General features: G+C 35.3%; 2 protein-coding genes across 4 annotated transcripts; one reads left to right on the top strand and one right to left on the bottom strand.

The window, feature by feature from the left end:
* Positions 1–14,781: 14,781 nt before the first annotated feature.
* On the top strand, positions 14,782–35,202 carry LOC113299740 (callose synthase 7-like). 3 transcript variants are annotated; one of them, XM_026548818.1, is made up of 42 exons: positions 14,782–15,382; positions 16,104–16,204; positions 17,514–17,626; positions 17,752–17,839; positions 17,957–18,067; positions 18,162–18,320; positions 18,837–18,926; positions 19,044–19,135; positions 19,245–19,368; positions 20,247–20,381; positions 20,469–20,545; positions 20,628–20,715; positions 21,402–21,527; positions 21,614–21,731; positions 21,823–22,151; positions 22,256–22,308; positions 22,392–22,452; positions 22,800–22,881; positions 22,968–23,017; positions 23,848–23,934; positions 24,091–24,195; positions 24,302–24,396; positions 24,488–24,569; positions 24,659–24,822; positions 24,943–25,066; positions 25,176–25,279; positions 25,360–25,465; positions 25,602–25,753; positions 26,686–26,795; positions 27,296–27,415; positions 27,524–27,592; positions 27,804–27,996; positions 28,283–28,394; positions 30,279–30,401; positions 30,479–30,597; positions 30,720–30,803; positions 31,371–31,483; positions 31,557–31,786; positions 32,703–33,500; positions 33,615–33,665; positions 33,818–34,003; positions 34,321–35,202. In XM_026548818.1, exons 1-42 carry the CDS (start codon positions 15,151–15,153, stop codon positions 34,558–34,560), a joined length of 5,796 nt encoding a protein of 1,931 aa, XP_026404603.1. In that variant the 5' UTR covers positions 14,782–15,150; the 3' UTR covers positions 34,561–35,202. The 3 variants fall into 3 exon arrangements, with proteins under 3 accessions (XP_026404603.1, XP_026404620.1, XP_026404611.1); XM_026548835.1 differs by lacking the exons at positions 14,782–15,382; positions 16,104–16,204; positions 17,514–17,626; ... (4 more) ...; positions 19,044–19,135; positions 19,245–19,368 and adding an exon at positions 19,664–20,010; XM_026548826.1 differs by lacking the exons at positions 14,782–15,382; positions 16,104–16,204; positions 17,514–17,626; ... (4 more) ...; positions 19,044–19,135; positions 19,245–19,368 and adding an exon at positions 19,664–20,010 and having other exon boundaries at positions 20,129–20,381.
* A 94-nt stretch (positions 35,203–35,296) lies between these two features.
* Positions 35,297–37,260, bottom strand: LOC113299758 (60S ribosomal protein L18a-like protein). Its single transcript, XM_026548844.1, has 4 exons — positions 36,880–37,260; positions 36,610–36,691; positions 36,368–36,482; positions 35,297–35,645 (listed from the first exon to the last, which is right to left on the bottom strand). The coding sequence occupies exons 1-4, from the start codon at positions 37,094–37,096 to the stop codon at positions 35,598–35,600; spliced, it is 462 nt and encodes a 153-aa protein (XP_026404629.1). The 5' UTR covers positions 37,097–37,260; the 3' UTR covers positions 35,297–35,597.
* Between the last annotated feature and the right edge of the window lie 34,829 nt (positions 37,261–72,089).

Below are 72,089 nucleotides of genomic sequence, written 5' to 3'. Positions count from 1 at the left end.
TTGGACATGAATTGGACCCTTATGGTCCGAATTAGCCTTTGGCTCCTTTTACAAAGTCGTAGATCTTCTTAAGACTTATCTAATGGACTATAGAGTCAATAAAATCGGATTAGAAAACTCTTAGTTATGCTAAGGATAAAGAATGAGTTATCTTAAATGAGTTTAGAACCATTAAATAAACTTGTTATGAACCTTGTATGAGCCTTTTGGCTAAACTCTTGGAGTGCTTGTGTGATTAACAGTTAGTCTTTATTAACAACGATCGATGCCAAGGATGAACCACTGGATTGTGGATCTCGAGGTAGGCATGGCTTGTCATCAATTCAGGTGGAAACTTTGTAACTTTCTTGTAATCATTGAGCTTTCTTTTATCTGCGAGCATGATGAGACTTTATTATCTATGTGCATGATTGTGTGTACTTTAATGTATTGTATTTGTGTATGTTATATCTTCGTTAATGAAGTTTGCTATGAATGTGTTTTGTGTGTGATATGCGTTATGAGATTTCCCTGCGAGGAGTGTCTGTGATTCCCCACGGCTCCTTGCTAAGTTAAGTAAGGCGGATGCTCTTCCGTCGTCAATATTATTTAGTAGGGCGGATGCTCTTCCGTTTGAATATTATATCTTTTAATATTATTGTCTTAAGAAAGTATAGAGGATGCTCTTCCGTTTTAATATTACTTAGTATGACGGATGCCCTTCCGTTTTAATAATATATTCTTTAATTTTATTGTCTTAAAATAGTATGGCGGATGCTCTTCCGTTTTAATATTACTTAGTATGGCGGATGTCCTTCCGTTTTAATATTATATATACTATTTTATTTTGGGGAAATCGCTCGTGTGCATATTATACTTGTTTGTCTAACTTTCTAATCTTGATGGTGATATTCTGAATCATGGTTTGTATGGACACTCTATGTGGACGATGTTATTATTATTGATTAGGGTTTTTCTCGGTCGTCTTCTCCAATGAGTTTGGCGAGGTTAGGATAACATTTGCTTCTTGTTGCATGATTTGCTGAATGCTTAGATTCATTACTCTTTCTTTAAATTATTGTTATTCTAGAGTTGTGAAGCGTGTTAGTGATTACTTGAGAGTTATATGTTTCCACTGGGCACCCTTTCGGGATGATGTGCTCACTTGTTCCCACTTCATTTTCAGTAATCAGAAGAAATGGAGCGCGCGAAGATTTCCGTTTACGTAGCTTAGTGCTTACCAAATCTAGTGTTGTCGTGTGTCTTTTATTATATGTATTATTTCTTTATTCCGTAAAACAACACATTTATATACTTATATAACATGAGAGACTTTGAAACATACTGTATCAGAGAGTTTGGTTCCGTTTGTAGTACTTTATGTGGATATGGTTCTTAGGATCGATAATCTGGATTTTATGCTTTAATTAGGTTGTAATCCTATTAGCTAAGCAGGTTTAGTAATTGGGGCGTCACAAGTTGGTATCAGAGCTCATTATTATATCTTACATGGGAGACAATAAATACTAGTTAGTATTAGTTAGTGAAGTTGATTACTTTAGAACTTGGGCGGGGTTGTGAGATAAATCTTAATCACTAAAAGCTATCATGAACTAAAAGATTTATTTGACTGATTGATTCATTTCCTTGTTGTGTGTTTATCGTATGAAGTAAAAAAATTTATGTTAAATCAATAACATTATGATTTAGAAGGGCATAAAGATTAGAATATAAGTAGCTTGGAACTATGAACACATAGTTAATCCAACACTTGAGAAATTGTGAGGATGGTAATTCTGATAGATCCCACATCTTGTTTGAAACTTATTGAGTACCTTGATTTATATGTAGAGCCATCAATTTATTGAGATAGAAAATTAGTGTGAAGAACATAGATTTAATTATTTGTTAGTGCTTAGAAACATTATAGCTGAGGTTCATAGTATTGACTGATAGATTACAGATTCATATAGAAAACTTTATTATAGAGTATCATCTAATGTACATAGAACCAGTAATCTATTGAAATAAAAGTTAGTCTATTGAACCTAGAGCTACAAATTTTAGATTTTAGTCGTACAAGACCATCTAGTTGTAGAAAGACATATAGATTTGTGTTTTGTTTCAAATTGTTTCAAACTCATTTGAAATGAGTTAGTTTTTTCACGTGTTTGTAAGTATCAGCAGTACTTGCATTTAGTCGAGAGATAGTATTTCTCTATAAGGTGGGAAGTTTTTGAAGACCAGAACGACGACTCGATTTTCGAGGACGAAAATGTATAAGGTGGGGAAAATGTAACGACACTCAAGCTTTTCAACGCTATTAGACCAGTCAAGAGACGTTTATCCGCTAATAACTCGATTAGTTATATAGATTTCAATTATTAGAAATTGATCTAACAATAATTTAGAAACGAAATCAGTATCGTCAGACAGACCTCGAAAATTTAGCCGAAATGGACTGCTCGAACGTTTCATTCAGATACCGTATGAAGAAGGCTTATCAATTTGTTTGCGGAGGATAAAATCGTAATTTTGGATCTTATCCTAGTGGTTGCCCTTATCCAGAGTGCTAGGTGTCTCAGTGATTTTGGTCGACCTTATCCCCAGTGCTACCGAGAAGAATTCATTTTCTCCTTTTCTTCTCTTTTCTTTTCTTATTCTTTCTTTTCTTTCCTTCTTCCCTGTTCCTTAGCTGTTGAAGATTTTAAAGATTGAAAATCAATACTTTTGAGATCGAGTGAGGTAGGGAATGGTCAAGGTTATCTGATAGAGGTGGTGACGATATGACTATCGTATTCAGAGTTCACGAAAAAGGAAAAACTGAGATTTAATTTAGGGTTTCAAATTGATTGAAGTTGTTCTGTGAATTTGTTATGTTTTGATAGATTATAGGTGGGTGTGATCTTAATTGTTATGGAGATGATTGAATAGAGCTTAATTTTAGTTTCTCATTTAATCGAATTAGAAATTAGGGTTTATAGAATTGAGGTGTTGATATAGAATCTTAGATGAAAGGGATGAATTGATCGGTGGGGATTCGAGGAAGATTTGAGGTTGTTAAATCTTGGGTTGTTTACTGATTTGGGGTTGCTTATTTAGACTTTTGCAGAAGACAAATTAATATTAGGGATTTCAATGGAGTTCTGAAATTAGGGAAGAACAAAGGAATTTAGGGAATGGGTGTTGATAAAATTCAAGTTACAGGTGAAGGACATGAATGATCTGATGGTGTTTTTTGTGCAGAAATGGAACTGGTGATTGATATTGCAGGCGTTAATGAATTTATTATGTTGGTTAGTGGTAGTGATGCTGCAGGGAGTCCGGAGATTGATTAGATTATAGTTGCAATTAGTAAAGCAGTCGCAAGTAGAATGAAATTAGTATCTTGAATAGGTTGTTGTGGTGGCATGAAGTTATAAACTTGAAGAGGGTGGTTATGAGATGGGACTCTCAGGTGAAATCTAATAGTATTGGTGCTGGTAGTGTAACTTCATTGCAGAGGTAAGTTTAAATGCAGACGGGTTTGGAATTATGGTTGATGTGCAGCTACTACTTCAGAGAAGTTGTAGTAGTTACAGCCGGAGTTGAGGAAGTAGTGGTGATCGCTTGGAACTAGAACTGTAGGTTTATGGCCGATGCTCAATTACAGATGATAAGAGTATGAATGAAGTGTTGCAGCTGGAATTGCAAGTGGTAGTGGGTCAGGCTAATTGCAGGTGGTGATTGAGAAGAGAATGTGTTTAGAGTTGGAGCAGACTTGATGTTGGTAGATTTTGAGTTGTAGAATTTCTGAATGAAACAGAAGTAGAGGAGATGAACCTGATTCTAGGGTTGTTAGTAACTGAAATGGAAATGGAGGTGATAATGGTGATGAACTAGCACACTTTAGGGAATGGAGAGGACTGAGTTGGGTATATGAATTTCCAATGGAGAACAATATGGAATGAGCTGATGTCGTTGGATGTTGAAGTGGTGGTTTTCAATTGATTTAGTTTGACAGAATAGGGGAATGTGATTGTAGTTTGATACTAGGTTTTGAAGTGTGGAAGTATTGTTAGTAATGTCTGTAGTTAGAGAAAACAGAACTGGTGAAGTGATCTTGTAGTTGTAATCCATGAAGAATAATGATTATAGAGTTATAGATAATAATTGTTGTGATGCATCATTTTAATGCATTAGTTTGTGGCATGGGCTTATGGCTCAGGACTTGTGTTTTAGGCATGTCAGTCATCTCAGTCAGGTTGTCTGACTGACTCTGTTTTTAGCTGATTGAGGGAATTTGACTGAGTTGAATCAGTATGATTCAGAACCGGCTCAGTGAGCCAAGACCAGACTGGACCTGGACCAGTTGACTTATTTGACTTGACCTTTGACTCCTTTGACTGCTGACTATGAGTAGTCGACCTGACCTTGGACGTTGACCGTTAATTGACCTGATTGACTGTTACTGTCCGTTAGTTGACTCAGATGGACTGAACCTTAGCTTAACGGGCCGGGTTGTTTGGGCTTGGACTTAGAACCAGTTTTCCATTGAACATGAATTGGACCCTTTATGGTCCGAATTATCCTTTGGTTCCTTTTACAAAGTTGTAGATCTTCTTAAGACTTATTTAATAGACTATAGAATCAATCTAATCGGATTAGTAAACTCCTAGTTATGCTAAGTATAGAGAATGAGTTATCTTAAATGAGTTTACAACCATTAAATAAACTTGTTATGAACCTTGTATGAGCCTTTTAACTAAACTCTTAGAGTGATTGTGTAATTAACAGTTAGTCTTTATTAACAACGATCGATGCGAAGGGTGAACCCGTGGATTATGGATCTCGAGGTAGGCATGGCTTGTCATCAATTCAAGTGGAAACTTTGTAACCTTCTTGTTATCATTGAACCTTCCTTTATCTGCGAGCATGATGAGACTTTACTATTTAGTGCATGATTGTGTGTACTTTAATGTATTGCATTTGTGTTATTTTGTAAGTAGTGTATGTTATATCTTCGTTAATGAAGTTTGCTATGAATGTGTTTTGTGTGTGATATGCGTTGTGAGGTTTCCCTGCGAGGAGTGTCTGTGATTCCACACGGCTCCTTGCTAAGTTAAGTAAGGAGGATGCTCTTTCGTCGTCAATATTATTTAGTAGGGCGGACGCTCTTCCGTTTGAATATTATATCTTTTAATCTTATTGTCTTAAGAAAGTATAGCGGATACTCTTCCATTTTAATATTACTTAGTATGGCGGATTCCCTTCCATTTTAATATTATATCCTTTAATTTTATTGTCTTAAGATAGTATGATGGATGCTCTTCCGTTTTAATATTACTTAGTATGGGGGATGTCGTTCCGTTTTAATATTATATATACTATTTGATTTTGGGGAAATCGCTCGTGTGCATATTATACTTATTTATCTAACTTTCTAATCTTGATGGTAATATTCTGAATCATGGTTTGTATGGGTACTCTGTGTAGACGATGTTATTATCATTGATAGGGTTGTTCTCGCGTCATCTTCTCCAATGAGTTTGGCGAGGTTAGGATAACATTTGCTTCTTGTTGCATGCTTTGCTGAATGCTTAGATTCATTATTCGTTCTTTCTATTACTGTTATTCTAGAGTTGTGAAGCATGTTAGTGATTACTTGAGAGTTATATGTTTCCACTGGGCACCCTTTCGGGATGATGTGCTCACTTGTTCCCACTTCAGTTTAAGTAATCAGAAGAAATGGAGTGCGCGAAGATATCCGTTTTCGTAGCTTAGTGCTCTACTGAATCTAGTGTTGTCGTGTGTCTTTTGTTATATGTATTCTTTCTTTAAACTGTAAACAACACATTTATATACTTATATAACATGAGAGACTTTGAAACATACTGTATCAGAGAGTTTGGTTCCGTTTGTTAGTATTTTATGTGGATATGGTTTTTATGATCGATAATCTAGATTTGATGCTTCAATTAGGTTGTAATCCTATTAGCTAAGCAGATTTAGTATTTGGGGTGTCACAAAGCTTGTTGTCAATATTAGGTGATCAAAACTATATCTTGATTTATAAATTGCTAAGTCAAGTCTCAGATTAGGTTAGAACTGTAGTTGAGTATCAAAGATCACCCTTGAAGACTGAAGATCGACGAAGACATTTGGAAAATTTTATAGCAGGTATGTGAAGACTAAACCATTCTATTTTACTCACTAAAACAACATTATATCTATTGAGACTATGTTGTGTGACTCATAGTAGAGTTGCAAAGAAGATGTTTCGAGTCAAGCTTGTCTTGTGAAAAATCTTGAAATATGACTTAGAAAATAAGATGTTCAACAGTTCTTAACGATATTAGTTCTTTGAATTAATTTTTGAATAAATTGAAAATTGCCCATGCAAATGATTATATCACTTGGGAATGTTTCAAACATCATAAGAGAGAAATATGAACTTACTGAAATTTCTACTCAGGGTAGGTTGGCGAACCAGTTCGCAAACCATAGATATATGAGTTACAAAAATACTGGAAGGTAGGCGAACCAGTTCGCAAACCACAAGCTCAGTTGAGAAGTTCACCAACCCGGTTGACGAACCATTGTGATATGCATTTTGTAAGTTGGATAAATAGGCTAGCAGTTGATGAACCCGGTTCACAAACTGTGGTTAACTGAGTTTCATAGTCTAATAGGGTTGACGAACCCGATTCACGAACCGTATCACCCTTGCTTGTGAACAAGCCCTGCCATTCACGAACTGTTGTACCAACTGTCCCAGTTTATATTTTAGTATATGCTTAAATATTTATTTTCATAATATGTTTAGCATTACTATAACTCTCTTAAACACTAATGTGTGTGTGTGTCATGATTAAATTCTTAGGTGTTTAAATGAACATCAATTCTTTGGATAACTTGCCAAACCGAACAGTCATTATACACGGTTCCGTAACCGAACCTATGTCTATACTCTTCTATTGTATTTTGAATACCTAAAGTGTTTGCTTGATTCTCAAGTAATCTTAGCTTGAATTCTAAGCTAACACTGGTCTTTGAAAACTATAAATAGAGACACTCTTTCAACTGGGAAATTCAATCCCTGAGATTTTGTGTCATAGTTGATTTTAAAGTCGTCCTCTATTGACTTAAGTTTCCTCTATGGAACATTATTAGGTCTACCACTAAAAGACTTCTCTTTGGGGATTCATGAAGCCACGTCCGACTATTTTTACCTTGATAGTTCGTGAATCTTGATCTTGCTTTCCTGTTATCGAGGTTTTCGTAATCTCTTTTAGGAAAGATAGATAGTAATCTTAAAGTTCTCTTCGTCCCAGACTTTGTGATTCCTCAAGATAGATATTTAAAGACTGAGCTTAGTTGATATTTCGAAGATTGTTCTTGAGATGTGGTTAAAAATCTAGGTTGTTCCTCGGGAGTCGTAGGTTCTGGGTTTGTAAGGTTTGCTACTTTGTCTATTGCAAACAGATTTTCGCACCTTGATCTTTAATATAAACGGAAATCAAATAGGCTTATCTGTTAGAGGCGGATTGGTATCAAAAGTCATCACTTTGGTTGAAGCAATTCTTAGGTTGTAAAGGATGTCAGCTAAGGGAATCAACTGCGTAGAGCCTTGTGAGATTCAAGAGACGTAAGGAGCGCGACTGTAATCACTTGGAGGGTGGCTTCGGTCTCAACTTTCCAGTTCGAATTCTGATAGTAGGTTAGTGTTTGTATCGGCTTAATACAATGTGGTGTTCAATCTAGACGAGATCCCGGGGTTTTTCTGCTATTGCGGTTTCCTCGTTAACAGATTTTCTGGTGTTTTGTGTTTTTCCTTTTTCACATTATATTGTTTATCTTTATAATTGGATTTACCCAGGTTAGTACGTATTCGATCTAAGTATATATGTCTGCTTAATTACAATCGATTACGAGACTTGTTTCTTGTAGAATTCGTATCTTGAAAGATAGATAACAAGTTTAATCACTTGGTAGAATTCTGAATAGATTATTTGGATACGACTAGATTGATCTTGGATATTGATTTTTGAGATTGTCCATGTACTCTTCTTAAGAATCAGGTTCACAGACCTCGCGTATATACACATATTGATTGAGTAGAGGTTGAGATATAAACTCTGTATCCATATTGTTAAGGATCATTTAGTTGGTCTTCTTGCTAATGTATTAAGTTTTGTCAATACAGGTTGCCGAACGAAAAAGTTGGGTGTATTTGGTATCCTCTGCATTTTCAGAAATCCAACCCAAAAAGATTTATCTAGACCCATTTATAGATCCCGAACCCGAACCACGACTATATATAGTGGCCTTAAACAAAACACTGGATAAGGTTGTGCTAGGTTTGTTCATTCTCTTGGCCTGTTGTTGTTTCCTTTTACTTGTGTCATCTCTATTTGGATTTAATGACCCACAGTTGTCCCGACTGTTACTTTATGATTTTGTGAGGTGACTAATCATTTCTTGGTCTGGCTGAAGACTTTAACTTAACACTTCTTGGGAGGTAACCTATGCTCATGCGACATGGTAATATCCTTTCGTAACTCTTTTTCTTCAAGTGGTAACAATTTCTCGTTGTTCATGCTTTTAATTCTATCTTTAGAACATTGAGGACAATGTTAGATTTAAGTTTTGGGGTATGGGAGAAACTTTTTAGTTGCAAAACTCGAGAGCCTAGAAACTTGTGCCAATTCAGGATAACACTAAGCAATATAAGTGGATGGAAACATATTGGTTGTAGGAGTTGAGGGATCCAAACTAAGAGTCTATTCATAAAAGGACAAAGCTTAGGCGTTAGAAATAACATGGTAGTTTCATCGTATCTCGGAGTCGTCATATCACTTTTTGTTTTTATTTTTGCAAACTTTTTGTTCATCTAAGTGGTGGGGCACTAGTAACGCCTTGATTTCCGCCTGGATGAAGTAGAGTGATTGAGTTATTATTAAAAAAAATACCATACCAATCGGAATAAATAAAAAAAAATCGAAAAAAATGATTATTACTGTTTCATAAATCGACCATTGAGACCTTTGTATATAGCAGCTGAGTTAATTTAGAATTAGGATTATCGATCGCTGGGGTCCTTGTATATACTCGTTGTGTTGATGTTAGAGTTTAGACCAGTATCTAAATCCATTATGATTTATAGGATTTATCTTGGTGTTGACAATCAAACATATATTATGGGAAATACCGTTCACCTTAGTCAACTTGCAAACCATCTATCTCTATGTCCATCTTCTCAATCTATTTATGTGACTTGTTTGATTTCGAAAATTGATGTCCATATATAGTGCGACTATCTGAGTAGAACTCTATTACTTATATATGAATTTTAGTACACTTTGGGTGCAAACTGGTAGACACATTTTTGTGTATGAATTTTCCTCAATGTCTCTATTAATAGTACTCGTTTTCGTCCTTATTATGGTGTTTTATGTGTTTGTAGGTATTTTTTTGGAAATAAATAATTTTGGAAAAATCGGCTCGAAAAATTATGCGGAGCATCCCGGAGGACATTTGTTATTCGGACTGTTTTGGATAAGGGGTACCTCAATTTATAAGGGGCATCCGAGTTGGACACCTGCTGGTTACACTCCACAGACGGTTAGGGGACAACCATCTTCAAGAACTCAAATTCTGAATTTTGGCGGGAAATACTTAAACAGTTCTGGAAGAATTTCAATTGAGAAAATGAAGGGGTTATGGGTCGATTCAATGTCTGAAATTTGGTAGAGAGATGTGATATAGGTTAAGAAACACAGTATGAGTGACGGGATCGATTAACTTTGGATGGAATTCTCGGTGTGATTCACAAGCCCAAAACAGAGTACGTGGACTGTAACACGAGCAAAAATATGTTTCTGCTGTGCATGGAGAAGTTCTGCTAGCGTTAGACGAATTCTGAGGCGTGTATAAGCTGAATTGGAGCGTGCTACAGTGAAGTTTACGTGTGAAATTCCAAAAATGGTAAGAAAATATTCTCTTCACTGCCCGAGTAATGAAGGATTATTTGGAGTTATAGCGATGGATTTCAGCGTGTTTTTGAGTATAAAATATGCTCCTTGGGTCTACTATAAAGGTTTGCAAGTGAGAGGGGATAGAATAGAGCAACACATAGTTCAAGGGAATCGATAGAAAAACTTCCAGAGAAGAAAGTTTCTGCTGCTGCTGGAAGGGAAGAACGCGAAGAACACACTGACCAAGACAGTCATTTATCAACAGTGACAACGACTGTCGGATGTGAGTCGTAGTACTCTAAATACTACTGCACTTTAGGGATATCGTTCTTTGTAACGGTGTTTGCAACATTTATAAACGTTGCAAACACCCGATTTTATCATTTTTCTCGATTTCATCCTTGTAAACATCTTTTGAGCAATGAATATCAATTTTGAGCAAGTTTACACAATGATGAGCTAAACCCATCCTCGGGGGCAACGGAGGAAACTATTCGGCCAATGAAAAAGGGGTAATTTCTATTTTAATTATTTATGCAATTTATTATATTTAATTATTTGCCTTGAACAAAGAGTTTTTCCAAGGATTTTTATTAAATAGTTGTCGTTTTAATTGATGGTATATGCTTGACTTAGAGTTTTTGATATTCCATACTTTTAACTTACATTTATTCTTTTATAAAATCCATTTTTGCAATAATTAAAACTATTTAAAAGGAAAAATTTGCATAATAATATTAGAAATATCATTTTAAATTGGTAGAAAAAGTGGAATCCTTAGCCCCAGTTTCTCCAAAAATATTCCAATCACTTTGCTATTTTGCTTCACTTATAAAATTTATTTAAATCTAAAAAAAAATTATCTCCTTCACAAGTTCGAAAAGAACCCCAGTTCTTACCACTATTCACAACAACTTTTGAAAATACATCACAAACTCGTGTACACCAATTGGATTTACAATCAGGGTGCTTCCTCATGTAGTCAATGAGAGTATGCCAACTAAGAGGATTGTTTAGTATCGTTCCTAAATTGTTCACAGGTGCTAAGGTTTGGAGTAAAGATTTTGTGGGTACACCTCTTGTAAACCCTCCGGAGACTCTAACTCGTCCACTAGAGCCACCTAGGGGTTCAAAGGCTCGTTGCATACGCCAAGCGCAATCGCGATGTCTACGACAGTGAGTTCGGATTTTTATTTTCTAGATTAGATTTGCTTGAGGACTACCAAATAATAAGTTTGGGGTATTTGATGGATACATTTATGTGTCTATTTTGATCTTGATTCTATATATTGATAGTGCTCATTTTTGTACTTATTATGGTATTTTATATCTTTGTAGGTGTTTTTGAAGAAATAATTTTTTGTGCAAAAATTGGCTCAAAAAGTGGTACTTGAACCTCCGGAGAAAATTACTAAAGGCACTCAAGGATTATGTAAAAGTTACCTGGAAGAGTTGATAAAGGCACCCATGAATTTTACTATTTACACCCAAAATTACTATTCGCACCCTAAGGAAAGTGCTAAAGGGACTCCAACTGACGATAATGGGAGACCATCTTCTTCCCAAATTTGAATTTTAAAATTGGCGGGAAAAATTGGTATAAACTGGTATAATTACTGTTGGAGGTTTGGACGAGTTTTAAGGAGATTCAATCAATGATTTTCATGGGCTGGACTTGTTATGGATATACAATGCTGGTATGGGTGTTTGATTGAGGTGAAATTGGATGGAGAATCGAGATTTTAGAAAAAAAAAGGTGTAAACTTTCACGGGTCCCTGTTTGGTTTGGATTTGGAAATTCTGTGAGATTTAAGGGAAGGTAAACTTTCCTAAGATTCATATATATCTGATAGAGTTTGAAAAGAATTTGACGGCTAAAAAACGTGTAAATCCATTGGCATAGAAATTATTTCCATGACTTGCACAGAAAGAAAAAGAAGAAATTTAATCAGATTTATAGGGTTGTTGAGGTGTATAAATAGGTTGCGGGAGTCCCAGAGGAGGCTATGCAACTTTAGAAGAAGGTTGGGGAAGTTTAGAAGACCACAAAGGCAGAAAACACGAGTTGCAGGAAATCGGATTCTGCTGCTGTTGTTGAAGAGCAAAAAAAACATTTAACGCTTCAAAACCATCATTTATGAAACCCATTAACGTTATATATTATTTCAAATACTGTTGCGTTGTGATACAAAACTTATATCGTTTTCTTATGTAACAGTGAGTTTGCAACACTTATATCCATTGCAAATCTCTGTGTTAGCACTTTTACCTCATTTTAAACACCTTTGAGCTATGAACCATTATTTTGAGCAAGTGATTAATATGAGGAGTTAAACCCCTTAGTCGAGGCGACCGAGGAAGCCATTGTTCCAAGAAAAGTGGAATATTTCTGTTTTAATTGATTTTTGTAATTTCTTTTATGATTATGTGCCTTGAATAAAAATCGATTAAAAGATTATTATTGAGTAGTTGCGATTTCTTTTGATAGAGCATTCTTAGCCTAGAGTTTTTGATGTTTCATGCTTTAGATACACAATTGTTTCTTTGAAAATCTACTTTTTGAAACATATTAGAATCACTTTAAACATAAAGAATTGCATGAATATTAATTAGATTGAACCACTCATTTGGTTAGTGGTGGAATCCTGAGTCTCAGTGCTTTTTATAATCTTGATAACAACTTTGTCTTGAGTTTCTAGTTTAATTTAAGTCCAAAAAATTAACCTTCACAAGTCTGAGAATAAAATATTTTCTTATCACTATAAAAACTACATCATTATACGTATCACCGAACCATGGTTCATGGACGCTATTGTCTAATCAGTGTATAAGGAATAACCACATACATATTTTGATTTGTGATAATGAACTATTGGCAAATGACGAACATTGTCGTGCAAGAAAATTCAGTTTTTTCTGGATCGACCAATCGACCCAGCCAGCCCATATGGTTCCTTATCCTTAAAAGAGAGGAAAATAAAAGATCGAACCTTTACTTAGGGGGAGTCCTATATTAGTTTTACCTTGTACTACAATATGGCTAACCCACAAATTAGCTTGCTAGGCGAAAATCAAACCTGCTACATGCACCTCAAAGCTCTTTAATCAATTTCTCTGCTAAAAACATCCACTCCATGAAGTTGCCTTCAATAAAAATAAAACTAGGTACATATTATTTTACTTAATATAACCTTTCCTTTTCAGTAAAAAAAATAGAAAAAACAAATGGAAAGTAAAAAGAAAAAGGTGACATGTTTTGGAGTTTTCTTACAACGTCTTGAAAAGTTAAAAGGAGATGTCTTCTTTTTTGTTCACAAATCTACTTGTTCATCAATGTTTGAATCACAACAATCTATTTGCTAGCTGTTGCGATTGAGGTTCTGTTATCTAATCCTTGCATCAAAGTTAATAAGAAAATAATTTGGATTCTACGGATAGATCAGTTTTGCCGATTTTTGATAAAAGTTGAGATTCGCTAGAAGCCGTGTCCATATCTCAAACCATAAAGATTTCTCTATTGTGTAAAGTTATATCATCAGCTCCAATACGGAAGGCAATTTTTGCAAGGTCTGGTTAATGTGTAAAAGTGTTAAAATAGGTTTATATAGTTGTTCAATTAACAAAACAACATGACTTTGGAATCTTAATCTAGTATATTTTTTTAGAATTTTTTTTATCTTCATACATATATATATTTTGTATATTCAAGAATTTTGTATCTTTCTGAAAATACATTTTATTGCTTTCAAAAAAAAATTCGTCTTTTGTTGTTGATGTTTTTTTCTTGTCTTTTCTTGGAGGTTTCCACTATGTTTGTTTACTCCTGACTCATCTGAGTCGTCTGGATCTGACTGAAATCCCTTGACTCATTTGGATCCAACTCAATATGTTTGTTTTGAGTCAGATCTGACTCAACTGACTCAAAAATATGTGAGTCAATGGTTTGGTTCCATGAATAAGGGGTATTTTGTTACCTGAAGCAAACGAGTGTGACTCAGAATTCGGTCTGGTTCATAGGTTGAGTCAGATTTGACTCAAAATAGAAAACAAACGGTCTGTTTGCTGACTCGGCGCAAGTCACGGTTAACTCAGACCCAGACACTGAGTCAGCTGCAAACAAACAAGGTCTAGGTCTCTTCCGTCTTTCTATTCATAGAGGGTTTCATTAAAAAATAGGGCCAATTACATAATGGTCATACTTTTTGTAATTCGTTCAAAAAGTTGTCATACTTTTGTGATTCATTTACAAAATGGTCTTTTTCCATCCGATTTAACACTTTTGAATAAAATGGTGTTATCTTTTCCGAATTGGTTGAGGTGGTGGTGGTGGTGAAAGCTTAATAATCTTTGCTAAACCCTAAAGGGGAAGCGGTGAACCCTTTGGGCGAATGCGGTCTAACGAACTTGAATGCAGTGTAATGATATGTAAGCGGCGGCACCACCACCTACAAATATTACCACCGTCAGAAAAACTATAATGAAGGCAAAGGTTAAAATTATGTATGGAGGGATAAATAGGAAAGACACGTAGGTAATTTCATTACCATATTTAACTGTGAGTCACCACTTAACTCTTTTCCTGAAGGAAGTATGATCATTTTGTTCATAGTTTGTAACAGTAGGATGTTTTTGTGATCATCCTAATAGTATTAGGACTGTTTTGTACATTTTCCAAAAGAAAAAAAATACTAGATATTAAGAAAAATTGGGGTGCCCAAATTGGAGTTAGAGGTGCTCGTGATAATTAGCGTTCTTCCCGAAGAAAATGGTTTTTGACCCCTTTTGGCACTTTGAAAGAATGTTTCACCGACCGCGTTTCCCCTCCATATTCTTCAGAGTGTTCTCTTTCTCTCATCTCCATTGATCAATACACCCTAGAAACAAAAGCAAAAGCAGGAAGAATTTCTGTGTCCACATTTGCCTTTAATTAAAGAAGGAAAAGTATAATCCCAAATCAAAACCCCAAAAGAAGCAAAAGTTAGGATTCTCTTTCTCTTTTCCTGAGTCTGTTTTAGTAATACTACACAAGACTCTCTACTCTCATTCCTTACTTGCCTATATGGAGAAACCCAATTAAAAGCATAATTACATTACCCCACATTTTCAACACATCACTCACCAAAGTATCTCCCTCACTTTCTCTCTTTCATAAGTATAAATTAACGCAACAAAAAATGGTTTCAATTCAGAAGAATTTGATGTTTTGCCGAAGAAGATGGCAAGTACTAGTGGAACTAAGAATGACATGCAACAGCCTCGTCTTCCTCCCCGTGGGAAAACGTTATCAAGGAGGATGACTAGAGCTGGTACTATGATTGATGCTAATAATGAGGAGGATTCTACTGCGATTGATAGCGAGCTTGTTCCGTCTTCGCTTGTATCGATTACTCCAATTCTTCGTGTCGCCAATGAAATTGAACCTGAGAATCCTAGAGTTGCCTACCTCTGTAAGCTCCTAATTTCTAACTTTCTGTCTAGTGCTACACTGTACTACTAGTTTTACACTGGACATTGTATATACTAGTTTTACTTTAATACCGAATGAATATAGAGGAAATGAAATGCTTATGTCTTACTTTGCTACATAATCATTAGCCACATCGATTGAATTTTGGTTGCCATGTTCACATGTGGAGTAATGATTCCCGACTGTGATTACCCACTTAAGAACAGTTGCACCGGATCCTGTTGCTCGGCTCTTGCAGAGTTTGAAAACCTAAATAAACAGAATCATTTGTTTTTGTTTTGCCAAGTCTAGAAACTGAAATTTAGATATCTTAACAAAGAGGCTTCTAAGACATATAGTAGTTGTAACTTGTAAGGACGTGAAATGTAAAATTAGGAGATGAATTCAAAAGACGGGAGGAAAAAAATGTAGCTCCAGTACGGGAAAAGATACTTCCAAACGAAGAAAATGAAAGGCTTAGCTATGTTTTGGTCGTGACCCTCCTTTAGTAAAGCTATAGGCTGATCTATCTTTTATGACTTATGGGATAATCGTATTCAGTGGATCAAGACGTTCTATCAGAATTTATTGCAACCACATGATGGTCACAATCTATTTGCCCATTTGATCTCTCTTTCGCTTTATTGTGTTTTTGTCTCTTCAACCAGAATTTTGTATTTACCACCTTTTTCTTTTATTTTCCGGTTCATGTATTTGATAAGGTCGCTTCCACGCATTTGAGAAGGCTCACAGATTGGATCCTACATCAAGTGGGCGTGGTGTTCGTCAGTTCAAAACCTATCTGTTACACAGGCTAGAAAAGGTGAATTTGATCTTTCTCTTTTTCCACTGTGAAGATCTCATGTTCCCCCTCTGTAGTGGTTAATTGAGGACCTACTTTAGGCATTGCATTGATCCGTACATGTTTTTTTTTTTTTTTTGTTGGTTTACATATTTTCGTCTTAATGTGTTCTTCTTATATAAATACTCATTGATCTCCAGTAGTCCTTGTTAACCAACCAACTTTTTGCAATTCTTATACACCTATTAATCATCTGAAACTTTTTTTAATTTGTAGCTAATACTTAGGCTTTTTGTGTAACCAATAATTGAAACAACATCCTCAAGTCTGCTTCAAAGGTTATCAAGCCCATGGTCTTCGTGTGAATCGTAAAACCTTATATGATTCTTGTTAATAATATCTGTTTGAAGTTCTCGGTTTCCTACATAGCCTGAAAAGAGAGCCTTATTCTGATAGAGCCAAGCTATATGTCCTCTAAGATTAATGTGCCTATTGTCAGGAAAGGAAAGAAGATATAATGCATCCTTAGCATTAATTGGAAACCATTTATTTGGGTTGTCAAGGTAAAATGTCATTCTGAGTTTGGTCTTCGTTCAAGGGATTTGATCGGGACTGTATGTCACGATCAATGGGTGTGTAGAATTGGAGTGTTAGCACTCAGCAGATATAACCAAGACTATGCCAGCACATGTCCTTACTGTTTTAACTTGGTAAGGTTGTGTTTTCTTGGTCCAATCTGACCCAGGTTGGATATGTTAAACTTTGGTGGTGCTTGTTTCCCTGAAGTAGGAAATATTGGTCCATAAGGGTTGTCGGTCCTTCTGATAATGGATTTTCTACTGACTCCCTAGTCTTTCATGAACGCGAGCCAAGAAATGCTATCTTCATCTTCTTGTTCCAATTATGTGATTGTGACCCACTATAATAAATATATTGGATAATTGGAGCATGGTGCATGCAGAGCAAGCCTAGGCTCTACCTTCTGCATTAACTTTTTCGGGCTCCGTTTTACGTCTTATCATGTCATGACCTCTTTCCGTTCTGTTATCCATCCCATCGTTAGACTCATTTGTTGTGTCTGAATTGGTGTGCATTTTAACCTCTGCATTTAAGAGAGTTGACGGCGTATTTCGTGATGTTAAAAGTTACCAGATGTTGGCAAGTACTTTTTTTATATAGCATAATTGATAAAGATAATTTCATCTAAGCAGTCTTACAAATATGTAGCGCTTTATTTTATATATTTATATTTGGAGTTAGTCACATGCTTGGGAGTTGTAGCCGTTAATATTTCTGGAACCATGATTATTTAAATTCTTTTTGGTGTTAGGAAGAAGAGGAAACAAAACCTCAACTTTCTAGAAGTGATCCAGGTGAAATCCAGAAGTTCTATAAGATGTATTACGAAGAAAAAGTTAGACAAGACCCACTCAAAAAGAAACCGTGAGGCTTTGTTTTTTCAATTCTTTCAATTATCAGTTTAGTTGTTGCTGAATATTAAGAGAAAGTAAGAAGTATATTAGAATTATGTTTTACTACTCCATTTTTATTATCTCAATGTCATGCAGTGAGGAAATGGCCAAAATTTATCAGATTGCATCAGTATTGTATGACGTGCTGAAAACTGTGGTACCATCTGATAAAGTTTATGAGGAGGTTTGATATTTATTATCCTTCTGTTTTCAGTATTGTATTTATTATCTTTCTGTTTATGAGGAGGTTTGATAAAGTTAGGAATTTAAGTATTAAAAATAAAGACTATAATATTTGCAGATAAATAGATATGCTCAAGAAGTTGAGAGGAAAAAGGAGAACTATGGACACTTCAATATCCTTCCATTGTATGCAGTTGGCACTACTCCAGCAATAATGGAACTTCCTGAGGTTATACAATGTTGCATATGCCATTTCTTGATTTTTTCCGTGTGCTTTTCTCTCACCTGATTGCATTATGTCTCTTGGTGTCTGCAAATCATAGATCAAAGCTGCGCTTCGTGCTCTACGCAAAGTGGATAATCTTCCCAAACCAAGAATTCGGTCAACTGATACTGCTCAACACAACAATATCAGGACTGAGGACGGGGATATAATTATCCATGATTTGCTTGACTGGCTTTGGTTGGTTTTCGGGTTTCAGGTAATTTGTAGTCTGAGCTCTCCATTCATTTCATATTATTATCATAGCTCGGGTAACTTCAACAGTTCATTCCAAACAAGGTAGACCTAAAAGTATAAGGTTTCTTAGTTGCATGAATTGTGGAGGGGTGAAGAGTAAAGTGTGACTGTCATTATTGAGATCTTCTCTATCTAAACTTGACTTCATTAGCTAACTACCAACGTAATCATTGCTTCTGTTAATAGAAAGATTTTGGCCAACTTTGATCTGGTTGTTTTAAGGAACTAGACTGATCAGATGCTAAGCTTATTTGATTAGTTATTCCAGTGGTAGGTCCCATCAAAATGCACATGAAAATATTATGTATACGATCTTTAACCCTAGGTGATTATCTTTTTGATCTACTTCAAGGGGAATAATCCTAACTTATTATCATATTTCTATACTAATTAATATTTACTGAATGAAAGGAGCTTTTGAATGATTAATATAATGTGCAGTGTGACTGACTTTATGTGCTTTTTTTGTTGTATGAAGAAAGGAAATTTAGCAAATCAGAGGGAACACCTAATTTTACTACTTGCAAATGTTGACATTAGGAATAGGCAGCAAGAAAACTATACACAGGTATTTCAATTTCTCGTTCGGTTACTGCTCCTTCATCTTTGTGTTTACTAATTAAGCCGAAATTCTCATATTTGCATTTTTGAAAGGCAGAACGGTTAATCTCGGTACATGTTGCAGGTGGATAGTAAGAGCGTAAAGCATTTAATGGATAAATTTTTTAAAAATTATCGCTCCTGGTGTGCATATTTGCGTTGTGAAACAAACCTCAAGTAAGCAAACTTATTGGCAAGCTCAATTCAAGCAAATGTTATTATTTATCCGGTTTTACCACTTGCGGTTAAGTGCCACATTTGATAAGATTCTTATTATTGGCTTCAGGTTCCCAATAAATGGTGATAGACAGCAGATGGAGCTTCTTTATATTGGACTTTATCTTCTCATCTGGGGGGAAGCTTCAAATGTTCGATTCATGCCAGAATGCATCTGTTATATCTTTCATAATGTATGCCACCTTCCTTTGATTTCTAGTCTAATTGATTTTGTCTGAGTTGCACTGGGAATAGGATAGTAGGTCTGCTTGCCTATTGAAGTAAAAGACGTGTTCGCAAACTTTTACAGCAAAGGGCAATATATCGCTCAATTTGTATCTGATGGCCTTTCTGGTCAGTCATTGCTTTTTGTAGTGCTGGTCTCTGTCTCCCATGAAGTGATATTCGACGATTCAAAGCCGAGGTTTCGAATTCGAGACCTGTCACTGGGGAATTTGATGCAGGAGCCATGCTGAGTGAAGCCCAACTCAATTGAGTGGACCCTTATGCTTTGAGTCCCATCATCACATCCTTTTGGGGATATAATCTTGCATCCCTTCACTAACATGGTCACACATGATCTAACACAAAAAAACAAAACAAAGGGTGCAGTGGTGCCAGTAACCGGTAAAGTTATTCAGTAACATATTAGTAAACAGCCGCTCAAGCTTAGAGACAATTTGAAACTGAGAAGGAGTAAAGATGGAATTTTAGTCATGGAAGAGTTGAGACCAACATGGAATGAAACTTTTACACTCAAGAGCTATTTTACAGACAAATGCATGATACACATCAAAATGTCACATGATTAAAACGGTTTTCTCGAATAATAGGAGGTAAAGAGTAGTGTGCATAGAGAAGCCTTGAACATCAACTAGTTACCTGAATCAGTGTTTTGCTATCTATATATTAGCACTTCCGAATGCTACCTGATTTTATATTATCCTTATACAGTTCTGTATCCTGCCTCATATTTGTGAAGACATTGCATAATCTGATTTAATAGAATTCAGTGGTTGGTTTTTTGAGATCTGTCTCAGTGATGTCCCGTTTGCTATTTTACATTAACAAGATGGCGAATGAGCTCTACGGGATTTTATATAGCAACGCCCATTCTGCCAGTGGAGAACCATTCCAGCCTGCATACCAGGGTGAAGAATCGTTTTTGCAAGAAGTGATAACACCTATTTACCAGGTTATGCGCAAGGTAAATATTTTTTCATGCTTCATTTCAGTTTTTCCATTTCATTTGATGTGAAGGTATGGAAAATGCACTCCTTGTTTGGTCCAATAGGAAACGAGGAGGAATAAAGGAGGTACTGCGAGCCATTCAAAGTGGAGAAATTATGATGATCTAAATGAATATTTTTGGTAAGATACTAGAAGTTACTTTACAGATAGTTAATTACATTATTCAGTTCAGTAGCATTTATATACTGTGGTCCTTGGGCAGGTCAAAAAAATGTCTTAAGTTGGGGTGGCCAATGAATCGTGAGTCAGACTTTTTTATTCATACAGAGAAGAAAGATCCTAAGCTCCAGGTTTGAAAGTTGTAGAGTCTTATTGTTGATTACGCTTTTAGTTTTCGAAGCATTTCAAGTAGTATAGAAGATCCTCTCTTTTAGTGTATAGATACTTTGACGAGTTGCCTTGAATTTGATCACTTTCTTTGATGTAGATCATCTCTTTATATGCAATTTATCCTTAAACAAACTCTAATATAAATATGCGCTCTGAATGATTAAGAACATCAAAGGCTATTGGCGCTCTACTGATGATTGAGCCTTTTAAGTGTCTGAAATCCAGCAAAATAGTAAACCATCCCCTTGTGACCCAAGGGAATACTCTGGGACCCTCTGGGGTACAGCAAAAGTTGAATCCAAATAGGCAAGCTTAACATAAAAATCTTCTAGGAGAACTGTATACTTTTGATCATTTACCTAAAATAACCCTAAGATAAATGTACATTATAAATTACAATTCAGACATCAACTGATTGCACAAAAACATCAGGCTTCAACACTTAATATGTGTTTTACTGAACCCTATCCAAAAGGGTACCAGTGTACCACTTAATAGATGTGATCATTGGTTAAACTGAATCTACCTGTATTTATTGAAAACTATTCTAGCATAAAAGGAAGGCATGCATGAAGTATTTATAATAACCCAAGTCCTATAAACTATTTTAGCGACAGCGTAACTTCTCTATGTTACACTATTTCAGCAACGAGCAAACCAAGTTACTGCTGGAGAGAGGAAGCCGAAGACAAATTTTGTTGAAGTTCGGACTTTTTGGCACCTTTTTAGAAGTTTTGACCGGATGTGGATATTTTTTATATTGGCTCTCCAGGTATTGTCAATGTTAACCCGTGGTCTTTTTTCCCTTTGGTAGTTAAGTACGGCTGGTAATCCCCGTACGTTTTGGCTGGTTTTTAGGCTATGGTTATCATTGCATGGAGTCCTTCTGGATCTCCTATAGCTCTCTTTGAAGAAGACGTTTTCAAAAATGTGTTGAGCATCTTTGTAACGTGGGCATTACTCGGTTTCCTGCAAGGTACAAAAGCTTAATCACCTTTCTTTTGCTGTTTTAAGTTGTTGATTTAATTAATCAAATTGTTTTAATGCACTCTACGACTGTGCTGCAGTGACTCTGGATGTAATTCTTAGTTGGAAGGCTTGGGGAAGTTTGAAATTTACCCAAATTCTTCGTTACTTGTTGAAATTTGCGGTTGCGGCAGTTTGGGTAGTTGTCCTCCCTATAGGATATTCCAGCTCTGTCCGAAATCCCTCGGGTCTGGTCAAATATTTCAGCAACTGGGTTAATTGGCAAAACCAGTCATTTTATAGCTACGCCATTGTAATTTTTGTGATGCCCAATATCTTGGCTGCACTAGTTTTTTTTCTTCCACCTCTTCGAAGACATATGGAGCGTTCAAACTGGCGAATTGTTGTGCTCCTTATGTGGTGGGCTCAGGTAAGCATTTGTATCATGGTTTCTCTTTCATAACCGTTGTTTACACTTTTTGCAGACCTTTATTTCTGAATAATGTGTGTCTAATCTGTTTAACTGTATTACAGCCAAAACTTTTTTTGGGAAGAGGCATGCATGAAGATATGTTCTCTCTTCTAAAGTAAGAAAATCCGAATGTTTGGTTCTAAGAAAGTACAAGCTTCTTTCACATTTCACTAACTAGTTCATGTTTCGTGCACTTAGATATACAATGTTTTGGATCCTTCTGCTAATCTGCAAGTTAGCGTTTAGCTTTTATGTGGAGGTAACTTTACTTTCCATGTGACCGTTATATTTTTCTGTTTGACCTGCAACAGTAGGCTTTTTTCCTCGCTTCATCCATACTTATTTATCTTTGAGGGTGTCCAGTAACTTGTTTCTCTCGTTTTCCCTGAAATCCTTCTACGTTTCAACACTATATGTATTTATAATTTCATACTCATCATACTACTGATCATCGATTAAAAAGAAACAATTATTGTACTTTCTTGACGACAAACAGTGTGAAATCTTTAGTATCTTGATTAGTTTTTTCAGTGGTAACCTTAAACATTGTGAAGTTACTTATTTTATGCAATTTAATTGAAAAGCAAAATGTTGGGTCCCCTGTAGATATTGCCATTAGTTGGGCCAACAAAAATGATCATGGGCATCCGTATTGGCAACTATGAGTGGCACGAGTTTTTCCCAAATGGTAAGATATGGTATAAATTGCTGTTGGACGTTGCTTATTCATTGGGACTTTTGCGTGTACTAACTGGTAAACTCAAATTGATGCAGTGAAGTACAACATTGGTGTTGTTATTTCCATATGGGCTCCCATTGTCTTGGTAAGCAGATTTTAATGAATCGTCGAATTGATTATTGTTAAAGATTTCATCATCTTTATACTGTCTTCTTCTATTTAACTTTTGAAAATCTCAATATAGTACAATAGATATCATTGCATCAACTGCATTACAAAGATTAGTATGTTATTTGAATCGCTAAATAATTCTAATGTAAGAAGCTGGATCAAAATATATGTAGTTTTTCGACATTGTTAGTTATATGTGTCCCTCCATCAAATTATACTCAGGATATGCATTAGGAAGCTGCAGCAATACAATTGCATAAGTAAAGTAGGCTGCCGTCTAGCAGGTATAGTTCCAGATATCATGGTGTTGTTTCATCTTTGTATAGGGTATGTTGATAATGTATATAAGCATACAAGTGCAGCTGGTGTATGACTTGGATCTCGATAACTTTTATTTTCGATCCAACAAGATCAGGGTTATCACTTCTTTAATACTAAAAGAACTTCTCTTAATTGATCAACCAATTTGGTGTCAGGGCTCATCGAAAATATTGAAAAAATGGGAAACACACTTAGAAGCATTCGTATGTAAGATTAAAACCCAAAGCTGCTAAAAAAATAATTAGAAATCCATGTGCGCTAAACTTATATGCTGCAATCGTTGTAAAACTGATGTGTATATTCATCTGACATGTCATTCCTTTGTAAGAAGGTGAATCTTACCTGTTATTGAGTACCAAAAAACACAACAACAGAATATTCTGGAGAATGTAATTGTTTACTCTTGGATTTGGAGCAAATCACTTAGTGCTCTTCATCTTTATCAAGATTTATTGTGATACTCAACCTTTTCATGCTTTGTAGGTGTATTTCATGGATACTCAAATTTGGTATGCTATTTTCTCCACCATATTTGGTGGTATTCATGGTGCATTCAGTCACTTGGGAGAGGTTAGGCCTTATCACGTGTCAGTACATTTTATTTGTTTATCGCATCTGATATCCAATTTTAGTCAGATAATAGCTCAGGAAACAGGCACCACATAAAAAGTTCTTCCTTTTTCCCCCTTGTTTCTCACTATCAGTTCCTCCTCCTTGGCTTTCTAGATACGGACCCTTGGGATGTTGAGATCCAGATTTGAATCTGTGCCCAGTGCCTTTAGCAAACGTCTTGTACCAACTTCAAAGGAAGAATCCAAAAAGGACCAGATGGTAAACTGTAAACACTTGTTGATGTCAATGTATTACAAATTGTCATAATGAAATAATAAGACTAACTTGTTATTTCTTGGTGAAAATTTGGGCTGTATACTAACAGGATGGGACATGGGAAAGGAAGAACATTGCCAAATTCTCTCAATTTTGGAATGAGTTCATCAGTTGCATGCGGGCTGAGGACTTGATCAGCAATAAGTATAGACTAGCGCATGCTTACTGATTAACTTATTCAACTATAGGCACTGATTCCAATTGGTCATCTTTTTATGTTCTTTCTATCATCCAGGGAAAAGGATCTGCTGCTTGTACCTTATTCTTCTAATGATGTCTCTGTTGTCCAGTGGCCTCCTTTTTTGCTGGCGAGTAAGGTATAATACCATTTTGAGTTTTTTTTTATCCTTCATTTTCTAGATTTTGGTGTATTCTGCCTTTGACCCAACATGTCGTCTGCTAATAGATTCCCATTGCCTTGGACATGGCGAAAGATTTCAAGGGTAGGAATGACATGGATTTGTTTAGAAAGATCAAGAATGATGAGTACATGCATTCAGCAGTAATTGAATGTTATGAAACGTTCAGAGATATACTGTATGGTCTTCTGGAGGATGAAGAAGATGAGGCGTAAGTAGAACTTGTATTTATATTCTTGCCTCAGTTGATAGACAATTTGACTCCATTCACTCTACTTCATAATTTCTGAAATGCATGAATGATGAAACTTGTTTTATGCTTTATATCTAGGCTTGTTAGGCACATATGTCGAGAAGTAGATGCAAGTTTAGAACGACACTGTTTCTTGAAAGACTTCCGTATGAGTGAGCTTCCTCAGCTCAGCAATAAGTTGGAGAAACTTCTAAACCTTTTGGTGAGATATCTTGCTTTTATCTTCCTTGTAGCTGGGAAGACTGGTTCAGTACTTCAGTTGCAACTTAATGACTTTTGCACTTGTAAACTTAAGATCGTTATGTTAACAGAAAGGTGATCATGAAGATATCGAAAACTACAAAGCACAGATAATTAATGTCCTTCAGGATATTATGGAGATAATAACTCAGGATGTGATGACTTCTGCACATGTGTAAGATTTTAGCTGATTCTTTCTTCTTGCTTACATAAGAATTGGTTTAATATCACAGTTTGCAATGATTCTACTTGTAGCCTTGAAAAGTCTCATCAGCACCAGCATGATGACCATGTGAAGAAAAAACAAAAATTTGAAAATTTAAATCTCAACCTTATGCGAAATAGATCTTGGATGGAGAAGGTAGTACTATTAATCATATGCTAGATACTGTTTTGTTTTGTTGCTAATAAGTTCTGCAGTCTGTGAGGTTTCATTTGTATTTCTTGTTATTGTGCCAGCATGATGAGAGGTAAATCTTATTTTGCATTTCTTGTAGGTCGTGAGGCTTCATTTGCTGTTAACTGTTAAGGAATCAGCAATAAATGTGCCGATGAACTTGGAAGCTCGCCGCCGCATCACTTTCTTTAGTAACTCTTTGTTTATGAATATGCCAACAGCTCCCAAAGTCCGTAACATGCTATCCTTCAGGTTTGATACCCTTGAGCAAATTTTGCAATCAAACCTCATTCATACCTTTGTTTATTTATATTTTTGGTGATTGAACCTTATTAACTCTACCCTGTATGGCTAGATACACATTTGAAAGGCAAAGCACTTTCGTCTTAAACTAAAGGCTCTGAAATGCTTGAATGCTGAAATACTTAGTTTAATACATAGACTCAAAAGTCGTAGCACTTCGACTTATCTCAGGGTCATATGTTCTAGGATTTTTGACTTGCTTTCTGTGTACTTCAACTATTATGGGCTTCCATGCAGAAACTGATTTCATTTTTGTCTTTTGAGAATTCCGATAGAAAGAGGCTTTCTCATCTTGGTTAAGTTCACGGATTTTGGTTAAAATGAAAGTTAGGCACCTGCAGGAAGTATGCACCTGGAGGCAATTTGATCCATGAAATTTAATCTACCATGTAGTCAAATGTACATTAAGTTTATGCCCTTCTCCAGCAATTATTGGATGGGGTTGTGGTTCGCCGGATGTGACTGTTTAAAAAATCCAGCAATTATCCTCTCTTTGTTTCTAGCATTTTCAAAATCCAACTATTGATGGATATATGACATTCCCATAGTAGCTGAACATGGACTTGATCTATCAATGATCCCATAGGGGATGCCCTAAGGCCTGTACCTAGAGTTGATCAAAGAGCTCAGTCATATTCAAGAAAGGTCGTAATTTGTTTTTATAGCTAGTAAATTTTTTTGAGTCATTTCCATTGCCTGTATGCCCTGTTGTCACTAGCCTTTTAGACTCTAGGTTGACAGAAGATATTTTTTTAAGTTAGATGCGTGTGAAATTTCTCGTAATACTTATACTATACTCATTCTAAATAAAAGGATCTATGTCTAATTATAATTGAATTGTTTCTTGACCTTGTTATTCTGATGTATTCTTTATTTTTCAGTGTTTTGACTCCATACTACAAAGAAGATGTTCTTTATTCAGAGGAGGAACTGAACAAGGAAAATGAAGATGGGATATCAACTTTATTTTACCTTCAGAAAATATATCCTGGTAAATGTTGAGATGTTATTTCAACCAATTTTCAGCTCTAATTATTTCAGAGGGAGGATCCCCTCACAATCCTATTTTCATGCTCTCACACTTCCGACACAATTTTTTTCTTTCAAAAAGTCAAACGGTAGCGTATTGGAAACTAATAATTTGGGAACATGTTCGTCTTACAAATTTCTACACACCCACAAAAGACGAGCACATTCCGAAATGTATAACTCCACCATCTACTACTTCGAATATCAACTTTCGAAAATGAATGAAATTTCAACCGTTAAAATCAAGATTGGTAGATGGTGAGGTTTGGTATTTCGGAATGTGCCCATGTTTTGTGGGTATGTAGATCACTGTAAGACGAGCATATCTCTAAAATATTAGCTTCAAATACCCTATCGTTTAAGTTTTTTCAAGAAAAATGTCTCCCAAAGTGTGAGATAGTGTGAAGGGATCCTCCCTCATTATTTCACAAGATATAATATTTATCTTATGATTCCGAATAGATGAATGGAACAATTTTCTTGAACGGACAAATGCTGTGAAGGATGAAAATGGCGGAAAAGAGAAGGTGGATTTAATTCGCGAATGGGTATCTTACAGGGGGCAAACTCTCTTCAGGACAGGTTAAGTGTTAAGATAATAAGAAAACCAGTAGCTCATCTTTTTGTGGTACTGTATGGTTGTTTATATTTACCATTGCTTCCTTTGTTGTTTTTTTTTGCATTTTATAGTGAGAGGGATGATGTACTATAGGCAGGCACTAGAACTTCAATGCTTCCTCGATATGGCAGAAGATCTTGGTACTTGGCTTTTATATTTCACTTAATGCGATTTCTTATTAGCAATCCATATTTGAGTTGCAACCGGCACAAATGATATATACAACTCTTGATGCAAAAAGAGACAAAAAATGGATAATAACAGTCTCCGTGTAATATCCTCAGATAATTTCTTTGTACTTGTTTTTTCGGATACCAACTGACCATCAGCCTCTTTAAAATTTTGTTGCAGCCATTTTTGGTGGATATCGGACAGTCAATATAGATCATCACGATGATGAGATGGCTTTTGCTGCTCGTTCACAAGCTGTGGCTGATATGAAGTTTACCTATGTCGTTTCTTGTCAGGTCTATGGGGCCCAAAAGAAGTCTGGTGAACTTCGAGATCGGAGTTGTTACCAGAACGTTCTAAACCTCATGCTAATGTAAGTTTTATGACTTATGTTATGATCCATTGATCTAGCTGACACAGTAGTTCTACACTTCGTTTTAGAGTTTGGATTGTCCCAAATTAAACTTAGTTGACTCCGGTTATCCGGAAAGGTCTGGTGAACAATGCAGGCAGACACATTTGAGGTTGGTCTGAGACCAATGCAGGTGTGACTTATTTAAATGATATCTGGAAAGACATAGGTGACCCTGAGTGATTATGCCTCGTCTCCTGGACCAATTCAACTTTGTTGATGCGTACTTAACTTTTATTGTTTATAGGTATCCATCCTTGCGTGTTGCTTACATAGATGACAGAGAGGAGATGCTAAATGGAAAGTCTGAAAGGGTTTACTACTCTGTTCTCGTTAAAGGAGGAGAAAAATTAGACGAGGTATGGAATTTCGAAAAACATTCTATATTTGATATGGCCGTGCAGATAGAATTCCAGAATCTAGAGAATCATGATTCTGGTTTTAAGTTTTAGTTTAATGTAGCAGAGCTAATGGCTCAATGTTCAATCATTATAAAATCCCATTATCGACGCTGATGCTGACGATAGTAATAGGCTGTAAAGCTAATGAGTTTTGTTTGAGTTTTAGTGTGAACTTTTGGTTTTCTTTTTACCATTTATATTGAGACGTTCTTTAATAGTATAGAGTAAATGGCGAGAGTAATAGGCGTAATGCTCAATCATTATAAAATCCAATTATCAAGGCTGATGCTGACGAGAGTAATAGGCTGTCAAAGATGATAAGTTTTGTTTGTGATTTAGTGTGGACTTTTGGTTTTCTTTTTATCATTTATTACTGAACATTCTTTAATGGTAGATATATGAGTAAATGAAGGTTTCCGTAGTTTTACTAACATATAACATTGTGATAATCTATTTTAAGGTTTTGGTAATTTTCAGTAATAGTAGACAGCAGTCTACTTATTTGATTGCACTGATGCATTTGAAGGTGATTAAAAATAAACCACTTAGATAGAAAGGAAGCTTGCTAAATAAAAGTTTCCATGTTTTTAGAAGTGTAATGGAAAATGCTAGGGATATCAAAAGGGCAGAACAATGTGAAAATCTGTGTGTGAAATGTCATCTCAGTTAGTTTGGATCCTCAAGAGTCAAGAAACAGTGTGTTTGTATATTATGGTGGACTTTTGAGGTCAGTAAGAAGTCAGGTCCTGGATTTACATGAAAAAAATATCTAAGTATCAGCGAATATTTGTGGTGGATCTCAAAATTAAAGGTGCCTGGAATTGTGTTGCCAATGTTGTCCAGGTAACCGCACATCAAAACTAGTTTACGCAGTATGATTATTGTAATGCACGAAAGGATAGAGCTTACATCAGTGCAAATCTTTGTGTATAGATTTGTTATCAACTTAGCAAAATGTCTAACCCTCAATTCATTTTCGTAGTCTCTTGTCAGTCTTTGATTTTCATTTCGTAATGTCAATCTTTACGTGGGGAGGTAGTGGCACAATAATGGTTTGTGCAACATTTATTCCCTTCATGTTGACACTCTTGCTTTATTAAGCTATGTACCTTTTTTGGGGCCTGCATCGATATTATTCTAGGTTGATTTTCAGTAAGGATAACCTTCTCATATGCATATCGATCGCGCCAAAATTTCCGCTCATTTTTGTGGTTGCAAATCGTAACTCTTTCATTCATCTGATTTTGGAGTTTGGAGAGCAATGGTGACTGAATTAGCCAACTTACATATCCATGTAGGGCCCATGAAGAAGTGATCCAACTACCGAATAACCATATAGATCTTATTAGCGAGTGACAGGTTAATATTAAATTTGTAACCCAAGAAATTGTTCAATTGCCTCAACACCACTGTGAAACTCTTTTAAAATAGATGCATTAGGAGTAATGGAGGTTGAGTTCTAAAAATATGTTGATTTTTCGTGAAAATGGTATATGCTGAGGATATCATGATGTACAGTAATTCCTTTGATCATCCCTATTGAAGTCCACATGCCTGAGTGGCTTAGTAATAAGATCATTTGGCATATATATATATATATATATATATATATATATATATATATATTGGCTATACACCTAAGACATGTGGCAGGCACACTGTCAAAGCCTCATTTATCAGATGGTTAGATGGAAAATGTGATTTATAATCAACCATCAAACCTCAATGGGGAAGGCACTAACTAAAGCATGAGACAAATTATGAAAATTTTATGTTGAGTATGTGATTGAATGGAAAAACAGTGTGTCTCCTACACTATTGATTAGATCTTTGCACTGCTAGGAAATATACCGAATCAAGCTACCGGGTCCCCCAACAGATATTGGTGAAGGGAAGCCTGAAAATCAAAACCATGCTATAATTTTCACTCGTGGAGAAGCTCTTCAGACCATAGACATGAATCAGGTACCATTAATTTTCCTTTTCTTAAAAGATGAAGTATTTGTTATTAGGTTTTAATCTTGCTCTCTATAATATTTCAGGATAATTACCTTGAAGAAGCATTCAAAATGAGAAATGTTTTGGAGGAGTTCCTGAAATCACGTCGGGGTGAGCGTAAACCAACAATATTGGGTCTCCGGGAGCATATTTTTACTGGAAGGTTTGTCCAATACTATTCTCAGTGTAATTTTTTATTTTATTATATGTTTGTTTATCACGGTGAGTAATAATTGTTGAATGAACAATACTAATGATGATCTACTTTTGTTTTGTGTCTTCTAGTGTTTCATCGCTTGCTTGGTTCATGTCCAATCAGGAGATGAGTTTTGTTACCATTGGACAGCGTATTCTGGCAAATCCTCTTCGGTTAGTATATCCTTCCCTACCTGTCAAAGGAGAAGATCTATATGATCTACAATCCTACCAGTTTATTTTGGTTGGTACTACTTTAGTTGAAATGTTGATTTGTGTTAGCATAAATGAATGTGCAAGAGTACTGTTCTCTTTTAATTATCTTTTAGGTTTAATCTTTTAAACTATACATTTCAAATTTTGTGAAATTTATGTATTTTGAGCTAAGAAAACAGAATTTCCTGTCCCTGTTTTTCGCCTTAGGATCAACAGCATGGTTTGACTGCCTGATACCCCAAATATCTATGTAGTATCTAGTCATCCACATATTCAGCAAGTGGCTAAAGGAATAAGTAGCAAAAATGGAAGAAAACGCTAGAGTGCTTGAAATACGCGTTGGTGTGGATGAACGTAGATCCCAACTCTAACGTGGATATAAGTCCAGTTCAAAGAAAAAGGTGCCACAATAGTTATCTGGAATTACTCTAGGGGTGGAAAAACATGGGTGTAAATTGCCTAATTCCGAGGTGCTACTCCAAAATCGTCAATTACTCTCTGACTGTAATCTGTGTTTTTGTTCAGGGTTCGTTTCCACTATGGCCATCCTGATGTGTTCGACAGAATTTTTCACTTGACGAGGGGTGGGGTTAGTAAAGCATCAAAAGTTATTAATTTGAGTGAGGATATATTCTCAGGTAAACTCAGGTGCCATTGAGCTGTCATGCGTTCAAATTTACCATCAGATTGTTGACAGATGAACCTTTACAGGGTTTAATTCAACTTTACGCGGGGGATATGTTACTCATCATGAATACATTCAAGTAGGAAAAGGACGTGACGTGGGTATGAATCAAATTTCACAGTTTGAGGCTAAGGTTGCTAATGGTAATGGAGAGCAAACTCTGAGCCGTGACATTTATCGTCTAGGACGCCGGTTTGACTTTTTCAGAATGTTGTCATTCTACTTCACTACAGTTGGTTTCTACTTCAGCAGTATGGTATGTGCTTAATATTTCGTATGAGGTATCATCTAAGTTTTCATTGGCTTCAAATGCTCGCTTTTCTTTCTCCTTCTTTTCATTACAGAAGAGGAATATATCTTGGTATGTGCACAGTAGTGTACTTCCGTGAGTGTAAAAGATGCAAAGTTGATGGGATTTATCGAACAGATAAAAGTCCTCCAAGAAAGAATCTGACGTATAGCGTTTCTTAATTTATTTATTTTAGTTTTGACTATGTGTTTGATGACAAAGGCGATCCGTGCATTTGAAATTGTGACCCCTATCATGTTGCAACTCAAACTTAGGGTTGAGACCGCATTTCACATGGCTGTAGCTTTATGAGTGCCACGTTTCTTGTACAGGGTTGTCTGATATCTGGTCAAGTATGAGAGGGTGGGCCTAATATATAAGATAGTTTGACCTCAAAGCACCCATTTTTTAACGGTGTGTCACAAGTTTATTGCTGGTTGGCCTTGTTTCCAAGTATCGCACTAGGGGTAGTCAAAATTTGTATTGCCAGTTATAGAGGTATGAGATGGTGTATGTGGGTGGGTCGGTGGGTGGGTGGATGAATGGTAAACATGGAGGTGAGTGCTGGGTATGTCACCCTCAATTGTGTGTCACACATTAAATGACTTGCAAACTGAAATCAGAAACAGTTAAATGGTAGAACCAAAGTGCATTTGTCACTATGCTATTAAGATAAAAAAAGAACCATATAACGATTTCTTTTTCACAAATATTAAAACAACTACGATATAAAGGCATTGAATATTTTATAGTAATGCTCAGGAAATGTACTTAAACTCATGTCAGTTCATTTCGTTTATGAATTATTTTCTCACCTGCTGAAAATGTTAGTAGTTCTTTTGGGAAATCTTGGTGCTTCACATCAACATCTTCTGATTTTCAGGTTACGGTGCTTACTGTTTATGTATTTTTATACGGGCGTCTATATTTGGTTTTGAGTGGTCTGGAAAAAGGGGTTCTTGATGATCCAAGCATCCGAGAAAGTAAAGCTCTTGAAGCAGCTTTGGCTACCCAGTCTGTCTTTCAGCTAGGTCTGTTGCTTGTATTGCCAATGGTGATGGAGATTGGCCTGGAGAGGGGATTCCGGACTGCGATTGGTGAATTTATAATCATGCAGCTACAGTTAGCATCAGTGTTCTTTACCTTCCAGCTAGGCACAAAAGCTCACTATTTTGGAAGGACAATATTGCATGGTGGTGCAAAGTATAGAGCTACAGGACGTGGGTTTGTTGTATTTCATGCGAAGTTCGCAGATAACTACAGATTCTACTCAAGAAGCCATTTTGTGAAAGGGCTAGAGTTAATGATATTGCTCGTCGTGTACGAAGTCTATGGCAATTCCTATAGAAGTTCAAGTCTTTATTTTTTCATCACCTTCTCCATGTGGTTCTTGGTAGGTTCATGGTTATTTGCTCCGTTCGTGTTCAATCCCTCTTGTTTCGAATGGCAGAAGACGGTTGATGATTGGACAGACTGGAAAAGGTGGATGGGTAACCGGGGTGGAATTGGTATCCAACCTGATAGAAGCTGGGAATCCTGGTGGGATGGCGAGCAAGAGCATCTTAAACACACAAACATTAGAGGTCGGTTGCTTGAAATACTGTTGGCGCTGCGCTTTTTGATCTACCAATACGGAATCGTTTACCACCTCAATATATCCCGTCATAACAAGAATGTGCTGGTATTGATATTTTCCATTACTTTATCTTTTTGGTCTACTTGACATTTTTTTGTTTCTTTACTCGAAACCTCAAAATTAGCGCCAAGCTTTACTACAGTCCATTTCTTCTTTCAGGTGTATGGACTTTCGTGGGTTGTAATGGCAACTGTTCTTATAGTTTTAAAGGTATGTTCATCTTGTTAGCGCTAAATATCTCAGAATCTCGACATGAAGAGTATATACATGCATTTATATGCTCTTTCTTAGTGTCTGGCTACTCAGGACTTCTTTTTAGTTAGTGAACTGACTTGGTTTTGTCTCCGACTTGTTACATCTAGATGGTATCAATGGGTAGACGAAGATTTGGTACCGATTTTCAGCTGATGTTCAGAATCCTCAAAGGACTTCTTTTCCTGGGTTTCGTGTCTGTCATGGCCGTTCTATTCGTTGTTTGTGGCCTAACGATTTCGGACCTGTTTGCTGGGCTACTTGGTTTCATGCCCACAGGGTGGTCCATTCTTCTCGTAAGTACCATCATTTCTCGACTCTTATATATATTCATACCATGCTTTTGTTGATATCTAGAGCCGTAAACGTCATTTGAAGTTGCTATCCACTTTGACAAAATTAAGTTGAAATGATTTTTAGTTTCTTATTGTTGTGAAAATTTGGTTTTGTCAATCCATGTGTGTTTGAGCCCAGCCTGGTTAATGTTGTGAGGTTGCTTTGAATGGTGTGGACTGATAAATATTCAAATTTTGGAAAAAAAAAATGTTGCCAGAGAGTATTGTGTACTTCATATTCTGACAACTAAGGCTATATTCTAAACCACTTTCTGTAGATTGGGCAAGCATGCAAGCCGATGTTGAAGGGCATTGGATTTTGGGAGTCCATAAAGGGGCTAGCAAGAGCATACGAGTATGTGATGGGGATGCTAATTTTCATGCCTATAGTCATATTGTCATGGTTTCCGTTCGTTTCTGAGTTTCAGACTCGGTTGCTATTTAACCAAGCATTTAGTAGAGGTCTACAGATCTCTATGATTCTTGCTGGGAAGAAGGAGAGAACAAATCCCAACTGACCACTCAACTAGCTATACATGGACAATTTAATGACGCAACTTGCATGTTCTTGCTCTTGTGGAGTCTCGTAACATCGAGTCCGAAAAAGAAACTGTTGGACCTGCGGAGACATTCTTTCTTGATGTTTACATTTTATTTTACCGAACTTCTCTTAGGTGGATGTGTATGTATCATACACACCTGTAGTATTATTTTTAGCATCAAGTTGAAATAAATACGTTTACATCTAGGAGCTCACATTTGAAGCTTTGTAGGTTCCCTGACATTCTAATCTATAAAGATGTTATATCAAGGTGTTATACATGTCAATGATGAGTATCTGAACAAACAGCTGCATCATTCAAATGTGAGGCTTTGAAGGTGTGAAAATCTCTGCTCTTAGCGTTGCTGAATATATTTTTCTTATTCCAAGGAAAACTCGCGTATTTGTATCCTTCGCACGATGCAAATTTTTGATTTGGACCTTCGGATGGAAGTGAAAACCCCTTAGCACCATGTATTAAGGCCTTGGCACCCTATTGGGACAATGTGAAGATGACTACACCTTCGGAGTTCATGTTCTGTAAAGTGTAAATAGTGATTTAAACATTTTTAAACAATTTAAATTTTGAACAGTAATTTAAAGTTTTTCTTTGTTTTGACATTCAAATTTAGTGCGAACGAGCACCACCAACCTAAGCAGAGAATCACCTTTTGTGAGTCTCCAACAGACTTTGCATCTCTCTTCTCAACACGTATGACTTTAGATAAATAAGATCACTAACCTTACCCTGCTAAGAATTGAACTTAATGACTAGTAAAATACATTTTGTATACTTTATATAAACAAATATGGATGACTTTAGATACTTAAAAATTCATCGTTGCAAGGCAGTATCTTTCTAGTAAACATCTACTACCATCACAAGCTTAACAACTCAATTAAATAAATACCACCACCTGCATTATGTCATACACACTTATACATCCGTATTGCAGTCCATACAACTCCAACCTCCTCTGTCAAGGGATCGCCAGGACGGAGGAAAGAAGTCGATCAATGACTAGAAGCTCCAATAACAATGGCAACAGCAGATAGAACAGCCTGTGCACCATATACAAAATGCAACTACAGATTAGAGCATGAGCAAAGTTGGTGTAGGAGAAACAAGTCAATGATTTGCATATTATAGGGAGCAAAGAGATGGACGGAAATAACAACTTAAACGTTTTAGCAGCAACAAACAAAAGTTGCTGGTACAATTTCATGGTAAAGACAATGGGTAGTTCGAAATCTCAAATTTCACATGTTTGACATGAGTATATGTCCTTAACAAACAATACATACTTCTTCCTACAGTTACCAGCCAATCACATGAGATTTCATATGCATAAACTTTCCATGTAACCGACCACAGAGAAAAGGAAAACAGTAAAATCCATAGTAACAAACAAGTCTGAGAAAGCCTAATAATTGGTTTTTCAGAGCATGGATCACTGGTTACATTGTGAAGTCCACTTGATACCGATTAATTTGAAATCTCTAAATGACCACATGAGAAAGGTCGGTAAGGACACAACAAAGTGAGTTCGTCTTGATAAAAAAAGAACAAATGACGTGGCTCCAGCAGATTGCAATGGTCGAAACATAACCATTTAGCTGAAGTCCAAACTGAGAGGTTAACATCTGAAAAACTATGTATCCTTCAAATACTTGCCTCCTAACCCCAAGCATACATACTTAGATCAGTAGTATGTGTACTCACTGGCAATACTCAAACTCCCACAGCAAAGTTAAAAGGAATGGTGAAAATGGAATATACTTACAGCAATTGTGCACGCAATCAGTCCTGGTTTCTCTCTATGATCAATTCTGACACAAAGCAGAATGAAAGCACCAAAGTACCATGGAATGGCGGCAGTAAAGAAACCAATTATGAACCTACAGAAAAGAAAGAAACTATGTCAGATTCAAAATAACCGGCACAATCACAAAACAGAACAAAACCCAGATGCACCTAAAAAAACATACTCCTATAAGATTGAATTAAGCAATTTTGTGAACTTACAGAAACCAACCAACCCCGCAACCACATATAGGGAGACGACGATGTCGATGTTCATCCACAGGTGTTCCTTCAACAACATAACCTTCAGCGCCATCAAGAAAAACGAATGACCAAACAGTAAAAAATGAAATTCCTTAAAAAAATGGTGAATTTATTTTTATTTATTTTCTGTCTATCAGATCAAAACTATAGATGGATCAAACGAAAGAATGAAAACCCAAATAAATAAATAAAAATTCGAGAGAGAGTTGAACTTCTCTTGATGATTACCTGGAATACCCTGGTAACCATGAGGGTAGTAAGGAGATGCCCCAGTAAGACCTGGAGGTGGAACAGGCTGAGGGTAACCAATTGAAGGCTGTTGGGGATAAGAAGGAGGAAGTCCTTGGAAAGTACCATAGTGAGGTGGTGCTGATGGCGGTGACTGTTGATCACCACTACCACCACTATAGAGACCTTTGCTCTTTCCTTCTTCCTCAGTTGACATCTTTGTTTGCGAGATTAAGGAATGAATTGATAAGGGTTTTCAGAAATTGAACAGTTTATTTCTTCTCTTACTTCCCCGATTGACTTGCGATTTCGTAGCAGAGAAGAGATTGACGGAAAAATTATTGCTTCCGTTTATTATTGTTGTTATTACAGTTTGATAGAGAAGCCTACATTATTATATTAATATCTATTCCAGCTGGAACAATAAATAGTCCACGCATTTTTAAGAGGTTGTTTGGATACAAGAAACAAAAGTATTTCTGCTCCTGGATCCGCAAGTCAAAAGTAAAACAAAATTGCTCCATAAAAAAGTTATTATTATCTATTTCTAGAAATTATTTTTAAATTTTATTCCCAACGTAATTTTTAGCTCTGAATTTTTGCTTCCATAAGTCAAAAAGCTAGTTTCAATTTAAACAGGTTCATCTCAAAAATTGAGGTAAACTAGAAGCACAACTTGAAAGAGATCCAATTCATGAATCTGTCTTGTCACTGGCTTGAGAGTGTGTTACATACGTCATTCTTGGTACATAACTCCGGGAAGCGAATTGCCTTCATCTTCATGGTCAATTTATCAAGGAGGAAACTTAATTGTAAAAAGGTGAAGGAACAAATCCATCCTAAACTACATTTTATTGGAACGATTTTTTGGGGACCATGGTTTTTTTTTGGGGACAATGGTTTTATTTTGGATAAAAACATTAGAAGTAAATCTAGGTCACCCCTTATCTAGATATTTATATTAATACCTAAATTACCCTCTTGATTAATTTTGGGTGATGATTAGTTAGTGTTAATAATAGTTAGTGTAATGATTAGTGAGATGATTAAGTTAAAGATAATTAGTGAGATTAAAAAATCAGATGGTTTTTTTTTTAAAGAAGTAGAATTATTGAGAGAGTAAAGTTAGAGAAGATGAAGAAGGAAAACATGAAAAACGATGGATTTTACCAACCACAACCGAAGGAAGGGTATTTGGGTATCCAGGTATGCTTCAAACTTAGATAATGTTGGTTGAATTGCTCCAAACTTTCAAAAAAAATAACATTTTTTATGCAGATTTGGGCCAGTTCGGTTACCATATGTCAAGAACATGTAACCGAACACTCCTAAAAGTGTAGTTCGGTTACGTTTTCCAAACACGCAGGTTACCGAACTCGCTCGTTAATGGAGGTTTTGGTCGTACAGTGTAATGTTCGGTTACCTAGGATAAAATGGTAGGTAACCGAACTTTGAACTTAACAATTTATTTGGGTACATCTTGTGTGTTCGGTTAGTTCGCAAACTTCAATGCAACCAAGTTCCCAACCGAACTGCAGGTTAAAAGTAACCTAGTGTTAGAAGTTCGGTTGGTTCGTAAACTTCAACATATTTTGCGAATCAACCGAACTGGGCTTATATATGCATATATGCAATTAGGCAAACGTTCGGTTACTACGAAATTTATTTCTTGGCGAATTAGGTAGAGTTCGGTTACGAAGTTTCAAAGGTAGAGTTCGGTTACAAAGAAAACTTAACATTTTTGCGAACGAACCGAACTTGTGGATTTCTCATTATTTTCGTAAACTAAAGTTCGGTGATATCCTTATTTTGCGAAGGAACCGAACTTATGGACTTGTGTTGTTCTAATACAAGGAGTTCGATTAAAAGTATTTTTTTGCGAATCAACCGAACTCTGAGTTCGGTTAAGAAAAAATTAATTCGTGATAACCGAACTTTTCTCTGAAAAAAAAACCCTCGAGGAAGTCCACCCTTTTAGGGTTCCATCGACTCATCAAGGTTAAGTAAGCTGTCTATATCATTTTACTTCTCATTTATTCGACCAAAAACGAATGACAAGTAATGGGTTTGTGAGAATATCTTTGTTAATGTTTTAAATTAAGCTATATATATATATATATATATAGTGGTGGTGGTGGTAATCAGAGGTGGTGGTGGTAATCGGTGGTTGGTGGTGGTGGTGGTGGTGGTAATCGGCGGTGGTGGTGGTGGTAATCGGTGGTCGGTGGTGGTGATAATCAGAAGTAGTGGTGGTGGTAATCGGCGATGGTGGGAGGTGGTGGTGGGAGGAGGAGGTGGTTATATTATATATATATAGATGGTTATTGGGTTGGTTTTAAATTAAATTAGGTTAAGGGTAGGTTAATCATTTCAATGCTTTAGGACACCCCTTATAATTATAGGGAAGGTGGCCTAATAAAATCATGGTCCCCTCAAAAAAAAAAAACCATGGTCCCTAGAAAATAGTTCTTTTATTGCACTATGCTAATGTGTGCTATTATTACTGAATTGGTAACTAAAAGAAATTTATTAATTAGCACACAATTGAATGTAGAGAAGCCCAAACCATAAACTTGCATCAAAAAGTATGTTTGAAGTTAAACACCCATCTTTTCTTTAACCGGCCACAACTCTGGAACAGTTTTAAATAGAAGAAAAAGACAACAATAGCAGCCCTTTGAGAGTTTATATACAATGTTCCAAGAGAAGAAGAAACCGACTATAAAGAAAATTCCAATGCCGGCATACTCCATATGCATGACAGTAGTTTGATGAGTTACCTACCTGCTCTTTTCGTGCTTAACATCTGGAGGTATGATAACTATCAAGCAACGAAGAACAATCAAAATCTTGAAAACAGTTTCAAGGGTTTGGTAAAGCTTACCCTTATTTCTCAAGTGATAATTGTGATAATTGTTCTTCAATGGCTTCGTTGTCGATATGGCAAGATTTTCTGCATGATGAAGGTATAAGAATGAGGCCAAGAGACCGTTGCTCCATAGGAGAAGCTGAGGAGCTTCGGATGCTACGGTACTCCACTGCATCTTGTAATATAATATTTCCTTGCTTGTCTAAGCAGTGGAAAGCACCATAAAAGAACCGTCCATCATTGATCCCAACAAGCATACGGTGGAACAATAGCTTCCTAATCCGACTAACATTTGTGGACTCGTGAATATTAGAACTTCCTGAACTTTCAAGTGCTCGGGAGGAGAGGTCCAATGGTTGCTCCATAAGTTAGGACAGTACTTTAAGAGTTTTCTACTGTTCTTTCCGCGACTAAAGTATTCGAGTCTAGCAACCAGCTCACCAGTGAGCAAGAACAATTGAGATCTTAGAAGTTGGTAACAAAGATTTCAACACTATAATTCAGTAGCTCGGCAGGTAAACTAGAGTCTACTACCTCCCACTCGCTGCAAAACAAAACCGAAACAGGTTAGTAGGCATTGGAATTGTCAGGCACAAAGATATGAGATTCTTTTAGCAGCAAATTCCCTTCACCCGATTAAGATTTTTTCCGGAAACGACGACTAACTCTGACAAATTGATATTGCAGTCAATGGTAGTTTACAGATATCAGAATAGCTAAATCAGGGTATTCAGGACCAATCTGGCCAATGGAGAATTTTTTAGATTGCAGTGAAAATTAAAACTACAATTCCAGGGAACTTGAGAAACAAAAACACATGTTCCATTCACACTGCTAAATCAACTCTTTGTGACCCCATGAAATCAACCAAAGAAGCTAGTTTCAACTGCCGCCCCAATTCATTATAAAACAATCTATCCAGTAGAAATAGAAAAACACATATACCAAACTGATTTCACCATATAAAAATTAGCAATACTGTCTACCACTTATCACCCTAAGAAAAAAAAAATTTAGGGTTTTTTCAGCACAATGTTGCTTTGAAAACCAATACAAAATCCAAGCCAGATTTAGTTTGAGCTGAATTTCAACTCTAACTTTCTATCAAGGTCACATTTAAACTTCACTAACATATAAGACTTGACCATTCATTGAATGAAGATTTTGAAAGTTATAAATAATAACCGCAGCATACTTAGAAATCAAAGTTAAAACCAGAATCCTTAAGAAACAATTAAATCGCTGAATAGAACTCACCATCACACACTTTCTCTTTACACTAAAAAGAAAAATCAAAACATGAAATTAAAAAAAAAAAAAAGTTTAATCTAGATTGATAAAAAGATTACCTTAAATTTGTATTAGGACCTAGGAGTAGCTTCTATCTGAAACCCAAAATTGACTCCTTCCGCTATCGACGAATCGACTGCGATGATTTATTGATTGATTCCTAGTTTGTTTTTTATCTTCCCACGGCTCTCCTAATCGAACTTCTTCTTTTTTCACTTTTGTCTCGATATTATGAGAAGTGAACTGGTTAACTGGTAAGTGAGTCAGTGACCCCGTAACATATACCACGGTCCCAAATAACAGCATAAGAGCAACTTTAGTGTAGTTGCTATAAGCCATATATGACAATAAAAGCTGGCACACTCCTAGCTGCTATAAGAGCAAGTCTTACGGTGGAAGAGTTTCATCTTCCGTTTTCCATCTTCCACGCCACCTCAACATTTGGAATTGTGGATGGAAGTGCAAGTATAATGGTGGAATAGTGAAAACGCTATTCTTAATAGCACAAAAAAACGCTATTAAGAATAACGTTTTTTTTCTCAACCATTAGATTTCAACAACTCATTTTAAATCTACGGATAAAGAAAAACGCTATTCTTAATAGCACTGAGTGCTATTAAGAATATCGTTTTTTTTTTTGTGATATTCTTAATAGCGTTTCTTGTCTTCTACTGCGTTATTCTGATTAACGTTTCTATGGATTCCACGGATCCTTCCATCAATTCATGGAATCCTGCTTGGATTTTCTGTGGAAGACCCCAACTTGGAAGTCATTAGACTTGACATTCCATGGTTTTTCCACACTTGGAATAGGTTGGATTCCACCATAAGACTTGCTCTAAGTCCCATATTTCCATATTCTCAAACGCGGTGTCTATATATGATTTTTTTTTTCTTTTGGAAAATCTCATATATAGCTTCCCACAGTTATAAAATGCGTGGTACATAAACGTTAATATAAATTGCGTGGAACTTTAAAAAGGTGTTGAAGTTTACGTTCATTAGTAAGACGTTCTCTAAGATAGATGATAGACGCATTTATGTGTCTAATTTGTCCTCAATATTCCCTATTGTTAGTACTCATTTCGTCCTTATTATGGTATTTTGTGTGTGTAGGTATTTTTGGAAATAAACATTGTTGGAAATATCGCCTCGAAAAATGACCCGGAGGAGCCTCGTAGAACACCTACTATTTGGACTCTCGGTTTGGATAAGGGGCAAACCAATTGCTAAGGGGCACCCCCAGAGCGCCACCTGCTATTCGCACCCCTGGTTTGGATAAGGGGCACCCATCTTCATCTTTTGAATTCTGAAAAAAGGCGGGAAAGCATGGTTCTCACCTGAAGAATTTTCGTTCGAATTTGGAAGGCATTGTACAGAGACTCAATGGCTCATATTGATGGGGGGACTCTATTAAGGTTAACAGGCAGGATATGGTTGATTTCGTCGGTTGAAATTGACTAGATAACCCGCAAGAAAAATTCAGAGCAACACGTACGCTGGATGAGATATTCACGGGATTACAGCGTGGTTAAGCGTGTGCTGATCGTGTTTGGATTGAGCTGGGTCTCTGCAGAAGCGTGAAGAAGTTAAATGAGGAAGATTCAGTAGCTGTATACGCGTGGAAGAGCTAAATGTGGAAGAAAATATTCCCGAGAATATTTTTCATCAATGACGAGTAATGGAGAATTTGATGAAGTTATTGCGTGATATTTTGAGGTTGTTGGGTTATAAATAGTTTCTGGGATAGCAGAGAGGGAGGATAGAGAGTTTGGGAGAGAAATAGAGCACCACAGAGTCGAAACACCAAGTTGGAGAGAGACCTGCTGCTGTTGCTTCCATTGAAGAACACGAAGAACGGACCATTCAAGACCGTCGTTTTCCAACAGTAACAACGACTCGCAGCCGAGGGTCATACATCAGAGGCAGACTTATTTGCTACAGCTTTTGCGACACAGAGTCGTGGGTCTTAGAGCAACAGTAACAGTGACACATCCTCTGTATCGTTTTTTTTTTGTAACAAATATAATTGTTACAAACCCGGTTATGAATTATTTCTCCATTTTCATCATTTGTAAACACCCTTTGAGCAATAATAATGATTTTTGAGCGTGTTTCCAACATGATGAGCGGCTAATTCTCCCACAATCAAGGCAATGAGGAAGCTATTTACGCATGAATAATTGGTAACTATTTTATTTTCTCTAATATTTAATTATAATTCACTCAATCACTGCTTTTGCAGAGTTTTAAATTGTTTGCGTAATTTTCCTAATCAGTTGTGATTCAATTAGGTAGGTTATGCTTTGTTTAGATAATCTATGCTTAAGGGATACAATTGATGTTTGAGAATTTGCTTGATTATTAGTGAGTTAATATATAAAGGACTTAAAAGATAATTAGAGTTTTGGATTATTTACCATCATTAATTCATGTGTAATAGTGGAATCAGTGTCTTGGTTATTTTCTCATATCTTGAAGTTAATTTTGTAATAAGTTTTCTTTATTTTTAAGTTTTATAAGTCTAAAAATCCATTGCTTTCACAAGCCTCAACGAACCTTTTTACTACAACTCAATTGAAAATCACATCAATTTTTGGCGCCGCCGACGCGGGCTTGTCTTTAGGCTAGAGTTTTTAGATTTTTTAGGTTTTTATTTGTTCTTCTTTACATTTTTGAGTTTTTATCTTTTCCTTACAGATTTTGGAATTTGGAGCGAAATAAAATTTTGCCAAAACTTTGGTGAATACTTAAAGACTTGGAGTAAAAGACAAAGCGAAAGGAGCGAAAGAAGAATTTTTTTTTGTTTTTATTAAAAAAGAGAAAAAAAAAGAGAGACATTTTTTTTTTAACTTTCCTTTTCTTTTGGACTTTGGACTTGGACATTTGGACATTCTTTTATTTTTAAACCCTACGGAAGGGTAGTATTAAATATTAAACTGTTTGCAGAGAAGGACGGTGATTACGATATCCCCTCGGCCCCTCGGGTTCGTACACGACATTGGAGTTGTGGCCCGAGTCGACTTCAGCGGTTCATCCCCCATCTGGAACGAGAGGTAAGTTTGTCGAAACACCCGCGAATCCCCTGTGAGAGGGTTTACTGGATGATTTTGTATGCTTATATATTGAGGACCTGAAATCGGATTTAATTTTCTAGTAAAGGGAAAGGCCTGGCCAAATCAAGATAAGGACTCAGATTTCATCACCGTTTCCTTCTTGCCCGCCTTAGGAACACGTAACCTACGCGAACCTAAGCCTTAAAATTTGTACTAGAACGAGACCGATAGGGTAACGAGCTTAATAGGAAAGTCATTCGAAAAATATTGGTTACTCTTTTAAGCATACTTCGAAGTTCATGATGGTTTCTGTGAGTTGAATGCGTGATTGCGTCGCCTTGTAATGCGGTGAGGCCTTGGGTATCAAAGCTCCACGCAGGTTCCCTCGCATATATTCAACTTACTTTGACTCGGATTGATTCCAAAGGGGTTTGCTTAAATTGTAACGAATTCCCTTTCGAAAGAATAGAAGCTGGTCTAGAAACAATCTAAGTGGAGCCATCATGCTTTTTGTTCGCTAGAAAAAATAGGCTTGTTGTGGTCGAGTCAGCCTTCATTGTGTTTGTTTAGAATTCCCTTGCAGTTAGGATGTCGAACTGGTATTATAATAGCAAATACAATGAGTATCCGACTGAGTAGCTTGGACATTATCCTTTTTATGACCACAGTGTGAATAGTGATTGGGAACGCGAAACTTTTGAAGGTTATGGTCCATACCATTGTGAGCCCAATTACTATCCACATACCCACAGGTCATACGAGCAAAACAATCCTTCTATTTCTCTAGAAGAGTCTCTCGGGAGTTTCAATGAGTCAACACAGAAGTTATTTATGAAAGAGACTTATAATATTCTTCTCCCAGAAGAGTCCGTAGAGCGGTCAACTAAGTTATCTCTAGAAGAGACCCTCAAGCAATTTACTGAGAGTACAAATAGGATTGTGTAAAAACTTGCTCAGGATAGTCTTAATTTCCAGTATAGTGTTCCCAATACCACCCTTGAAAATAAGGATAGTTTTTATTCACATAATCAAGATGACGAGGTTAGAATTGGTAACACCACTTGTTTGATAAGGTTCGATCATTTTCATGTTATTATAAAGATGATTATGATGAGGATAGTATTGATGAAGAACATGAAATATGTAGGCATAGTGATCAGGAATTTGTTACTCCGATTGAGATTTATAATGATAGTGTTGGTTCTAGTACAAATCCAAATAATTTTAATAATTATTCACCTATTCAAAAGGATGAGGATTTGACTAGAGATACCACCGTTTTAGACGATGTAGTTCATGATCCTTTGGCCTGCAGTATGTTGGATAATCTATTGTTTGATGTGCCTATCAGTGAATCAGAGGAAGTAACTATGATTAACACCTTAGTTAATGAGCCTTTACTAGAAACTTTCGCTGGTAATCCTTTATATGATTGTGATGATGGTTTAAAGGAAAGAGTTTACCCTGAGAATAATGTTTTAGAGTCTAGCGATTTAGAAACACTAATCTTAGAAGACCATAAACTCGTAGAGATGAGCGAGGATGAACCAGACTTAGAAGAATCAATTGACCATTTTCAGGAATCTGATGACCTAGAAATTAGGGAAGTTGTGACTAGTCTTTCTAGAGACACGGAAAACTTTAAGTTTGGGGGTAATTCTCCGTGTGCTTTAACTATTAGAAAGTTCCCTCGTGTAGGACTTGACATTTGTGCCTCAACCATCTTACAAGATTATCTTCATACACATTTTACCGAACCTAATGATGTCCAGAAAGAAGCTCAGTTGTTAGAAACCCATCCTATGGTTGATGTGGTTTACCCAGGCGATAATACCCAAATTGACTTTGTTTTCCCGCCAAAAACTTTTCTTCCAATTGTGGGAATTTATGACTTTCAGATGTGTCGGTTATTAAGTTTTGAGACTGAACCTAATTACTTTAGGAGAATAGGGTCGACACATTTTCTTAAGGAAGATCACCTCTTTCATTGTGGTCAGCTGTGTGAGTCAAATCTGATTGACTTAGAGAATCCCCAGTTATTCAGGCTTTTGTTATGCGCTTCTAAATTCTTACTTGAGTATTTCCAGACTCTTCAGCCTGATATTCAGAATGCCTTTGAGGAAATCCAACCAATGAAAGCTTTTTATCTAGACCCTGTTATAGAACCTGAACCTGAACCACAGCTAGATGTAGTTGTCTTAAACAGGAAACTAGACAAAGGTGTGCTTTATTTGCTAATTTTCTTGGGATGTTGCGAATTCCTTTTACTTGTGATAGCCCTATTTGGTTTTGGTGATCCACAGTTATTCCGACTATTACTTTATGATTCTAAGAGGTGACTAATTCCTTTTGATGTCTGGCTGAAAACTTTAAACTTAGCACTTTTTTGGAGGTAACCCATGCTCATGCAACACGGTAATATCTTTCCTTAACTCTTTTGCTTCAAATGGTAACAGTTTCTCCTTGTTCATATGCTTTTAATTTTATCTTTAAAACATTGAGGACAATGTTAGATTTAAGTTTGGGGGTATGGGAGAAACTTTTTAGTTGCAATAAATAAACTCCAAAGCCTAGAAATTTATGCCTACTAAGGATTGCACTAACCAATCTAAGTGGATGGAAACATATTGGTTGTAAGAGTTGAAGAACCAATCTGATTAGATGGAAACATCTAAAGAGTCTATTCATAAAAGCACAGAGCTCAGGTGTTAGAATTAAAAAAAAACATGGTAGTTTCGCCATATCTCGTTGAATCCTAATCCTTCTGTTTTTATTTTTTAAGTGATTTGGTGGGGCACACGATTCAAGTTGTTACATTTGCTAGGGTGAATAGGGTGATTGAGATACAAAAAAAAAATTAAAAAATAAATAAATATAGGACCAGACCATCAGACCAACAAGAATAAATTCAATAAAGTCGACCACTGGTGCCCTTGTATATGCCAGTTGTGTTGACCTAAAGTTAGGTTTATCGACCACTGGTCCCCTTGTATATGCCAATTGTGTTGATATTAGTCTGACCGGTATCTCAGTCCATTAGGATAGGTTCATCTTGGCAGAGGCCTTCAGACGGATATGGGAAGCACCGTTCACTTTAAACCATCTTTTTCTTTATCCATCTTCTTAATCTTTCCATGTGATTGGTTGACTCCGGTTATGATGTCCAAAAACTATCTGAGTAGAGCTCTGTCACTTTATATGAATATTAGTATGCTTGAGTGCAAACTCGTGTACAACAATTGGAATTTCGCATCAGGGTACTTCCTCCTGTAGTCAGTTATTGTATGCCAACCAAGGAGATTCTTTAGTGCCTTCCAAGGTTCCGCGTAGATAGCTAGGGTCTGGAGTAATGGTTTTGTGGGTACACCTCTGGTAAACCCTCCCGAGATTAACTCGGTTTTTTTTTTTTTTAGTTTTGCTCGAGGACTAGCAAATAATAAGTTTGAGGGTATTTGATAGATACATTTATGTGTCTAATTTGTCCTAAATATTCCGTATTGTTAGTACTCATTTTCGTCCTTAATATGGTATTTTGTGTGTGTAGGTATTTTTGGAAATAAACATTGTTGGAAATATCGCCTCGAAAAATGACCAGGAGGAGCCTCGGAGAACACCTACTATTCGAACTATCGGTTTGGATAAGGGGCAACCCAATTCCTAAGGGGCACCCCCAGAGCGCCACCTTCTATTCGCACCCCTGGTTTGGATAAGGGGCACCCATCTTCATCTTTTGAATTCTGAAAAAAGGCGGGAAAGCATGGTTCTCACCTGAAGAATTTTCGTTCGAATTTGGAAGGCATTGTACAGAGACTCAATGGCTCATATTGATGGGGGGACTCTATTAAGGTTAAAAGGAAGGATATGGTTGATTTAGTCGGTTGAAATTGACTAGATAACCCGCAAGAAAAAGTCAGAGAAACACATACGCTGGATGAGATATTCACGGGATTACAGCGTGGTTAAACGTGTGCTGATCGTGTTTGGATTGAGCTGGGTCTCTGCAGAAGCGTGGAGAAGTTAAATGAGGAAGATTCAGTAGTTGTATACGCGTGGAAGAGCTAAAAGTGGAAGAAAATATTCCCGAGAATATTTTTCATCAATGCCGAGTAATGGAGAATTCGATGAAGTTATTGCGTGATATTTTGAGGCTGTTGGGTTATAAATAGTTTCTGGGATAGCAGAGAGGGAGGATAGAGAGTTTGGGAGAGAAATAGAGCACCACAGAGTCGAAACACCAAGTTGCAGAGAGACATGCTGTTGTTGCTGCCATTGAAGAACACGAAGAACGGACCATTCAAGACCGTCGTTTTCCAACAGTAACAACGACTCACAGCCGAGGGTCGTACATCAGAGGCAGACTTATTTTCTACAGCGTTTGCGACACAGAGTCGTGGGTCTTAGAGCAACAGTAACAGTGGCACATCCTCTGTATCCTTTTTTTTTGTTTGTAACAAATATAATTGTTGCAAACCCGGTTTTGAATTATTTCTCCATTTTCATCATTTGTAAACACCCTTTGAGCAATAATAATGATTTTTGAGCATGTTTCCAACATGATGATCGGCTAATTCTCCCACAACCAAGGAAATGAGGAAGCTATTTACGCATGAATAATTGGTAACTATTTTATTTTCTCTAATATTTAATTATAATTCACTCAATCACTGCTTTTGCAGAGTTTTAAATTGTTTGCGTAATTTTCCTAATCAGTTGTGATTCAATTAAGTAGGTTATGCTTTGTTTAGATAATCTATGCTTAAGGGATACAATTGATGTTTGAGAATTTGCTTGATTATTAGTGAGTTAAGATATAAAGGACTTAAAAGATAATTAGAGTTTTGGATTATTTACCATCATTAATTCATGTGTAATAGTGGAATCAGTGTCTTGGTTATTTTCTCATATCTTAAAGCAAATTTTGTAATAAGTTTTCTTTATTTTTAAGTTTTATAAGTCTAAAAATCCATTGCTTTCACAAGCCTCAACGAACCTTATTACTACAACATTATTGAAAAATACCATCAATAGCATGTGGATCAAACGTTATTTAAGAAATCGTTTTCATAAACGTACATTATGATAACGTTTAGGCTTGGACGCATTTAATAATTGTGTCGATCATGGACGTAATTTATAATCACGTTCCACTAAACGTTTCTATTAAAAGAGTTTATACTAGACTTATTTTATAACTCCTTATCAACTACTAGACTCATTTTATAACTCCTTCTCCACTGAACGTTGCTATTAATAACGTTTGCTGAAACTTAATTGATAACCATCTAATAAAAACGTAGTTATAAACCACATTTATAAATGAACGTGTTTATAAAAACCATCTAGACTAAGACGAAGTTTAAGATTTCGTTTGGTTAAAAGTAATTATAGAAAACGTTTAATGGAAAAACGGTTTTTTAAACCCCGTGGTATAGAAGACGAAATTATAAGTTGCATTGAAACCACACGCTATTGTAAAATGTGTTTGAGTTTGACGGATTCTTTGATTTCGTTTCTCATGAAACGGTGATATTAAGTACGTTGATCGGTCTCCCATTACGTCGCATACCAAATTGATAAGCCAAAAAAGTCATATATGGCTTGAGAATTTGAGAATATAGTAACTCAAGGTAACTCAACGCTGCAGTTGCTCTAATCCATATATAGAAAAATTTTCCAATACAGTATTCTGATGGTGGACAACAAGCAAATTGTAGACAAACAACTACTTTTTCCTAATGTGTGCACAAATGACAGGCATTAGCCAAACCCGTGGAACAAACCACCCTACATGGCCAGCATTAGCCTCGGCTCATTGGGAAAATTCATGAGCCACATTATTAGCCAATCGATTAACAAAAACAAAAAACGCCTACTGGAGTTTAGAACTACTCCATCCGTTTCTAAAAAAAAGACCTCTTTGATTTGCACAAAGATTAATAAAACTAATGATTGCACCCATTTTTTCATATATTTTTCTAATATATTATTGATCTCATTGATTTAATATTAGATAAAGAGGGGAGAGAGAAGTAGGCCCCTTTTTTGTTAAGAGAGAAAAAGAAGAGAGAGAAGTGGTCCCTCTATGGGTATATTAGTAAACTAATAACATTTTGACTTTTCATATATATGGGAACCGGACCATTATTTGACATATATCCAAATAGAGAAACCAACCTATTTTCCATAAACAAAGGGAGTAGATTTTCAATGTTATGGAAGATATGATGTGTTTTCTAATCTCTAAATAAAGGTTTCCGATTGATTTTCTTTATGATTTCAGCAACGTCACTTCTTACAATGATCTTGTCATCCTTCCTTTCTATAGCTAGTTTCAGCGCATCTAATTCCTCGCACTTATGCTTCCTCTGTAGACAAATAAAACAAGTTAGTCGACTCGGCATGAATAAAATAATTCTTATCATCTCTTATAATTATTCCTTTCCCCCTTATCTGTGCATTTGGACTCCAAGCCCCATCAATTTTAAATTTTAACCATCCTTCGGGAGGTTTTCCCCAGCAAGAATCATATTATTTTACAGTGATTGCAGCAATATGATCAAGCAGAAAAGATTTATAGATAAATAGTAACATCTATTTTTCTCTAGCTATAATGGCGATTGGTTCTTCAAATTTGCCTCATGAACAATCCTATTACGATTGGTCCATATTGACCATATGGGGCAAGCAATCCAAGAGAAGTTTTCAAATCTTTCAGGTCGTTGTATGTCCGAATTTGGAGCCAAACTCTAATCACTGTTGAAAAGTATGGTTAATTGGGAACCAGACTCTTAAAATTTTCTGCAGGTAACCAGAGAGTGCATAGTTTATTCTGATTTCAACTTGTACTTAGGACAAACATAATCTGAGATGTGGATACGATTATGTAAGATTTCATTCACAGGTAAGGCACCTTTCAGATCCTTCCAAATAAAAATGTGAATTCTTGCAGGTGTCTTTTGTTTCCATATTTTCATCCATAACTCTGCATCAGATTCGTCTGTTGTTATACTAAGAGCTGAGCCCTTTTGGCAATGAAATTTCCATCTTTTGATGGAGTCCAGATTTTTCTGTCAATAGAAGATATCAAATTTTTTTAGATTTTTTCAATTAATATTTTTGACTGTTGATCAAACACTTCACTCAATTTTACTTCCCCCGCCACCTTGAATCATGGTTTATAAGATCAGAGACCTTAAGATTCTTATCAGGAAAAGTGTTGGTCTTAGGTGTGGCAATAAAGTTTACTTTCCCCACCACCCAAATAATGAAAGATTTATCTTACTCATTTTTTTGGTATAGACACTTCCATGCCCAAGAGACAGTATTAGGATAATTTGCATTGAGCACATCAACATTAGCAAATTATTTGGCTGTAAGAAATTTTGTTAGGAGTGAATCTGGATTTCCCACCAGATGACCACACATTTTCTTTATGAGTTTGGATTTGCCAAACTGATGTAAAAGAGAAAGTTACACCTCTTAGCTTGGGAAAATATCTGCAAATCCAAAAAAGAAGGGGAGTTAGGCTTTATAAATAGTGAACTTCTTCTTTTTTCACTTTTGTCTCGATATTATGAGAAGTGAACTGGTTATCTGGTAAGTGAGTCAGTGACCCCGTAACATATACCACGGTTCCAAATAACAACATAAAAGAAACTTTAGTGTAGTTGCTATAAGCCATACATGACAATAAAAGTCGGCACACTCCTAGCTGCTATAAGTCCCATATTTCCATATTCTCAAACGCGGTGTCTATATATGATTTTATTTTTTGGGAAATCTCATATATAGCTTCCTACAGTTATAAAATGCGTGGTACATAAACGTTAATATAAATTGCGTGGAACTTTAAAAAGGTGTTGAAGTTTATGTTCATTAGTAAGACGTTCTCTAAGATAGCATGTGGATCAAACGTTATTTAAGAAATCGTTTTCATAAACGTACATTATGATAGCGTTTAGGCTTGGGCGCATTTAATAATTGTGTCAATCATGGACGTAATTTATAATCACGTTCCACTAAACGTTTTTATTAAAAGCGTTTATACTAGACTTATTTTATAACTCCTTCTCAACTATTAGACTCATTTTATAACTCCTTCTCCACTGAACGTTGCTATTAATAACGTTTGTTGAAACTTATTTGATAACCATCTAATAAAAATGTAGTTATAAACCACGTTTATAACTGAACGTGTTTATGAAAACCATCTAGACTAAGACGCAGTTTAAGATGTCGTTTGGTTAAAAGTAAGTATAGAAAACGTTTAATGGACAAACGGTTTTTTAAACCTCGTGGTATAGAAGACGAAATTATAAATTGCATTGAAACCACACGCTATTGTAAAATGCGTTTGAGTTGGACGAATTCTTTGATTTCGTTTCTCATGAAACAGTGATATTAAGTACGTTGATCGGTCTCCCATTACGTCGCATACCAAATTGCTAAGCCAAAAAAGCCATATATGGCTTGAGAATTTGAGAATATAGTAACTCAACGCTGCAGTTGCTCTAAGCCATCTATAAAAAAATTTGCCAATACAGTATTCCGATGGTGGACAACAAGCAAATTGTAGACAAACAACTACTTTTTCCTAATGTGTGCACAAATGACAGGCATTAGCCAAACCCGTGGAACAAACCACCCTACATGGCCAGCATTAGCCTCGGCTCATTGGGAAGATTCATGAGCCACATTATTAGCCAATCGGTTAACAAAAACAAAAAACGCCTACTGGAATTTAGAAACTACTCCATTCGTTTCTAAAAAACAGGTTTCTTTGATTTGCACAAAGATTAATAAAACTAATGATTGCACCCATTTTTTCATATATTTTTCCAATTTATTATTGATCTCATTGATTTAATATTAGAGAAAGAGGGGAGAGAGAAGTAGGCCCCTTTTTTTGTTAAGAGAGAAAAATAAGAGAGAGAAGTGGTCTCTCTATGGGTATATTAGTAAACTAATAACATTTTGACTTTTCATATATATGGGAACCGGACCATTATTTGACATATATCCAAATAGAGAAACCAACCTATTTTCCAGAAACAAAGGGAGTAGATTTTCAATGTTTTGGAAGAGATGATGTGTTTTCTGATCTCTAAATAAAGGTTTCCAATTGATTTTTTTTATGATTTCAGCAACGTCACTTCTTACAATGATCTTGTCATCCTTCCTTTCCCAAGCTAGTTTCAGCGCATCTCTAATTCCTCGCACTTATGCTTCCTCTGTAGACAAATAAAACAAGTTAATCGACTCGGCATGAATAAAATAATTCTTATCATCTCTTATAATTATTCCTTTCCCCCTTATCTGTGAATTTGGGCTCCAAGCCCCATCAGTGTTAAATTTTAACCATCCTTTAGGAGGTTTTCCCCAGCAAGAATCATATTATTTTACAGTGATTGCAACAATATGATCAAGCGGAAAAGCTTTATAGACAGATAGTAACATCTATTTTTCTCTAGCCATGATGGCGATTGGTTCTTCAAATTTGCCTCACGAACAATCCTATTACGATTGGTCCATATTGACCATATGAGGAAAGCAATCAAAGAGAAGTTTTCAAATCTTTCAGGTCGTTGTATGTCCAAATTTGGAGCCAAACTCTAATCACTGTTGAAAAGTATGGTTAATTGGGAACCAGACTCTTAAAATTTTCTGCAGGTAACCAGAGAGTGCATAGTTTATTCTGATTTCAACTTGTACTTAGGACAAACATAATCTGAGATGTGGATACGATTATGTAAGATTTCATTCACAGGTAAGGCACCTTTTAGAGCCTTCCAAATAAAAATATGAATTCTTGCAGGTGTCTTTTGTTTCCATATTTTCATCCATAACTTTGCATTAGATTCGTCTGCTGTTATACTAAGAGCTGAGCCCTTTTGGCAGTGAAATTTCCATCTTTTGATGGAGTCCAGATTTTTCTGTCACTAGAAGATATCAAACTTTTTCAGATTTTTTCAATTAATATTTTTGACTGTTGATCAAACACTTCACTAAATTTTACTTCCCCCGCCACCTTGAATCATGGTTTATAAGATCAGAGACCTTAAGATTCTTATCAGGCAAAGTGTTGGTCTTAGGTGTGGCAATAAAATTTACTTCCTCCACCACCCAAATAATGAAAGGTTTATCTTACTCATTTTTTTGGTATAGACACTTCCATGCCCAAGAGACAGTATTAGGATAATTTGCATTGAGCACATCAACATTAGCAAATTATTTGGTTTTAAGAACTTTTGTTAGGAGTGAATCTGGATTTCCCACCAATCTCCACACACTCCTGGCTAGCATTACCCGGTTGTTTATTTCACTATTTATAAAGCTTAACTCCCCTTATTGTTTGGATTTCCAGATATTTTCCCAAGCTAAGAGGTGTAACTTTCTCTAATTAACTATAGATCCTCTCCCCACCGATACTTATTCAGATGAGAATCAATTTTATGACACATGCTTTTAGGTATTAAGAATGTATTTATTTGATAAAAGGACATAGCTTGTCCAACATGTTTTACAAAAGTAGTTCTCCATGCTTGAGATAAGAACTATGCCATCCACCCATTAACCCTTTGTTCCACTAACTTCAATAGAGACATATGAGTTTGAGTTTTAGATTTGTTGATTGTAACTGGTGCACCCAAATACTTCTCTCCCATACGAAGGTTAGATATATTCAGGATCTTGGCAAGGAGTTTTTTTATGTTTTGGATGTACTTTCATACTAAATAATAAACCAGACTTGCCAAAGTTGATTTCTTGACCACTCGCATTGCAATACTTTTGTAAACAGACTTTAATAGCATGAAAGTTAGGAATATTGGATTTGGTAGACAGGAGACTGTCATCGGAAAAGAGAGGATAACTGATGATAGGGGATGTCTTAGCACACTTAAGTCCACTAACCAATTGAGACTTTTGCAAGTGTTTCTTCTGAGTTCAGTGTTTATGCTACCCTTCAATTGGAATAGATTGGAAAAACAATTTTAACTGTGGAAGGAAAAATAATATCCAAAGCGTAATTCTCTTGGCGATCAGCCTTTAAAGGATTGACGCTTCATCTTCATCCCATAATATCAACAGTCAGAAAAAAGAGAGATCAGGTTTAGAAATAAAATCAACCTCGAGATTAACTGCCTTTAAGTTGGCTTCCAAGCTATAAGCGCAGAGCGCCTGTGAGTTGGTTTCCAAGCTACCTACGTAGAACCTTGGAATATGAATAGGAAAAAGTATAAAATAGCTTTATTTGGAAGTCGTTAGACTTTTTATTCCATACTTAGATTAGCTTGGATTCCACCATATGACTTATACTAAAGAGAGTGATCCATATGACCCATAATGCTAGGCACCAGGCATTTTACTCCTTTATTGGGTTAACTCGAATGCCAAACGATTCTGAGAATATTCATAATAACTTTTAGTTTTAATTTTTGTATAATAATAATCAAACCATGAATGAAACTAAAAACAAAGTAATTTAAATGAAACAAAAATGAATGTAAAATAAATAATTTGATGTCCATATCTAAAGATTAATGCCGAAAATTTGAATATAAAATTAATGTAAAGAAATAAATATATAAAAAAAAGTATCTTTGTCTTTTTCCGTTGGCCTTTTACTCTACTAGTATAGGCATATTTGTAGTTACTTCTGGATGTCCTTTTTTTTCAGCCAATTCATGCCAGTGCAACTATCTCTAAAGTGTACAATATTTTCGTATTCTGACTCTACTAATGCAGGCATTGCTGCAGGTACTGTTGGAACAATTGCTGAATTATGCCTGCAAAACAATCATAACAAAACAAACAAAACATTGTTATGGCTGAGTCGCAGACTAGGTCGCTTTCTTTAAGACGTTTCGCGGCTCTGCCCAAGATTGTGCAAGCAGTTCTTCAATGGCGCGTCGTCCCCAGGATAAAACAGCCGAGTTCAATCTCTTACACAATCACTCTTGCACGATGAGAGGATGTGAAACTTCTACACTTCATTCTTGCTCAGAAACACTTTTAGAAAAATCAAGGATGATCACACACTTGTTTTTCTTTTTCACAAAAATTCATTTTTCTTTGAAAACCCAAGAGACATAAAAGAGAAACTCTCTCTATAAAAAATGTTTCAACAACTCTTCTAAAAATCCCATTCTATTATGATCTTTTATTTTTAAAGCCAAGAAGAAATAAATATGGATTAAATGAAAGACATTATTAAGATGTTAATTAGCATCATTAATTCGTTCAACAAAAAACGGTTTTGACATTAACACAAAATATTTATTCTTTAAGAGAGAGAATAATTATCACATTTACACCATTTAAATGAGACACTAATTTTTGGAAATTAATAATGTTTTTAAAACATATATTCCCAACAGTCCCCCACTTATATTTTTTAAAACATTGAGCAAGAACGTATAGAGTTGTGCATAAGCAAAGGTGTCTCGCGACTTGAACCTTTACGTAGTGTTAATAGGCTCTCTTAAAATCTAACCATAGAGTGAACATAAATCTTGAACTCTATGAGATAAAAATATTTCTTAACACACACGACTATACTAGTGTAAAGTCTAAAGCCATCACATTACGTCCCTGCGCTTGTATCCCATTTTAATGAATGCTCTAGAGAACTACCTATATTCTCATAGAAAGCGGCCACACTTTCACATTCATATAGGTGAGTTTATCAAGAGTATTCCTGAAAGTACCCCACTCTAAATAGAGATATAAACATCATTAAGAGTTTAAAATTTTAAAATAAAAAATTAAACTCAACCTTTACTCGTTTCAGGATGTCATGTCGTGGGATGAATTCTTCAAAGCATGATTCTCGCATCTACATATCATCCATGACTTCGTCTAGTCCCTTTGAACCTATTTCTAGGTTGGGTATCCATCATAGATGACTCAATCTCAATGGGCATTAACCTCATCCTATAAGATGTATTCACACCTTCTTATTAATCCTTTCGTCAAAGGATTAACGAATACTCTTTTCAGACACTATATAATCCATTCTCGTAACATCAACTCTTATAGTAATAGTTACATTTCTTAACTCTTGCAATAGCCGCGGTACTATCACATTAGATTAATATGTCTGTTCCTTTATCTAGTAGAGGATCTAATCACTCCATCCCTTAGAGGATTCACCTGAAAGGATGTCAAATCAGCTTCACAATATACTTAATTAATTGTGGTAACCATTTAGATAGTGTATTTTTAGGTGTAAGGTGTGTTTGAAACACCTTATAACCTTCTCAATATTTTACCAATTTTCCATATTAGGATTGGCAAATCTGAATATAAAACCCCCACTATGGAAGCAATATATTACACCCCCACTACAAAAAATACTTATATATATATAGTCAATCACGTAGCAAAGAAGCATATTGAGCTACCATACTCATGTCTAGTGCAATCACACGCAATCTCAAAAGCATTAGCACTAAACCAAATCAGTGAAACCTTGTTTATAGTCAGACTATATATATTTCTGTATCTTTTAAAAATTCTATTTTCATTGAAATGAAAATGATCCAAAGAAAGAAAAAATTTATTTCAAAAATATACACCATCTTCACTCAAGTCTTTCATGTCAAATAGCAAACTAAGCATGTTCTCAATTTCATTTTCATCCTATAAGTTAGAATAAAAATTCAAAAAATCACTTATGCATACAAAACAAAGAGTATTGTGCATTTCACTTTCATCAATTCTGAAATCATTCGAATGAATCAAGTAAACAATTTTTATTTTATAAATTGTTTTAAAGTTGTTTTTCAGAATATAAAGGATAACTTATCTAACTTATATGATTTCTTTTATTGTAGAAACTACACAGTTTTCCATGCTTGGTTTACATAGATTCTCATCTTTAACTTACACAAAGGTATATATTTCTACTTATGACTATAACAAATCATACATCGTAGAAACAACATCAAGAAAACAAGCATGTAAGTTAATTTAGCGACATGAACGAAAGTGTCAACAATTTTCTGTTTGCTTGTCTAAAAACAATAGGCTCATAAAAAAAATTTTGCCAAAGATTTAATAGTTTGAAGAACAAAGTTACTCTCTACAAGAAGTTAGCTTTCAGATTATAAGCAACAAAATATTCATGACTAAAATTTAGTCTCACTATATATGCTTTTCTAGGTTCATTCTTAGTGAATTACTTGTCACCTTCATTTTTCTAGTTCCTCTAATTTAAATCAAATGTGTTAAAGCATAGGGTATGGAACCCCCACTATTTTTGACTCAAACAAGAATTTCAAAACAATATCCAAAGATCCCAAAAATTGTGAAAAACTAATAAACCAATGATCTAAACCCAAAACGTTTTGCACAATATAGAGAAAAATTCAAAAAAATTTCTTGAAAGCAACATTGCTTAATATTCACTAATCAAAATTCATATTTTATATCAGGACAAGTTACTCGAAGTATCTTTATAAAATTCTCAAATATTTTATTTCATCCAATATCGTTGTAAGTTGCGTAAGATTTGAAAATGTACATGCTTTTATGAGTTAGGTAGGATTATTACATACATGTTACTCAAAATTCATCAAGTTCATAAGAAAATATAACATGCTCATATTTATCACTAACTCATTGAATTCTTAAAAGCATGACAAAAACTCATATTTCAATTATTCAAAATCAATTCATGTTATGATTAAATTGTAATATTATATTCAAACATTTTATCCATAACCTATCATTTGTAGTAGTGCAATGATCAAATTCAACAAATTTCTAATCTCAATCTTGTTAATAACAAGATAGGAGGAAACTAGAATTCTTTCTCATTTCGGAAGTATGAACATCTTTAACAAGATTGTTCTACCCAAAGTAAACTTTGAGATCGTTCCAATACCGAAAATCCTAGTGATGTGAGTATATCTCAGCACCACTTTCTTTCAAATGATTTGGTTCAAATTTTGAACCATAACCTATCAAAACAAACATGGTGTAAAACACCAATATATACCAACCTCTCACCGTATCCACAATTCACATTAACTTAGCTTGAAAAGCATTGTTAATAACATTTGATATCCTTGCAATGTCGTTCAAGAATAGCAAATAAATTCATAATCAATATTGTGTTCATTTCTTGGTGAGAGTTGATATTCACATTAGTTTTGACTAGGTTTCTAATTATTTCGGTTTTGGGTTTGTATATAATTCCATCTCATTAGTTCCAAACTTATATGAGTCACATGTTTATTGTCATACACAATAATTCTCAATATCTTGTTTCCCTAAAATTTATTCTAAGATTGAACAATCAATTTATTCAATTTAGAATGTCATTATTTGATCGCTACATTAACTACAAATAGTTCATCAAACATACCTCAATTGCTTTTAAAGCTCAATTGGTTGTAAACCATTGTCCATTTTTTGCGCACTAACAAATAAATCAGCAACTCCATTACTCCACACATCGATTAATCTCCCGCAATTTTTTATTTCATTAGAAAATAAAATTTCCTTAAGTAAGTGAATTTTCACCTGTCACAATCATGTACATGTGAGCATTTGAAACCAAAAAAAATATGTAAGGTATGCACTTACATAATTACTTGAAAATAAAATAAAACATAGCACTCCATGTTTCTCCGAAGTTTCAAACAAAGATTCAAAGTTATATAGTTATAACATATAGTTATAACTTTCTACTAAGCATATTATCAAGCACATGTGATGCATTAGCTTAATCTCTAACAATGATCTTATTTTTCATTTCCAAAACAAGAGTATGAAGTAATAAAAATCAAAATCAAAACATGAATTTTAATATAATTTATTACATCTCAATCTTTAATCTCTAATGTCAAGTATCATCTCCTATTTTGGACAAACGTACACAACGATTTTGAAATCACCACATATCTCAATCTAAAAATCCAAACAAGAAATTTCAAAATGGGTTTCGAAGATAAGTTCATGATTTAAAAGTTTCATGTTTCACACAAACCCAAAATATCAGCACAGAGATCAGAAAAACTAAATTAATCAATACTAAATTTCTAATCGTCAGAAATTTTCAACAACATTATTCAGTTTCGTAAAATACTCTAAAAATACTTTTCGGACTCCAAAAAATATGAAATTTTACAGGGATGATCCTCATGATGTATCATATACTTGGATAAAATTTCAAGACCCAGTTCCTTTTCGTCAAAGAGATGCGCATAAAACTCTATAACATGTCAAAAACGTTCGTGTATGTTCAACAATATTTTTCTATGTTAAAAATTCATGAAAAGATATCAACAATTTTACAATCCTAGTCCATAACATAAAATTAACTCTAGGTATCAGGTTAACTAAAATCTCAAGCATCATTTTCAATCCACAAAGAAAAATTATACCGATTATAGTTCTATAAAACGAAATAAAACAATGATACTTATCGCGTTTCAGCAATCGTTTTCTTTTGATATCAGTGGCAGAATAATCGTCTTAAAATTGTTGGAACAATTGCTGAATTATGCCTGCAAAACAATCATATAAAAACAAACAAAACATTGTTATGGCCGAGCGCGGTCTAGGTCGCTTTCTTTAAGACGTTTCGCGGCTCTGCCCAAGATTGTGCAAGCAGTTCTTCAATGGCGCGTCGTCCCCAGGATAAAACAGTCGAGTTCAATCTCTTACACAATCACTCTTGCACGATGAGAGGATGTGAAACTTCTACACTTCATTCTTGCTCAGAAACACTTTTAGAAAAATCAAGGATGATCACACACTTGTTTTTCTTTCTCACAAAAATTCATTTTTCTTTGAAAACCCAAGAGACATAAAAGAGAAACTCTCTCTATAAAAAAATGTTTCAACAACTCTTCTAAAAATCCCATTCTAAAATTCTGATCTTTTATTTTTAAAGCCAAGAATAAATAAATATGGATTAAATGAAAGACATTATTAAGATGTTAATTAGCATCATTAATTCGTTCAACAAAAAACGATTTTGACATTAACACAAAATATTTATTCTTTAAGAGAGAGAATAATTATCACATTTACACCATTTAAATGAGACACTAATTTTTGGAAATTAATAATGTTTTTAAAACATATATTCCCAACAGGTACTTTCATGTGTCCGTTCTTTTCAGTCATTTTCACAAATACGATTATAGCTTTAAAGCATTAAATATTCTTATCTTCAACATGTATCTCCTGACTGATTGTAGAATCTTGGTTAATTTGTAAATTAACTCTAGATTTTGTATATGGTAATAGGAAATTTATATTTTACATGTTCTATCTTTTTAGTTTGTATTTGGCTTCCAGTTAATAATCCAACGTATATATATTTTTCACATAAAAATTTGTATAGTTCGACGAATTTTGATTTAGGTGCACTCGAAGATAAACGACGATGCTATTGAGTTCCACATTTCGTTTATATTTTCTGCCAAATTTTCCTGTCAAACAAATTACTCCCTCCGTTTCTAAATAATAGGCTTGTTTTATTTTGCACAAGAAATAAGAAATCTAATCATTTGAACTTTTTTTCATGTTTTTTCCTATTTTATCCTTAAGAAAAAAGTGGTCCCTGTTATAAACGTGTAATTATGTTAAGAATATCTAGGATGAATCTCGTTTATTACTGTGATTCCCTTCTGTATATCCCTATAAATAGAGGCTCTAATGTTTGTCTATGATACACATCTAACGAGAATTCTCTCCTCTTCTCTTCCCTTATTTTCCGTCTCCTTCTTTTTCACAACACGTCATCAGCATGTAACCCTAATCCGTGAGCAATTAATATATTTTGGGTTAAGATTCCCTTCAAAGACCGAGTCATGGGAGGAATATATTTTAACCTTCGTTATTACACTATGTTATATTCGTCTGAATCACATCTTATACTTTCGATATGCTTATTTATTCTATTATTATAAGTTTTATTTTCTCTTGGTGGACATCTTCTCAACTCCCAGCTTCAATCATTCAACAGGCTAGTTCTACAAGTGGCTTGTCTTGATTTTCTCTTTGTTTTTTCCTAGTTATTTTTGTTCGCTTTGTGTCTCTCTGCCAGGCAGACGTCCAAAAAGAAATATCTATTTGACTCATCTTCACCTATTAATGTTTATTTCCTCTGTATGTAGTTGATGAAAAAACACCATAAGCATCTCAACGGCATATGACCAGGAAGCATCAAGATTGATGTGAACGGAAGGCGTACCAACTGACTCTTATCAAATGATTCTTATACAAGAAAACTCGTTGTGTGTGTGTTTTTTCTTCCCTCCATCTTATATTGTTTGTTAATTATTTTGATTAAATGTCTTATTTATCTCGTGGGGTATTACTAATGATCCGTGATGTTTTTTATTTTCCACATGCATGACGGTGTATCCTTCACGATGGATTTTATATATATTTGGATTTACGAGAGTTACGATGGTTGAATCCACTGATTAATTTTATCTATATTTTCGAGATATGGGTGATCAATTTATTTATTTTTTCCGACAATAAATTGATTTTCCTTTCTTTTCTATTTGTTTTAATTCAGAAATAAAAAATAAAGAAAAAAAGAAAAAAACCCAACGAAAGATTATTCACAATTTCTACTCCTTTAATGAAATTGTAATCACCAAAAATTGGTGGTATCGCAATCTAATTACCTTTACAGTAATTAATCATGTGCATGTTTGCAAAACGTACGACCAATTGATTTTGGTATGTTTGTCTTCTAGACAAGGATCATGTGATTTACATATGGTTTCTATTGCTTTTATGCAAGAAACCATCCGTCAACCTCAAAGTAGGTTTCCTAAGCGATAACTAAAACGACAATATTTTTATTTTGTCGATACGAGTTTTAAAAACCAATTTCTGTGAATTTTCTCACTGGTTTCTGAAAGATAAGAGAAAATAGATTGGCATATTTTCTAAAATTTTCCAATAATGGCTTGATTTTTCCCTATTCTGGAGGATTGGTCTTTCAAACAAATTTTTACGATAAAACATGTATGGTTTTATCTAATAATAAACCATTGGTTTTTATTTTTCTTTACATGAAACCATTCATCAACTAGAAAGAGTGGATTTTATCTCTTCAAATAAAAATAACGATAATGATGTCTTTATATTCTTAAAAAGAAACATATAATTCAATCAGAATTTATTTCATTTATATCGATCCCTAAATGATGAAGTATCATTATTATGGTATAAGTCAATCGTTAAATACCAATGCACGAGAATTTGATGCATTCTTTAAAGATATTGAGCAATTTTTTTTTGTTTTTCTCGGTAATAATCTCCAAAATTCAGATTTGTTCCACTTACATTTGGATTATGGACGGACACTAAAGATCAATGGATGCGCACCCGGCATGTTAGCCAATATTATTAGTCCTTGTAGTGACTATATTGGTTTTAATTTTGATTTTATTTTGATAAAGAAAGTATATAATTTTATTCCGAAAAACTTAATTTCTTTTTGAGATTTGCGTATTCTATATGTTTTTGGCTACTACCAGCAAAATCCATGATGGATGGTAAATGTATAATGACTTTTGAATAGTCTATACATGTGGTACATAAAAACCAGATATTATTATGAGTACTATATGTCTTCGAATTAATTAGATAATACTTTATGAAACTTGTTTTCATTTTATGAGATAAAAATATTTTCGCCATAATCAGGAAGAGACTATACACTACCAACAAAAGTTGGTGTTAATTAACTTCAATGTTATATCGGTTTCTCTCCCATCATGACCAAATCGAAAAAGGCTGCTATTAACTAGGCGTAAAATGTCTCATTTGCTTTTATATAAAAGTTTGCCTCTTTAAGAGGAAAATCCAGTCACATCTCGTAAAATAAGTAGTGTTCCATGAGAGGCTACTGGTACTTCTCCAATTGAGTGTATCAAAACACCATTCACATTATCAAAATTTATATCTCATCCTTTGATGATGATGAGATATAACGCCCATGGGTGTTGGTACCAGTAAATTTTGAATTTTTCAAAATATGCAAATACATTGAGAATTGTGTGGGATTGTGGTAAACAAAACTGATTGTCGAATATTCATTTAAAGTAGCTACTGAAATTAATGATGGTGGTTTTGAACCCCTCTGCAGAGGAATATCGACATATGTGATTGGTTGGCATATAATCCAAATTATGTTGGATTAATTTCTCGATTGACGCATTTTTGGATGCAAAACTTTACACCTTAAAAATGCCAAGCCTATTAATTACAGGTTGGTGTATTCATATTGCGTCGTTATACAAGAAATGTATTCGTTGTAAAACGATTTGAGGGTTTTATTTTTATTAGACCCTAGGATTGGTTTAATAATTGCTCTCCTTATATAATTGGCATGGTAGTCCTTAAAGGACTCGTATATGGTCGGAGAACATTTTCAAATTTGTAATCTTTGGAGGATTCAAATTATATTCAGACAACCACTTGACCCGATTATGTCAAGTTTAACAATCCTTTATGTGTTTTTTTGAAATTCGGTACCAAACCGAAAATCCGGATTATTTAGTTGATATGAACTTTATAGGTCTCTTGGCAAGTCCTTAAAAACACAGAATCCATGCTTTAGCAGCATATCTTTTTTCTTCATTCTTTCTTAAATTTGTAGTTAGAATTATGCTAGCTTAAACTCATCTTTGAGATAGACTAGAGTTATTATTTTGATGCTTGTCTTATGCAAAACTCATATAGTTAGGTTAACATCCATATTTATGTCAAAAGTTGTATTCTTTTCCCTTCGTTTTTAGGTTTTGTCCCATGTGGTTTTCCTGACAAGGTTTTAACGAGGCAACATCTCGCTGACGTTGATTTTTTTTTCAAAATGTTGATATTTGTGCTCTTTTTCCTTCGCCTAAATTTTTTCCCATCGGGTTTTACTGGCAAGGTTTTAGTGAGGCAATTTAATTCAACATGGTGGTCATCCAAGGGGGAGTTATGTTTTTGGTTAGTTGGTGAATTCCCACCATGAGGTTATTTTGTTAGACCACATCAACATAACCATCTCCTATGAACTTGGATATCATTTGATCCATATAAGGTATGATCACAAACTTTGTTCTCCTATGGTACTGTAATTACATATTGGAATTTGTTGAAGAAACTACATCAACTACTTCTGCAAATTATCTCCGAGAAGCTAGCAATCCAAGACACAAATCCTTGGTGTATTTGAAAGAAGCATGAAGACTCGAGAACACTAATATTAGAAGACTTTATCAACTGGCGCACTTCTCATGAAAGCATTGTTTTCTTCAGCATTCAAGAAATTTTTTCACCGAAAATGGGAAGTCTCGACTCAAAGATTTGCAAGCCAAGAATTTACTGAAGTACTCATCAGGGGGAGCACCATCGCATAAGGTGCATTCTGTTGGAATTATCGCGTTGTACTCTTTTTACTTCATCAAGGTTTTTCCCAATGGGTTTTCCTTGTCAAGGTTTTAATGAGGCAACATTTGTGTGTCCAAATCATTTCTAAGTTTTGTCAATTGTACTCTTTTCCCTTCGACCAGGTTTTGTCCTTTTGGGTTTCCTGACAAGGTTTTAACGAGGAAATTCGCTTAGACACAGTGTCATCAGGGGGAGTGTTATAAATGTGCAATTATGTTAAGAATATCTAGGGTGAATCTTGTTTATTACTGGGATGGCATTGTGCCTAGACCTATAAATAGAGGCTCTAATGTTTGTCTATGATACACATTTAATGAAAATTCTCTCCTATTCTCTTCCCTTATTTTTTGTCTCCTTTTTTTCACAACAGTCCCCTTGATATTTTAAGGAGAAAAACAAAAGAGAGAAATGGTCCCCATATTTATTAATGTGGTCCCATAATATGGGCAAAGTTGTAAAGTTACAATATTTGACTTTCCATTTAAGGAAACCAGTCTTTTTTTACATGCCCAAAAAAGAAAACCAAGCATATTATTTAGAAACTGAGCGAGTAATAATTTAGACACTGATTTCCATCATTCAATTTAAAAATATAGTATTTCAATCATTTTAGGTGTTTCGATCGTACCTCAATGTTAGTGTTGTTTATTTCCATCAGTTTTGATTCTTACATTATCTAGATGTGGTTCTGTCGTTGGTCCAAGTACGGTAACCACTGCTCTATGTCTATCATTTTTACTTTCAGTTCTAGTTTGTACCTTGGCATTGATTTTATAAACTTTCTTTCACAAAGATCATACAATTTCTCTAAATTATTCCAGACATGTTTTTTATTGCATTTTGGACATGCCATATAAAACCATGTTGATCTTCTGACAATATCATTCACCGTTGCTTTGAAGGTGAACGTTGTTCCTTGTTCCATGTTTTTCATTACATAAATATTAACTGGTCACAGACTCCACAACGTTAAAGGCTATGGGAACAAAAGTATACAATAATAAATCAAAGGGTGGTGCATAATCTATTATACACATATAAAGGCATTCACTTAAGTTGCATATGTTATGTACGTGTACTTGAATTTACTTGTGCAGACTAATAAAATTATGTACAAATCTGAGATTATGTTTTCTGTAATCTTATATGAATTCATATACCACCACTGTTATAGGCTATTGAAGTATACTGCCACAAGTTTTTTTTATCTCAAGCTTGTTGTCAATGTTAGATGAACAAAACTGTATATTGGTTTCTAGTCTGCTAAGTCAAGTCTCAGATTAGGTATGGAAGTTGGTATTTGGGTATCAGACATCACTGAATAACCCTCAAAGACTGAAGATCGACGAAGACATATGGAGAACTTCATCAACAAGGTATGTGATGACTGAACCATTACTCAGAAGATTTACCATTCCATCTATTTGAGACTATGTCGTATGACTTCTAATAGATTTATTACAAAGAAAATTTTTCTAGTCAAGCTTGTCTTGTTAAATATCTCAAAATATTCAAGCAATGGATGTTCATTGGTCCTTTGAAAATTTAGTTCGAAATGATTTATTGTTCATGAACTAATGTTTTGGATCATTTGAAAATTTCCCAATTAATGTATTTATATCTACGGCAAATGGGAAGGTTTCAACCATAAAGAAAGAAATTCAGAACTACTGTAATTTTGGACTCAGGGTAGGTGGCGAACCATCTCGCAAACCATGGATATCTGAGTTTCTGGAATATAGAAAGATTGGCGAACCAGTTCGTAAACCGTAAAGTTGAGAATGGGACAATTCACCAACCCGGTTCACGAACCGTGGTGATATGAAATCGGTGAAAGGCTAATAGTTGGGCAACCCAGTTCACGAACCGTTATCGTCTGAGTTCACGAGTCACTGACAGTAGCGCCATGAATTCATGAACTATCTAATGGTTCACGAACCGTGTCACCAACAATCCCAGTGAATATTTAGCAGATGCTCGAAGACTTATTTTTAAAATATGTTCAGCATTGCTATGACTCTTATAAACACCTCTAAGACACCAATGATCATTAAAACACTTTGTGTATGTGCATCTTGATTAAAGTTTTAACTGATTAGATGAACACAATATTGCTTACTAGCTCAAAAGGCATATTTTCCAAGTACTATCATCATACACGATTCATGTACCCGGACTTGTGTATATTATTCTATGTGATTTCAAGACAAAGTTCTCACATGCTTACCTAAAACCCTAATTATAGGTTCATCTAAACAGAAAAAGTGTTTGCTTGAATCTCAAGTTAGCTTAGCTTGAATACTAAGCAACCCTAAGTCTTGAACATATATAAATGCAGAAACTCATTTAAGTGTGAAATTCAATCCCTGACGCTTTGTGTCTTTATTGATTGCTAGAGTCTTCCTCTATTGACTTAGGTTTCCTCTAAGAGGTCTATGACTTAAAAACTTCACTTGGGGTTTCGTGAAGCCAGATCCGACAATCTTTACCTTGATAGTTCGCGTATCTTGATCTTGCTTTTCGATTATCAAGATTTTTGTAATATCTTTCAGACAAGATAAATAGAAATCACAAAATCCTCTTCGTCTCACACTTTATGATTCCTCAAGATAGATGTCTAAAGACTATTCTTAATTGATTAGTTCACGATTGTTCTTGAGAGGTGGTTAAGAATCCATGCTTCTCAGCTAACCGAGTGTCTGTATTTCAAATTTGTGAGGTTTGCTAGCTTTGTGTATTACAAACAGATTTCCAAGCCCTGATCTTTGTTCTAAAGGGAAATCAAATAGGCTTATCTGTTAGAGGCATATTGGTATCAAAAGTCTTCACTTAGGTTAAAGAAACCCTTAGGATGCAACAAACGTCATCTAAGAGAATCAATTGCGTAGAGCCTTGCGGGGTTCAAGATACGTAAGGAGTGCGACTGTAACTCAATTGCTTAGAGGGTGAATTCGGTCTCAATTACATTCTAGTCTGAAATATGATAGTAGGCTAGTGTATATAACGATACAGTTTGGTGTTCAAATCTGGACGAGGTCCAGGGGTTTTTCTGCAGTTGAGGTTTCCTCGTTAACAAAAATTCTGGTATCTTGTGTTTTTCCTTTTCCGCATCATATTGTTTCTTTTTACAAAATAATTTGCACAAGTAGTACTATTCAATTCTAGTAGATACGTCCATATAATTAAGATCAATTACGAGACTTGTTTCTTGTAGTAATTGTATCTTGAAAGATAGACAACAAGTTTCATACTTGGAAACATTCAGATCTGAATATTTTGGATACGACTAGATCGATCTTGGATATTGATTTTTGAGATCATCCAAGTACTCTTCTTAATAATCAGGTTCATGGACTCTATTGTCGAAACTTTCTGATTGAGAAGAGATAGAAATATAAATTATATATACATATTTTCAAGGATCATTAAGTATGTAAACTTGCAATTGTGTTAGGTTTTATCCATACAAGTTGTCGAACAAAAAAGTTGGTGGTGTAGTTGGTACCCTCTCTTTTTCAGTTAACTTATTGTCCTGATTGAACAATAACTTTTGTCCTTCCTCTATGTGTTAGAGCATTGCTCGGTCGAACTCACAAGTGTTACTATCTAAAACTTGTTGTCAAATTTAGTTGTCAAAGTTATATCTTGATTTCTAGTCTAAAATTAATTAAATCTCGGATTAGGATAGAAGAGGTATTTGAGAAACGGACATCGCGGCAGTCATCATTGTGTTCTACCGTTTGAAGGCGAAGATCAACCGAAGATTTTGGGTAACTTCATCAACAAAAGGTAAGTGAAGACTGAACCACCTATTTCTCAAGTTATATTCACTTTCTATCATTGAGATGTTGTCGCGTAACTAATTAGACTATCGTAAGCATTTCAAGAATTTTGAGTCAATATTCTTATTGTAATTAGTCCTCGAAATATGACTAAGCTTAATGAACATTTCATACTTGATGAATTTCGGTTAAGAACAATTTATTGTTCGCAATCAAAATCATGATTCAAGATTATCATTCTAAAATAGCCTGGAATAGTGATATGTGTCATTGACGTTATTCGGGAATGTTTCAAATCGATTTAAAGAGAAATACAGTTCTATAAATTCAGATATAAGACAGTGTATAATTCTGAACCTGTAATACATATACTCATTACACATAGCGGAGTAGCTATATGTTGACAAACAGATTTTTGGTATGCATATTAGTATGCACACCTTTAAAAGTTTGTGAACTCATGAATCCGAATCGGTACGCAAACCAGTATGCGTACTAGAAAGAAACCGTTGGTTACGGAACCGGTTTGGTATTCATACCGGTACACGTACCACAAAAGTTATGTGAACTCCGGAACTCGTTATGTTTAAATGGTATTCGTACCAGTACGCATACCGAAATAGTTCTGTGAACTCCGGGACTCGGTTATGTCTTAAGGTTTACATACCGGTAAACACACCTTGATATAATTGTTCACGAACATGTTAAGTACTTGTACTTTGTACGCCTACTTACCATGTCTTACTTATGCACATAAAATTATTTCTCCGAGATAATTAGCATTTGAATAATCTATATTCATATTTATAAAACACCATAGACATATTTGATCACTTGATTGTGTTTCGAGTTAAGTCTTAAGTGTTTATGTAAATTTTCAAGCTTATAGTTCAGTTGGCTAGCTTCGGCTAAGTATTCATGAGCGTGGTCTTATACACGGTTCGCTCACGGCTCATCCTACCCATAGTGTATATCTTGATTTTGTAAATCAGATTCAAAAATTCATCTAACATTGGATGTTGTTTGCTTGGTTCCAAAGCTATGTTATCTTAAACCTAAAGCAACCTATGCTTTGAATGTCTATATAAGGGGAACCTCAAACAACTGGGATCTTTGAATCCCGAAACTACTTTTTGGTGTATCCTAGTTGTTACTAGGGTCGTCCTCTCCAGAAACCCTTTTAGGGTTTAGTGACTATAAAAACTTCATAGGGATTCGTGAAGCCAGGTCCAGCTATTGTTTATCTGATACCTCGAGTATCCTGATCTTGATCGACTGTTGAGCTGCGCACACTTAATCAAGATATATAGTAATCATCAAAGTTCTATTTGTCTCAAACTTTGTTGATTCCACAAGTTTTATCTTGTGAGGTGAATAATAATCTAGGATGCACTTGAGTTTGCATAAGTCTGGATTTTGAGGTTAGCTAGACGTTGTCTATTGTTATCGATTTCCATTACCTTGATCTACGATCAAAAAGGAGATCACATATATATGATTATCAGTGGGAGGAAGATTAGTTTAAAGTATTTCAATTGAGTTGAAGCAACTCTTAGTTGGTGTGGCGTCAGTTAAGGGAATCAATTGCGCGGAGTCCTGATGGGATTCAAGAGGCATAAGGAACGCAACTGTAACTGAATTGCTGGGAGGTATTAATTCGGTCTCAACTACATTCCGGTCTGAAGTTAATTGGTATTAGGCTAGTGTCTGTAGCGGCTTAATACAGTTTGGTGCTCAATATGGACTAGGTCCCAGGGTTTTTCTACATTTGCGGTTTCCTCGTTAACAAAACTTCTGGTGTTTGTGTTATTTCTTTTCTGCATTATATTGTTTTATCTTTATAATTGATTGAAATATCACATGTTGTGCGTTAATCAATCATACTAAATATATCCGACCTTGTTTATTGGATACAACTTGACTGATTACTTGGGAAATTGATCTTTGGAATCACCCAAGTACTCTTACCCGGAAATCAGGTTCACGAACTTGTGTCTGTAAACGTTCTGATTTGAGAGTTAGAGATATAACTCTAGATATTCCTTCTTGATTGAGATTCATTAAGTTGAACTCTCGGAATCGAATATTGAGTTTGTCCATGAAGATTTCCTAAGAAAAAGTTGGTGGTGTATTTTGGTACCCCCGGGTTTTCAATTGGTATCAGAGTAGGCAAACACGTTAAGACCTCATAAGTATGTGTTTGAAGCAATCTGACTATATGGACAAGAGGGCAAAGAGGGTTATTAGATTAAACAGAAAAGCCTTTGTCAACAACTCATAATATATTATTACCAAAATTGAATAGAGTGGTTACCAAAAAGATTTATCCTTTACTGTTTGGAATACGATCTAAAGGATTGGTGATTCACGTGTGTGACTCTATAAGTCGAAGGCGCATGGATACTGAGGAAACTAAGTATCTAGGGGTAGTCTACTTGGTCTCAAGTATACGAAGTTGGTATTAGATTTTGTTTAACGACTTAATTCTGAGAGTATTCAAAACTGGACTAGGTCCCGCGGTTTTTCTGCATTTGCGATTTCCTCGTTAACAATATTTCTGGTGTCTGTGTTATTTCTTTTCTGCATTATATTGTTTATCTTTATAACTGAAATATCACAGGTTATACGTAAATTAATCACAGTAGATACGTCCGATCTTGTTTGTTGGATACGACTTGGTTGATTACTTGGGAAATTGATCTATGGAATCACCTGCGTTTTCACTATGCTTACCTTGTAATTCCGTTGAAGAAACAGTCTCAGTGAAAGGGTGTTTCCTGTATAGTTCTGTCC

This window comes from Papaver somniferum, chromosome 1 (genome assembly GCF_003573695.1).
Source record: "Papaver somniferum cultivar HN1 chromosome 1, ASM357369v1, whole genome shotgun sequence".
Taxonomy (NCBI): domain Eukaryota; kingdom Viridiplantae; phylum Streptophyta; class Magnoliopsida; order Ranunculales; family Papaveraceae; genus Papaver; species Papaver somniferum.
The sequence above is the reverse complement of the archived record's forward strand: the minus strand, read 5'-3'. Positions and strand labels throughout refer to the sequence as shown.

Bases quoted from the DNA above. Each gene is read 5' to 3' on its own strand.
- LOC113299740 (XM_026548818.1), top strand. From the start codon at position 15,151: ATGGCAAGTACTAGTGGAACTAAGAATGACATGCAACAGCCTCGTCTT. The intron at 17,840-17,956 runs GTTTGATATTTA...TAATATTTGCAG, and splicing joins CTGATAAAGTTTATGAGGAG to ATAAATAGATATGCTCAAGA. The intron at 21,528-21,613 runs GTATTGTCAATG...GCTGGTTTTTAG, and splicing joins TTTTTATATTGGCTCTCCAG to GCTATGGTTATCATTGCATG.
- LOC113299758 (XM_026548844.1), bottom strand. From the start codon at position 37,096: ATGTCAACTGAGGAAGAAGGAAAGAGCAAAGGTCTCTATAGTGGTGGT. The intron at 36,692-36,879 runs GTAATCATCAAG...ATGGCGCTGAAG, and splicing joins TGGTTACCAGGGTATTCCAG to GTTATGTTGTTGAAGGAACA. The intron at 35,646-36,367 runs GTAAGTATATTC...TATGGTGCACAG, and splicing joins TGATTGCGTGCACAATTGCT to GCTGTTCTATCTGCTGTTGC.